Source organism: Haliotis rufescens, unplaced genomic scaffold, assembly GCF_023055435.1.
Source record: "Haliotis rufescens isolate VD_foot unplaced genomic scaffold, xgHalRufe1.0.p SCAF_6, whole genome shotgun sequence".
NCBI lineage: Eukaryota > Metazoa > Mollusca > Gastropoda > Lepetellida > Haliotidae > Haliotis > Haliotis rufescens.
The window spans coordinates 5,450,459-5,522,547 of NW_025964334.1; the positions used below are offsets into that span (position 1 = coordinate 5,450,459).

Consider the following 72,089-nt stretch of genomic DNA (forward strand, 5'->3'; position numbering starts at 1 on the left):
GCACTCAGACCTAAAGTTGAAGCAGAATTGGGTAAATTAGAAGAGTGAGTGAGTATGGTTTTACGCCGTTTTCAGCAATATCACGGCGGGGGACACCAGAAATGGGCTTCACACATTGTACGGGAATCGAACCCGGGTCTTCGGCGTGACGAGCGAACGCTTTAACCACTAGGCTACCCGACCGCCCCAATTAGAAGAGGAGGGGGTGATATCCAAAGTTACAACAAGTGAATGGGCTACACCAATTGAAGTGGTACCTAAAAAGTCAAATGAAGTTAGAATCTAGGGGGATTTTAGAGTAACACTCAATCCAAATACTGAAGTAGATAAATACCCCCTGCCAAAGCCTGCTGACGATGCTAAGTCTGCTCATATCTGCTAAAGTGTTGATACATTACGACAATGAACTTCCAGTGAAACTAGCATGTGATGCTTCAAACTACGGTTGGTTGGTTGGTTGGTTGGTTGGTTGTTTTGCGCCGCACTCAGCAATATTCCAGCTATATGACGGCGGTCTGTAAATAATCGAGTCTGGACCAGACAATCCAGTTATTCATATCATAAGCATCGATCCACGCAATTGGGATGGATGACATGCTATCAACCAAGTCAGCGAACCTGACAACCCGATCCCGTTAGTCGCCTCTTACGACAAGCATAGTCGCCTTTTACGGCAAGCATGGGTGGCTGAAGACCTATTCTACACCGGATCTTCACGGGTCTTCAAACTACGGACTTGGAGCTGTGATTTCTCATGTAATGGCCAATGGAACAGAGAAGCCAATTGCATATGCCTCACGAACATCAGAGGAGAGTGAACAAAACCATGCACAAGTTAAAAAAGAAGCACTTGCCTTAGTCTATGGAGTGAAAAGGTTCCATGAATATCTTTATGGAAGACATTTCACCCCAGTCACAGACCACAAACCCCTACTAGCTATTTTAGGACCAAAGAAGGCTGTTCCTACTCTTGCTGCAGTAAGAACGCAGAGATGGACCCTAATTCTCTCTGCATACACATATAGGCTAACATGACATTGAATTCAAAAGGACTGAAGATCATGCTAACGCTGACCTACTCTCACGTCTCCCATTACAAAACAAACATGGGCCAGAAGAAAGTCAAATCTTTCACTGGTAAATGACCTACCAGTAACTGCCAAAGAAATTTCAAAATTTACAAGAAAAAATCCAATCCTATCAAAAATTCTTCTGTACATTTTGAATGGCTGGCCAGCAAACGTTGACGACGAATTACAATCTTTCTTTCAAAGAAAAACAGAACTTTCTGTTGATCAAGAGGTTGACAAGTACAACCGTCTCCAAGAAAATCGCTGTGCTACGACAAATATTTTCAACTCATGGAATACCTGATGTACTAGTATCTGACAATGGTCCCAGTACACATCAGAGGAATTTTCTAGATTCATGACAATGAATGGCAAGTTTGCAAGGAGCTGAGTCGTGGAATGGCATTCGACACAAGAGAAGTCCTCCATATCATCCTCAAACCAGCCGTTGGTGGCTGCTCAAAACGTCGGAAGTATTTAGCATACACAACACAGAGCTATCTTTCTATATCTTAGATCTGAATATTTTCTGTAAATCAGCATCATAAACAGAAAGACAATCTACACTGTCGTTTCGTCTCAAGCGCCGTGCTGAATCGCCAAGACAAACAGTCGATAAAAATATGCAACGCTTGAACAAAAAACTTCCATTGCGGACTAAACGTGACATTCATAGACTGCAGATTCCAGATGCATTGTGAACAGTGACGTCATTCGATTCTTATTGTGACGTAAGGTCGGAATGACTTCACACTAGAAATGATGTCATAACTGGAGATTGTTGAGCACCTTTAGAATACAGTAGCACTGTGAATCCAAGTGCAAATTTACCTAGTCCTGCCTACGACGTTACGGGACTAAACGAAAAGGGTAGAATAGTTGACGGACATTTACGCAGGTTACGGGTAGGCATGGTGTCTCGTGACTTAAGTCTACGGACACTCAAAGAGTGATCCTGATGCCATTTGGCACACTCGTCCCATTCCGTAATCTACAAGATACCGAGTGGTGAGGAATGAGCCGATATGGCGCGAACTGAAAACGGCTCCAGGCGTCAGACGTACGCATGAATGTATTTGATAATTCGTCGGGTGATTTTTGTGACAGAAAAGTGTGGTAGGGAACACTGTAAGGATAATATGGATAATAGTAAGGAACGAGGGAGGCATGAGCATGACTAGTGACGACATAAGGGTGAGTTCGCGTTGGAATCAGTTCTGATGCAGCGGGTGATTGGGCTTGTGTGAATGTTCCAGGACAGTTTCCAGAAGCCAAAATATTCGACACGAAACCATTTCATCCTTTTTACTCGACGTTTTTTGTGTGAAGAATATTAGGAGCCGCTATAGAATCTATAATGGCCACTAAACAGTAACCTAACCCTAATGATCGTAAAGGGATGATTGATCGTAAAGGGGATCCAAGGGCTAAGGATAGAGTACGGGGTAACCTAACCTAACACTGGCGACAGTTGGATGTGTTCAGCGCCAATATATTATCCCTAATAAACTGCATTCTTGTGCATTAAAATGAAAATTAATGAACCGAAAAAATAAAATATGTATATTAGTCCCCATTTTATAACCATTTTAGCCACTTGAATTACGGGGGGGTGGGGGATAAATAAAACATAAAGTGAAAATAAAAGTTCTTCAGTAAACTAACGCTTGATATAAAATGCGCCGCCGCAGGCTTTATTTAGTAAACAAATATTCAAAACTCTCAACATCGCTGGGTGTATTCAGTGACATTGCGTATAGAGGTGATAGATCACTGGGAGGGGTTTATGCACACTCGATGACCCCTGACGTTACAGGGCATTGCATTGTTTCGCCGGTGTGACTGGCAACAAAATACTACAACTTACGTCATAGGGTATTGTCACGTGTTTGAAAAGTTTGTGGTACTGTATTCTAAAGGTATTTTCTTAAATGAAAACCGTGTCCTTGGTAATGCCGTCGGTTCCATATGGCTGATATAGATAAAATAATGCTTATGCGACGTTAAGTTTTTAATTCACTCACTCCATATAAATAAAACCCACAAATATAGTCAAAATCAACTTTCCGGGGAATCTGTAGTTTAAGTCATTGGTCGTTTAAATTGCTGTTTATACTCGGTATATGGTCTTTGATCGTACGTATGAAACGAGTTAAGGGAAAAGTGTTAACTTGACGAACTCGAAAACTCGGTCTCAAAGTTTCTTTATCTCTTTATATCCTACATTGAATTTTTGAACTGCCCCTTTACAGAAACTAAAACAAGCATTGTATGTATATATTATCATTTGTGGGTTGCGTCCTTGGGCACGCCAGAAACCTATGATTGTGGGTTCGAATCTCGGTTCGCCCCGATTATGTTTCTAGGTTTGTCAAGTCGGACCAAACACAAGCCAAACACTTCTGATAGAGACTATGTTGAGAATGTAGAGGGAAAAGGGCTTCACTTTGAGCCCCTTGTTTTCTATAAATACTGCGATCTGTGACATTATAAGTTGGTGTATAGGTAGATATAACACTAATCTATAGATTTAATCACATTTTAAGATACATCTGTGTGTTTAAAGTTGATTTTAACAGCCCGGGCCAAGTCGGACCGAACATTTCTGACTTGGATTTTTTTAAGAAAATACAGTAAAAATGCTTCACTTTAACGGCGCAGATTTCTTTAAATGCGATGCACCTGGACATTATAAAGTGGTGTAAAGGTAGATATAATACTAATCTATAGATGTAAACACATTTGAAGATACATCTGTGCGTTTAAAGTTGATTTTGACCGCCCGGCCCAAGTCGAACCCAACACAAGCCAAACACTTCTGATAGAGACTATGTTGAGAATGTAGAGTGAAAAGGGCTTCACTTTGAGCTCTGTGTTTTCTTTAACTACTGAAATATGAGACAATAAAGTGGTAAATAATTAGATATAATACTAGTCTTTAGATATAAATAATGTTAGGAACTTTAGAAGTGCTTGGACAGTTATTAACACGTGTCGTGTCAGTCTTTTGACATTCGCGAATATCCACTTCCAGAAAACATCCTGTGTTAGTTTAACACGAATTAGTAAAGGTTAATTACCTTAACACGTTAATTAATGAAAGAAGAGTAGTCAAAACACTGTCGTTTCCTGCCCAGGACATCACACCCCTACACGCTAAGGTCGGTGAGAAGCGTTCTAATCAAAGAATACACAGTCAAGACGCTGACTTTTCTACGAGACTCGCGGTATGTAGTCATAATCATCAGTTAATTACATTGTTGAAGGTGCATTTTTATTCAAACTCAATTAAATGAGCAAAACTATACGTTTGTGGACATTTGAGATCTGCCTAGATATGCGCGTTTCGTTTTATTATTCTGCAATCCATTTTTAGTATTACCCGCTGGCCCGGCCCGGCCCGACTTTTCTTGGCCCGACTTTTAGGCAATCCCGCCAGTTTAGTCGTCAAGGACACAACTGGGGACTGTGCTGTTCTGCGTGTCCAACATGACGACTGAAATCCAGGAAGCGCTCGCTTATGTCAGACAAAATGTGTCTGAACTTCGTAATCTAGGCAAGGAATGGGGGTTGAACGACGCGGAGATAGAAACATGTGTTCAGCGAGCCATGTCGATGAAAGTAGACACCAAGGAATTACCTAAAAAGAAAGATCGCAACTCCCAAGCAAGAAAGTTCGCGGCCCGGGAGACTTGGTCCCGATGTCGATGGTGCTTCAACATATGTTTTAGACTGGCAGGGGTGCTGTTTGTCGCGACGACGTTGGCAGCGGGCGTGATGGTATTTCAAGCCAGGTCATTTTTATCCTATCAGCTCATGCTCCCATATGCTTACAACATACTTAGGGCGATGCGTCTCAGCGTGAGTGTTCCGCTTCAGCAAGCATTTCGCATTGACAGTAAGTGTTGATTTGTTTGTTTGTTAATCGTAAATGTCAGAGAAAACGTCGTCTGCTTTGTTTACTATCTGTTTGTTTGTTGTTTAACGCCGCACTCAGCAATATTCCAGCTATATGACGCGGTCTGTAAATGATCGAGTCTGGACCAGACAGTCCACTGATTGACATCATAAGCATCGATCAACGCAATGGAGATCGATGACATGTAGGGCCTATCAGCCAGTTAGCTAGCCTGACCATCCGATCCCGTTAGTCGCCTTATACGGCAAGTATGGGTTGACCCAATACAGCGTTATTCTAATTTAGTCCCACACTGATTTAAAGGTACAACTGTTATGATTAGGACTATATCTACATAACTATGATGGTACACTATATTATCGCGGTATTTCATTTACAGTGGATCATCATACTATATGTTCTGTCACAACCCATTAGAATTATTACTTTTTATGTTTACTATTTATATTTTACTCAGAGTAGAAAACTTAATTGTGCTCTATTCTGTATGTGTGATTAATGCAAATTTGGGCAAAGTTGTTTGTTTTGAAGATTGAAGGAAAAAATAAATTTGTCTAGCTGTTTTAACCCTCATGGTGCCTGGACGTCAGTCAGCCTGCAAACCGCTCAGTGCCGCACTGTGATGACGTCGCGGTTACAAAAAGGTATACATTGTATCAAAAGTGTTGCAACGTCTTTATTTCTTCACACAATGTAACCAAATTGTATAACATGCAACTCGAGTTGATTGTCTTTTCTACAGTATCTAAAGTCACCAAATCCAAAAGATCTATGCACTGCCCAGCCATCGATAAAAGTGCTGGTATTATAAGTTACTACTCTTCCACATTAATCGTGATATGGACACACCCGAATACGGCAAGCAAAGTCAAGTAAGCGCCCTTGTTTGAAATCTAAATGACCAATAATTCATATAATTGGCAAGTACATGTCCTAACAGTGATAGAGGTGTCCTCCCATTAGTTAGACGTCCCAATAGTTAGACATCTTATAACAACACTTTAAACGGTTGAGTGCACACTAATCCTTATGCTTGTTACCTCAGACTTTAAAATGGAATAGTCCAGATAAGATCTGACAAACAAAGGAAAGCAGCTTTAAAAAGATACTTTAATATTATACTTAACATTTAATGACACTTTTACATTTGATAAATTTTATACAGTTTGTAACAACACTTTGTGACAGTTTTTGGTAATGTACACTTTACATTTAATAACTTTTACAGTTTATTTATCCCAGACGAAGCAAGTGTGCTATGTGACAGAGGTCTGTTGAATCGCTCTTGAACTTCTGTCTTCAGTTGTCGAAAAAGCCGGCCATAGGTTGTTGCTTGGCGATCTGGCAAAAGGGCGAACACAAGAGGGAAGGTGTTGGGACCAACTCTGGCATGAATGATGTATACTTGATCCCATAAACCTTGACATGCTGTGAAGGTACCATCCATGTAAAGGGTGTCAGCTTCCTGGCGTGCTTGTATCTGTTCTGCAGTGGAGAACGCCAGGATCTTGTCATCGTCGCCGTCGCTGAACAGTAGAAAGGGACGTCCATCTGTTGTCTCTGACCATTTGTCTTCAATGTCTACTGCTGACCGCGACCTGGGTAACGCTCGAATGTAACGCCTGAACAAGAGCAAAGGAACAGTTACACATATGTTACATGAAATATTGATAATGATTTCATTAACTTGAAATGTTTAAGAGCGAAACAAGTTATGTGGGACCTAAAAAAAGAGTAAATTCTAACCAAGTCAAAAATACGGGATGATATTTACCTGTAAAGTGCACCTTTCACGCTCTGAAATGACGGCATCGCTGGCATGTTGGCTTCATCTACATGTACTTGAGTGACTTGCTCCTCGTACAATGCCTGCATCTGTTTGGTTTCTTCTCGCGCTCTTTTACGAAGATTGCAGACAAAGTTCACTCTGGTTTCATCTTCAGGCGGATGGTTATGTTCCGACTGATTGCAAAGAAAGTCACCGACAGTCGTACATTTCCCATTGCACGTCTTGACGACACAGCTCCAATGTGTGCAGGTTTGCCTCTCGCGGTTTCTGTTGTAAATATATCCATCTAATATCAACTGCTCACTTCCGAGCCGAGAGGTGAGGTACTCTACTTACCTTTAACCAACCATATCGATACTGATAATGATACGTACCCCAAGATCATTTTTATTTGTTTGATGAGTAGATAATCTAAACTCGACTCCTTCAACTAATCATACAGTAAGACAATTAAGCTACTCCATAGTTTACATAGGAAATCTCATGCCTATTGAACCTGTGCTGAGAGTAAGGTAATTTAGGTTAATTAAACGAAATTATAACATATATTACTCCCTAAACTGTGAGTCCCCTATCCCTACCCAGTACTTTAATCTAATTAGGACCGATCCATTACACCTGTAGGTATATTCCCTCTTTGCCCGAATAAACATGTCTAACAATTGGGACGTCTAACTAATGGGACGTCTAACTATTGGGATATAACCGTGATAGACATATGATATTTATGTTGAAGTACACATTCACTGCAAATTTTTCGTGAGTTATATTTACCGATAAAAAAATTGTGCGTGTTTTTGACGTCAAAACAAAATTATGACGGAAGTGGTCGTGATTAATTCATATGCAGACTGTTTCAAAGATTATGTCACAAAACGAATGACAGTTTGGAATGTATATCTTGAAGAAATCCCGGTTACGTCCATGTATGTTTCAATGACCGTGCTCTTTTATTAGTGAGAAAAACAACTTCGGGGTAATTGACATCGTACATTTTCAAAGGACAAAATGTGAAAGATCGCTAAACAGCCCTAACAATTCTCAAATTGACATCGCTCAATATCGGGCATCATTATTATTTCTTAATAATTTGTCAAGATTATACTAACGTAATACCACCCAAAAGTAAGTACATGTAGATTCAATCAAAATTGTTGAAACGTTTTCATGGGCAGCAAATCTATTCAACAAACCTAATTTCGATCACTCGCAACTCGGGCGCCGTATGTCATTATTCACTATGACCACCAGAAAACATACATCCTCGTATCAGGTCGTATTTCGCACTTGGCTGCCTAACTTTGATCTTTGCTCAAAATATACTTGTATGGCCAGTCCATGAAATACCACTTTTTCTTTCATTTATTCATTTGATTTATAAATACGACTTTAGAAGTGTATTTACACCTAGCTAGGTATATACATGTACATTTGAGGACATACGTGATAGTTTATTTCCACTAGTTTCCCATTCCATCCCATTCTACTAAAGGAAAAGTTTGAAATAGATAAAAGGAAAAATATATTCTTGGTATTGAACTTCGAAAATTTAACAGGCAAAATCTTTAATAAAAATTGGTTTATTATGTCTTTCCTTTTTTTCTTAATTTTGGCATAGCTAAACAACAGCTTGGAGGGAAGATATACAAATTAAAATGGTGGAAAAAACCCACAAGAATGTATTGATTTTGCTCTTAGACAAATATTTATTTGAAAAGAAAATCTATTTCATATCTAGTATACAAAGCAAAGTAAATTCTAATTACTACTATATGTCACTGGTCGAAGTATTTGGTAATTTAGATCATGCAGAGTGAAAAAAGACATAAATATAACTATATAAAACATCAAAACGAAGTCACATTTACACTAAAAACTTTTTGTCTTTCAGAAATTTATTATCTCTATATTGTGAGAAGATCTAATTACTTTTACTGTTTATGTTATAAATTGGACCATTCGAGATTCCAATAGATGAAGCTAAAATATTAAAAATCTAGGTGGTTAAATATTGGATCCATTTTGACAGCTTTCTCAATGTACTCAACTAAATGCATATTATTTTTTTGGAAAATCAAGCCTTCAAACAGATATGAAAAGCACATGTCAACATACCAAAATTAGAAAACTGCGCCAAATATTCTAACACTGTTAGCCAATGACAAGCGGTCTCATTCACTCGTCGGTCGCTGTAGACATTTTCCAATCGTGATGTACTAGATATGCTTTCTAGTTCAGACTTGTAGCACGGGTTGCGAGCGGTACCTTTGATCTTACCCGTGCTGTATCATGGTAGTAAGAGCACGGTTTGTTAAAGATTATTACCATTAGCTGATGCCAAGATCAGCAAGCCCCGCCTACTAGCTTGAGAAATTTCAAACTTACAATGTTTCTTTAGTGTTGTACACAGTGTTCAAGAGTAATAACGTAAATAAACAACAAAAAACAATAGAAATGTTCATAACTTAATTAAAAGATTACAATGTAACTGTCAAACATAAAAACAACTGGACACAGAACGCATTTTGCTTAATTCGGAAAATTAATAGTTGACATTTCTAATGTGCCTTTGAAAATTCCAAAGTTTACACTTGATATAACAATTAGATTAAACGTTAACGTTACGTCATATTATACGTCACTAAATTTTACACAAACTCGCGCAATTTTGGAATGACCGTCGCAACCCGTGCTACAAGTCACTTACAACACACCCACCAACTCGTTGATTGGGCAGTAAGAGCACGGTTTGGCTTGGCATTTGATTGACAGACAAAAGGATCACCGAGGGGCGGAGCCCCGAGGTCCTTTTGTCTGTCAATCAAATGCCAAGCCAAACCGTGCTCCCCAAACAACTCGCCTTGGCGTGTTGTAACTATAACAAAGAGAATATTGTTATTTGGAAAATGAAACCACGTGTATCCATTTTACTACCACAACATTAGATCAGCTGTTTCATGTGACGTCATCCACGTCACAACACGCGAGGTCAAATCACGCGCACCTGTCCAGACGACAAATTCACACGGCGGGAAATCACCGACCGTCTATTAGCCTATTTGAAAAAAAATGCAGATTGTAACGAAATAAAATTAATTGTACTCATTGCTGACATTTCAGATGACATATCAAATAAGGGTTGAAGACTTGCAATAGATTATCATACGTTAATAGAGAGTACAGTGTACATAAATAATTTGTAAATCTAATATTATTTTTTGATCTTATATCCATGGCAGAATGTTTGATAACGAGCTATGATATATTCCATTTTCTGAAGAGATTAGTAATGTGTATTTGATGATATAAATGCATACACAATTGGTTATCAATTATCTTCTACAATCACAGCATGTTACATGTACATTAGACTCATGGAAAATACTATTTCAGCAAACCAATCACAGCGCCATTATCACAGTTTCAATGAAAGGAAAAACAAATCGAAATCGAACTTAACAGCACAGCGTATCCATAAGCGGTTAATCCAATACAAAAAGGTATTGATGTCATCATTGTAGAAGTTATGTTGATGTTTTCAGTAGTTGCATTATGTTTGTATCACGTGTACCATCGACAGAAACGGGGGCCGAGCTACCACATGTGGAACCGACCTTGACACAATTTGTTTACAATATGGCGTCGACTCACGTTAGATGTTGTGGCCACACTTTTGAAATCTCCATTTGCGACAAAATCTGAAACAGTTAGGGCAAGTCACTCACACGGTCAGATAGTTTGAGCAATCACACATGACTCTTAGTCATTTCATATTAAAAACGTAGCAGTTACTTGTCTGAACGGGCGAGTATGTAGGACAACCGGTAAACAAGAAATCGCGGCACAGATATGATGCGAACGTGCCCTGTCGATCACTTCGTGCTTGGCCATTAAATGTTTAGGTTTTGATCATGAACCTCCTGCCCATAAATATACACTATACCAACTTAATATTAACGATTATGGCTATCTTTCCATATCTTTGATTTGTATATTTTCATTAAATCAGCATCATAAACAAAAAGACAATCTGAAATGTGAGTTGGTATGTAGCGCCGTGCTAAATCGCCATGACACACAGTCGATAAACATATGCAATACTTGAACAAAAAACTTCCGTGGCCGACTAAACGTTAGTACTCTTACGCCAATAACTTACAGTGGGGACTAGTAAACCTACCTGACCAATCCGATCAGATTTTTTTTTCAAATTGGCTGTTTGATATAATAATAGTTACGTGTGTGTGACATTGGTGCATGATAAATAATTGCCTTCATTCGCAATGACAGAAAAAGATCGAGAAGCGCGGTAAACACATTACTAATCTCGCCATATTTCGCAATCCGTAGCACTGCATAAAATATGAGTTACACGATATTAACGTTGAGATGATTAGGGTGATGATGGTTATAAATTCATTCAATGAACGTCATAAATGTAATGGAAATATACACTCGTTTTCTCATGTGTACCGACCATTCCGCCATTACCGAGAGTCGATAAAAATATACAAAACGTGTAATAAACTTGTTCATAAAGGAGTGAACAGAGTTGTAGTTACGTGAATAAGTATACAGTTGGGAAAAATATGTCTTTCTGACCACTCTGGTCATATTTTTTCTTATGAACAAGGATTTTGTCTGAAAATATTTACGTGTATGTGACATGGGTGCATAATCAAAATTCGCCGTCATTCGCTTGGTGTTCAAACATGGCAGAAAAAGGCGAAGAAGTGCGGTAGCCACTTTACCAATCTCGCCATATTTCGCAATCCGTAGCATTGCATAAAGTATGAGTTACACGATGTTAAAGCTAAGATGATTGGGGTGATGATGGTTAAAGTTTTGACTTTGCGCACTCAGTGTTTGATATCAAAATTCACAGTTTAAAAAGGGCATTTTCTCGGGACCATATATGGTCCCCTGGCACTATGCGGGTATAATTAAATTTTCGTTGTGTTCATGGAAATTCCTGCATTCTGATTAGCTGAATTGGTCACGTGTTATTGCATTCATTTCCCAATGACATTCGTCACCACTCGCCCCTTTCCGTAACCCGCAAGAAGACTCGTCCCCCTATCGATGAATGTTATGTGCGAAAATACGACAGACCAATCAGAATGCGCGTATGATTACAAGTTCTTTGTGAAAGAATCCCTCAGAAACAATTTTTGATTTAACATATGTGTTAAATGTAAAAATATACCCAAGACACAGTTAAATGTGGTCAATCATACTGTATATATAATTCCGCATGTCCCGATGTGCTTTAAATTGCATCTGAAATCTATATGATATATGGGGAAATATATGTGAACCATTACGCAACGAGTTGACAATAGTTTTAGGTATGCCCGTTTGCGCTAAGACGGAACCCGGTCGCAAAAATGGCCATGAGAGGGGCACGAGTCGCTATTCGGCTTGTCCCGGAATAACACGAGTTGGTCACGAATGTTCCCAATGAATGTAAAAAATTAAGCCACGCCCACCGCGGCGCACTACTTTTATTACTTCGGAATGTCGGGGAATCCCAAAATTACAGTCGAGGGAATTCCCTTTCTGCTCACGTGTATCGTCATGCACAGGACATTTAGCGACGTTCATGCATATTCATTGTCCAAACTACCCTTTGAAACCGAAGGCCGAGAATGAATGAAACAGCAAACGTGCAGGCTCGCTCGCCTGTTTTTTTCCCGCTCGCCCCGGTTCAACTTTCATGTCTTCCGGTTTCATTTATAACTAGCATTTCTCCAACTGTGATTTACTGTAATCAGGGAAGTAATGTTTGAATCACGCAGTAAATGACCATGTTATTCGAAACTGCCGCCTTCTCTCGGACATATTTCTTCCGGTTCGTTACAGTCTGACTGTTGCAGTTCTTTTCGCCTCTTGCCTTAATTGACAGGTCAAATGAAGATTGTTTTAATCCCACTCTCCGTTGATTGGCTACTGACTGTGTAGGCGTGTCAAGTCATGTGCATAAATTAAACGATCACCTGATTCAGGTCACGCCACTGTATGTATTCCTACACCTGGAATGATTATCAATGTCGTCATTTTTGTCTGTTTTGATATATGCAACTGTTTTGGGTTAAACTATTGTAGATAAAACATGTTTTACATTGTCGAATTTAATTATAAGCATTGACTGTATATTTTTTTCGGTTCATTGAGGTATGAATCGAAAAGCCGATGTGCAAACTTTTGCACATCGGCTTTTCAATTCATACCTCAATGAACCGAAAAAAATACACAGTCAATCCTTAAGTGAAAAGTGAGGGACCATATATGGTCCCGTGGCACCAAGAGGGTTAAGCTAGTGTTCTAAACCAAACCATCTCATTGTGCAGAGATGAGTCCCTTAGCCATACCAGGATCAGCTGCACATGGGTTCGAATCCTGGATCTATATGCCTTGCTTCAGAAGCTTGGTCTGTGCATGTATAGATATAGTCTGTCTTACAGACCCTGATACAAATATATATCAAATACAGCCCATGCAAGTCAATAATGTTTGGCAAGTCTAGATTACTGCAGTATCTGAAAATGAAGAGAGTCACTGGGCTCCCTTTTATTATATTTTTATTAAGATAACTGAACAACTGTTTTTTCTGTACGATATGTTCATTTCAGAGACTAGATGTTAGTCTAGTATAGATACAACAAGCTAATTGATGTTTTTGTTTGTTTATTGTTCAACACCGCACTAAGCAATATTGCAGCTATGCATGAAAGACGTACTGTACTAATGTCTTCACTTGGACCTTTTCTTCTTCAAGAGTACTACGACTGGGAATGCCTCATTGAAAATCCCATGTTTAATGACCCTTCGAAGAACTGCATCAACTGCCAGGAGATGAAGACGGCACAAGAAATGACGGCCACGACTGAGTTCGACATCTCCATGTCAGGACCAATGGTTTTCAGGGTAATCGTCTCATCCTATTTAAGAAGGATAAATAATAACCTTTTATATGAGTTGTCTCCCTTTGACAGTCAAGTCAACCATTTACACCAAAATGTACCACAGAAATATAATTTGTATAATAATCTTTTTTAGGAGTTGTCTCCCTTTGACTGTCAAGTCAACCAGTCACACTAAAATATACCACAGAAATACAATTTGTATAATAAAAACCGTTTTCAGGAGTTGTCTCCCTTTGACTGTCAAGTCAACCATTCACACTCATATGTTCCACAGAAATACAATTTGTATAAAAAAGAACCATTTTCAGGAGTTGTCTCCCTTTGACTGTCAAGTCAACCATTCACACTCAAATGTTCCACAGAAATACAAGTTGTAATCATTGAGGAGAAAGTTTGTCATTATGTTAGAGACGTTGCCCAAACTACAAAATTTGATGGTAATTTTATTGATTTCATACATGAATGGGTTCTATTCATTGTTATCGAGTAATATATTATTCACATTTACGGTTTAGGAAACAAAAACGTCAAGGTTGTTCAAAGAGACATGTCACAGAAATTGGTATTTAAAGTTTATTGAATCTATTGGTAAATAAAACAAATTACGTAATACCCACACATAGAAGAAAGTACATGCAGCTTTCTTCTGTTGGTTCTGTGACAATTGTCACAAGTCCTATGCCTGTGTAAGGTCACTAGTGCATCTAGTAAACATGGAAGTTTCGAACAGGACTCATAGTGTGGGTCTGACTCAAATATGCCATGCATTAACAAGCAGTTGCACAATTTTGAACATGTTCTGCCACCATTTTTAATGCAGTGAGAATAGCCCACGAGATTAAAAATTATGTAATTTTCCTATTTAAAACCAGTGCTGTAAAACAGGGAGGGCCAGTTTTGCCTTGATTATACATCTAGGTTTGTCAGCACCATACCAATGCTCATGGATTTCACCAACGTGGTGAATGTCTAAGACCTGCATCACTTCAGGCCACTGATTCACAAGTTGTGACATGATGCAGGGTGCCCAGGCTCCGGTACATCTCCGTGACGTGTGGCAAGTTTTACACAAGTTCAAGGACAACCACATGCTGGCCAAACATCCCCTGGAGTGTACAGCCGACTGGGCACAGTCTACAAGGGATCTTGCTCGACCAGATTTGCTTGACAAAATAATTCAGGAGGAAAAGTTCTCATGTAACTGGTAGGTATCGCTCTCTTACTGAAACAGGTTCATACTATTATACAAAAATGAATCTATAATGATTTAATTCAAACTTGGAATAAATACATAGCCGAAAAGGATGCATCAGAGATAGGAGGTGTAGTTGTTGTTTCCAAGTTGTCGAGGGAGCAAAAATTCAAAACAATTCTTATTCTGTCAGACATCATTGCAGTTTCAGGCTCACACATGGTCAAATATTGTCTTTCAAGTCATGAATATGTCACATGAATGCAAATATGTATGTAAAACATGATGGATCACCCAAGGGTGCAGCATTACACATGGAAACAGTTCAAACACATCAATCTCACGCAATCGCAGACAGCTCCGTTATTTGCAGTTTGCAATCCGACCGTATGGCACTTTTTTTTCCAAGGGACGTAATTCTAGTAAAAACTCTAAATTCTAACAAAAGCTCGATCAACAGTGGTGTTTGTATGAAATGCTTGTAATAATTTGTAGTTGCCATTCCCATTAATCCGGATCATTGTAGGTACATGTGTCACCACCAGGGGGAGTCTGGGTCAGAGTTCGTCTCCAGCAACCGATGCTGGTCGTTAGAGGAGACGTATGGAATTGGGTGGTCATGTTAAGTCTCATCATACCCTAACTGTGTGAACACACAATGCCATTTAGAAAGTGGTCATATGTAACAAATGTCATATTTGGGATAACACTTTCTTAGGAGAGTACAGAATCTAGTACTTTCTAAATGGCATTGTGTGTTTATAGCTTTCGGCCATGGGAGCCGTGCCAATTTACACATGTCAGAGGGGTACACAAAGTACGTGATCTAGACTACCAGTTGTCAGAATTTCATTTTGTAGAAGCCTCTGGGCTGAGTGTGTTAGATACCTGACTTTTTGTGCTGGCTATTAGGTGCCTTACTCTGGCAGTGTGGGTCCGAAATCCCGGATAGGACTCAACACTAAAAGTACTAGAATCTGTACTTCACTAAGAAATTGTGTTATCCAAATATAATATTTGTTACCTAAATGTGGATCATATGTGGCTATTTCATAAATCACTGGATTGTCTGGGCCAGATTTGAACATTTACAGGTTGCATTTGTATAGCTGAAATATTGAATACTGCGGCATTAAACAACAAGTTAATATATAAACAAACAAACAAACAAACTTGTATTACTTTTATTCCAAGCTATAGAAATTAGGGATTTTTATAAGATTGGTGCAGAGGACAAAACTGGTTCCAGCATGTTATATCTCAATTGTTTTATGATAAATATCTTGGACCCATTTACATGTGCTGTTAGCTTTATTCAGTTCTAATTTGTAGCAAGATTGAAGCATTGAGACCTGGTTCAGAATTATAGCCCTCAAATGTTCTAGCATTGGAGTCTTACTCTTGTCCTCAACACAATTTAATAGTCGCGGGTTAGAGGACTACCATGAATTTTGCTGGCTGAATTCCCACCAGGGCTAACCCAGAAAGAAAGATGCCATATTAGCAGCGTCTGGACGTATTGGATATCATTGTGTTGTGTATTTATCGTTAAAGATGTCATTCTGACAATTTATTCACTAATTTCATGAAAAGAAAACAATTGCTTAAAAGTACCAGGAGATCTAGATCAATAGGAAAAGGGGAGTAATCCCTTGACTTGTCATTAAAAAGGAGCTGTTAATGTTTCAAAGTGATTTCTTAAAAGCACTGGGAAAACTATGAAAAAGGGAAAACAGTTTGTAATGACAGGTCAGTGAGTTGCCTCCCTCGGCCCTATTGACAGAGAGTTGCTTCCCTTAGCCTATTGGTCTACAAGCTCCCCGAAACCTTCGTTACACTCTCGGTAACATCGCTGCCACCAGTGTGGGCGCGGCCATTACAAGAATCTTGAAATTTGCCCTCTAACCCCAAATGTAGTACCGTTTATACTTTTGTTTATGTCTTTGGGAATGCCATCATAGTTAATTTTGAAAAGGTTTACGACTGACCATGTTTTCCAGATGAATTTACTTTGTTGTTTGTATCATGAGATTGGTTCGAGATTGCAGACAAACAGAAAATCAACCAACTTCTCCCTTACATTCTTACTATATCAATAACATGATAGATTTAATAAAATAGAAATTCAAATTGACAAACAAAGAAAGTAATTTAGCAGGGGTAAGTGTATTCGGCATCACGACAGTCGTCACTTGTTTGTAAACATAACGGTCATTTGGTTGCGAGTTCAACTCCAAGCATGGTTGTGGCCACCTATCACAGTGGGGAGTTTTGACTGGTGGCAGCGATAGTATAGAGAGCTCCGGGAACGGACTATCGCTGTGAGGAGCTTGATTGGTCTACCACAAAACCCTACTTTGCAGGTTTGGTTTAATTATTGACGATTTCTAAAAAAGTAAATAAACATCAAATCTCCAATCAACACAAACTGAGATTATTAATATATCTAATATCAGATCCAAACAATTTGTGAAAAATACAGCAATTTACCTTGATATCATGACAATAATTGATCTGACCTGAGGGAAAAATATTAAAAATACTCTTCTTGAATAAGTTAGTGCTGCATTGTGCCTTGTACAGTATTTTCTTGTGTATACAGAGGTTATCACGCGAGTGTGTTTGGGGATGGTAAATATCCTGCATTAGGAATAAACATTGTATTTAGCGAGCCTTGGCGACACTGCTTATTACTGTCTACAAACTGAAAAAGTTGGAAGAATGATGTTGGATGATAAATAAAATCTCACCCGAGTGTCTTTTGATATCAAATATATCAACACTCATTGATTAAAGTGGAAAAACTCAAACTCGTGTTGATATATTTGATATGAAAAGGCACTCAGTTGAGATTCTCTATATGTTTACGTGTCAGTGTATCTGACAGTTTGGAGATAGAAGGTTAACCAGATATGATTATTTACAGGTATAATGTTTTGGAGGTTTTTTAAATGGCTGGAAAGTAACAGGAGGATCTGTTAATCGTAAATTTTGATGTATAATAATGATCATCATCACTATGGTTACCTCTGGCAGGGAGAGCAGGGATCATCTGTTTCAAGGGCAGCTTATGCGAAGTCTGTTTCCGAAAGTGTCGGTCATCCCGTCCAATTCTGAGATTTGTATACAGAGGAACATCTTCATTGATGGGACGGGTGCTCAACATCGAAAACTTGTAAGTTTAGCACCAAACTTTCTATTTTTTCATATAGTCTACACTTTCATGTATCCATTAGTAATATCTACATTTTTTAACTTATCCTGCATTACTCCGTATTGCATTTACTGCTGTCTTTGACAGAGAGACGAACTGTGTGAGATCCAGCTGCTGAAGAAAGTTGTTTCCATCTGTCCAGGAAGCAGCGCCCCCTCCCACACAGTCGGCACGTGACCCGGAAGACATGACGTCATGTCAAAACTCATAACTGCTTTGTCAACCACATGGATCGGACGTGAACTGTATCCCTCAGTGGAATTATTAAAGCTTTCTTGGTCCTGACTTTCTTTCGTTTTCTACGACAAAAGTCTGCTGTATTACCTTTGCCTTCATTATATTGTTAATTGGTAACGTTTCTCGCTCGGGTTGTGACTCTCGTCACGGTTTTTCCGAGCGTATTGTTGTTTCCCGCCATTTTGGTTTACCGCCATTTTTTCCCGCCCTGTTGCGATTCACTACGTGTCTACGTACTTTCGTGTTTTGTGTCTTGAATTCGCTCTATGGTTGGAGTTTTACATTAAGTTTAATGATTGTTTTTTGCGTGTTTGAAGCGTAATTGTTTGCTCTTATTAACTTTGTAACAATAATAAGTTATGTTGAGTTACATTATGTTTCACGTTGTGTGTTTACACATCGTTATGTTTTTTGCTTCAATTCCAGTATGTCTCGCTGCTCTCGCTGCCGCGGGAATAAATCTGGACGGGACCCCCACCCCTGCTGCCTGGACTGTACAACCCCGTGTTACCTCACAGAGCGTTGCAGTTATTGTAGTCCCCTGTCGCCAGTCTCCTTCACCGCCTACCTAAGAGTGTCTCGGAAACGATTCACTGCAGCATCGCCCGTTTCGGGTTTCCTGTCACCTCTACCATCTACGACGACAACTCCGGCGCCTCTTGGTCCGGCGCCTCCGATGTACCCGGCGCCTCTTGGTCCGGTGCCTCCGATGTATCCGGCGCCTCTGATGTATCCGGCGCCTCTTGGTCCGGCGCCTCTGATGTATCCGGCGCCTCTTGGTCCGGCGCCTCCGATGTATCCGGCGCCTCTTGGTCCGGCGCCTCTGATGTCTTCGATGTATACGGCGCCTCTGACTACTTCGGCGCCTTTGACTTGTGCTGCGCCTCCTACTTATGGACATGCCCTTCCGTCATCGTTCATGGATCCATCTTGGATGCAAGCTTGGATGCAGTCATTGTTTGCGCAAGCTCAACCCACCTCAGCGGCGCCGACGGTGCCTCCTGCGACGCCGGCGACGCTGACGGCCCCGACTACTGTTACTTCGATTCCTGCGGCCCCCTCCACATCGGGTGCTTCTCGGTCTCGAACATTGTACACCTCGTCGCCTCCGACTGTTTCTCGGCACTCGTCCAAGTCTGCTCGTTCCCGTCGTCGCTCTCGTAGTCGCTCTCGTAGTCGCTCACCCGTACATAGACGACGACGTCGTTCCTCCTCCTCGGAAGGATCATTTCGCCCCAATTATGACCCTCCATCTCCCGAGATTGATACACACTTGGGCCTTTCACAGGTTGCTGATTGGTTGGCGGACCGTCTGGCCTCCGTCGCTCCCTCCCCGGGCTCCGATGTGGATAAAAAGTTGACGATCTGGTCTAATCCGACTTCTCTACCACCCGACCCAATGCTCACTGACCTTGTTACGGCGTTGGACGAGGACTTCGCTAAGTTGTCCCTCACGCCGTCGTTCAAGGCTCCGCGTTTCCGGCGGGAAGATTTCCCCGTCCACTCCTTCGACGTGGCCGACAGTGCACATATCCTTGACGAGGACTTACATCGAATGACGGGGTCTTCCCAGTCCGTCACCATACGTATGCCGGACTCCCGACTCGCTTTCGTGGAAACAGAACTGCGCCGTACTTTGAAGCCACTATCTACACTTGCCTCATCTGCCAGAGCCATTGACCAGGATCTCGCTGAATCCAATCCTAACAGGATCGACCACTTGCGCACGGTTATGACACTCCAACTTCGCCAGATCGATCACATGCGCAATCACCTGAGAGCTGCGCTTGCGGAGATCACCACTACTCGACGGTTGGGTTACTTGACTTCCACGGACTGGGATTCCGAATTCAAGCGTTCCTTACTACGACAACCTTGGTCGGGTCCTACCCTTTTTAATGGTGCTATCTCCGCTACCAACACCCGAGTCTCCAGCTTCGCCAGGGATGAAACTGCTCTCAGAGCCTTGGAGCATGTAACACACCAATCAGCGGCCAAGTCCTCCAAAGGCAACTATAAACCACGCCGTTCCTCCCTCAAGGTCGTCTCCAAACATACCTCGCCCTTTCGTGGGGCAGGGCGTGGTCGTGGTAGAGCCCGTGGCACTTACCAACCCCTAAGGGATCGTCGCCCCGGCAAGGGTGCCGATTCCACCTCAAAGCGTTGACCGGCGCGACCTCAACGACTTGGACCTCCCACCTCCAGCCGTTCCGGTCACCGACACACCTGTGGGTGGGAGACTAGGCCGGTTTTGGAGAAACTGGTCCATACTGGAGGACCCGTTCGTCACCGACGTCCTCCGTCAGGGGTACCGGCTCCCATTGTCTGCGCTGCCTCCTCTGACGTCTACTCCGTCAACAGCCGCTTATTCACCCCACCAGCTTCGGCCCCTTCACGACAGCATCGTTTCCCTACTGCAGAAGGAGGCCATAGAGGTCGTACACGACCCGGCTCGACACCCAGGATTTTACTCTCCGGTGTTTCTGGTGCCCAAGAAGGGGACCACCAGCTGGGGCATGATACACAATCTCTCCACTTTCAACCGGCACTACCTGGAACGTCCTCCCTACTTCCGAATGACGACGTTGCGACTGCTCAGGACGAGAATCTCAGCTGGCGATTCCCTGATCAGCCTCGACATCCAGGACGCCTATCTTCATGTACCCATCCACCCCAACGACCGGCGCTTCCTCAGGTTCTTTTTCAATGGTACCCATTACCAGTGGGCGGTCCTACCATTTGGAATTTCAACGGCCCCGTGGCTTTTCACACGGATCACCCGCCCGGTCGCCGCCTACCTACACCTGAGGAACATCAACTTCGATCCATACATCGACGATTGTCTCCTCAACAATCGGGACTCGGCGTTGCTACTGCGTCACAGGGATTTTACCCTGCGGCTCTTCAATCAGTTGGGTTGGATCGTCAATCAGACCAAGTCGGAGCTGACCCCATCGTTCCGTCTGCAGTTTATCGGGGGCCTGTTTCTCACGGATCAGGACCTCCTTCAAGTCCCCAGAGACAGGTGGTTGAAAATCCTCGTTCATCTCTTCCCTGCCCTTCAACAGGCTCGAACTCTCCGCCAATGGCAGGTTCTATTGGGTCTCCTCACGTCGGCTCAAGACCTGACTGCCAGAGTTCGCCTCCAACTCCGTCCAATTCAACGGTTTCTCGCACCCTTTATCCGGCAGCAGGATCCGGAGTCCCTCATCGTCCTCCCGGTCCACCTCCACCCCTTCCTCCGATGGTGGACGGTGGAATCGAACGTCTGCGGCGGCGTCTCCTTGACCGCGCTACAGCCCTCCCTCCACCTGTTCGTCGACGCATCCAAACAGGGTTGGGGGGCTCATCTGGGGACTCAAACAGTTGCAGGGCTGTGGTCCGGAGATCGACTCCACTGGCACAGCAACAACCTCGAACTCGAAGCTCTCATACTGGCCGTCTCCCACTGGCAGAGCATTCTCCGTCACGCCCAGTTGACCATCTCCACGGACAACATCACCGTGGTGTGGTGTCTGAGGAATCAGGGTACTCTCCACTCTCAGTCCCTGCTCAACCAGACCTTCCGATTCTTCGACCTGGTGGACCGCTTAGACTTGCAATTCATTGTTCAGCACATTCCAGGTTGCAAGAATGTTCTGGCAGACGCTCTGTCCAGGCCGGACAAGGTGGCTCCCACCGAATGGCGACTCTACCCAGAGATCTTCACAGTCCTTTGTCAAACGATCGCCACTCCAAACATCGATCTGTTCGCCACGTCTCAGAACTGCCAGCTGCCGACTTACATCTCGCCGGTCCCGGATCCGGCCGCTGTAGCAGTCGACGCCTTCAGTGTTCCCTTGGAGGGATTAAGCGCGTACGCTTTTCCGCCTCCGGTTCTCCTTCCCAGGGTTCTTCAAAAGATCCAGGCCACTCGACACTTGACACTGATTTTGGTCGCGCCTTGGTGGCCGGCCAGAAGTTGGTTTGTCGACCTCCGAAACGTCGCCAGAGACAACCCTCTAGAACTGCCAGCGTGGTCCAACCTTCTGCTCCACCCACACAGTCGGTTGCCCCACCCAAGTCCCGCTCGGTTTCATCTGCACGCCTGGCACATCTGCAAAAAGCCCTAGGAGCCAAGGGCTATTCGACTAGAGCAGCCAAGGCTATTGCTTTCGCCCATCGTCCATCTACACGGGGACTATATGATGATAAATGGTCCTCGTTCCAGGCGTTCTGCTCTGACAAGCATCAGGATCCGATGACGGCATCCCAGCAGTTCCTGGATGAGTTTCTTCTGTATTTGCGCAGCACGCGTCGATTAAAAGGCTCTACCATCTCCACGTACCTGGTCGCCATTAACTCCGTCCTTGCCATCCCGGACGACCGGAGAATGACGAAAATTCCCGAACTCCAGGCTATGCTGCGCTCGTTTCGTCTCGACGACCAGAAAGCCAAGTTCAGACCGCCTGCGTGGGATCTGAATGTGGTCTTAAAGGCTCTTCGGGAGGCTCCCTTCGAACCACTCCACACGTCTTCCTTTTACGACTTAACGAAGAAGACGGTGTTTCTACTGGCCTTGGCTACGGCCGCCCGGGTTAGTGAGCTCCACGCCCTCGACGTCTCTCGGGTCAGGTTCGAACGCGGGACTCATGGAGCAGTTCATCTTGGGCTGTGCTGGGACTTCATCGCAAAGAATCAACTCCCCGGACAGCCTGATAGATCCTTCACCATCCCTCCACTTTCGTCGATTGTGGGTGCCGACGACGTGGAGGAGCTTTTATTATGCCCAGTTAGGGCCCTGAAGGTTTTCCTGCGACGATCTAAAGCCTGCCGTAAGTCTAGGAAACGCCTTTTCCTACCGGTCTCCCCTTCGTCGCTGTCGGAGGTCAGCCGGAATACTATCTCCCTGTGGCTCCGGGCGGTCATCCTCCAAGCTTATAAAGTCGCCGGATTGGACCCCCCCAAGGCTAACAACCCCCACGAGATTCGGGCGGTCGCGTCTACCATGGCTCTGCACAGTAACTGTTCCCTCAAATCTATCATGGAAGGCTGTTTTTGGCGTTCCGACACCGTTTTCGCCAACCACTACCTCCGTGATGTAGCCTTGGAAGATGTCGCTGGCGTTCATAGCTTTGGTCCCCTGGTGGTAGCTCAACAGGTCACCAACCCCCGACGCCACTGATTCTCCGTTACCCTGAGCGGGGCCCGTCGAACTCGCTGGTGTTTATCACCACAGATTAGAGGGCTCTACTGCGTTCCGCATTCGCTCTTAGGTCAGTGCTAGTTTTGGCATTCCCGCCTCATACTATTTCTGTCACCTATTTCGGGTTCCCTCTTTTGCATCGACTCTCGTTTCCTTTGACAGGAATGGTCGCTGGTGTTCCGGTCATCTCTTGTCCATGCGGTGCGATTTCATCGGACCTTTGTCGAGGGTTTTCTTCTGGCTCACATCTGAAGGTATGCCCACCGGCCGTGCCGTCTGATAAAGATGCAATACGGAGTAATGCAGGATAAGTTAAAAAATTTAGTAAAATCTAAATATTTTTTACATTTGTATACTTATCCTGCATTACGAAGTCTAAGTGCCCCCCCTGCGCTCCGCTTCCTCCCCACGAAGTTTCCGATGTTATGTTAAAGCAGTTATGAGTTTTGACATGACGTCATGTCTTCCGGGTCACGTGCCGACTGTGTGGGAGGGGGCGCTGCTTCCTGGACAGATGGAAACAACTTTCTTCAGCAGCTGGATCTCACACAGTTCGTCTCTCTGTCAAAGACAGCAGTAAATGCAATACGGAGTAATGCAGGATAAGTATACAAATGTAAAAAATATTTAGATTTTACTAAACTGACATTGGCCTCATTTTGATAAATGTCTAAGATACCACCAAAGCCAGATCAAGAGTGAGCACAAGAATACTGTATGTTCCTCCAGATGGTCGTGGTGCGGTGGGGTAGCCAAATGGTGAAAGTTTTCACTTGTCACGCCGTTCATTTCCCAGCAAAGGTACAATATGTGAAGCTCTTTTCTGGTGTTCCCCTCAGTGATATTGCTGGAATATTGCTTATAGCGGGGTAAAACCATACTCACTCACTCACTCCAGATGGTCGCAAGGACTGGTTCGTATTCTATGTTGTGTAGAGTGAGTGTGTGTGGATTTACGCCGCTTTTAGCAATATTCCAGCAATATCACGGCGGGGGACACCAGAAACAGGCTTCACACATTGTACACATGTGGAGAATCGAACCCGGGTCTTCGGCGTGACAAGCAAAGGCTTTAACCACTAAGCTACCCAACCGCCCCTATATGTTGTGTAGAAGCTGTGTGAGCAATTGGATATGTGTGTACAACTTGTACCAGTTCTGTGATGAACAATAGTTGTGTAACGGGTTGGGGGTGGGGAAAACGTGGTTGTCAGGATGTTTTCAGTCCCAACCCAACCGTCAGTTTCCAAGAGATATTGTTAAAACGGATGTAAAAGAAACGATAACAAATAATAAAAGTCAATTGAAATCTTTACTTGTTGTTGTTCTTATTAATAATGACAGTTACAATTTCAATATGTACATGAACTAACTGCAAGTCGTACTCTATTTTTAACGCTTGTCAGTTTTGACAGTTAGATTCTAGATAATTAATTTCTACAAATTCTGTTTAATCTACTCGAAAAAGAATAATTACTATGCGCAAAGGCAGAGCCAATAATGCTGCACGGTAATTGTTAATAAAAAAACTGTAAACAAGTCTATGGAATCATTATAAAATTTCTAAAAACTTGCTGGACCAAAAACTACAACTTACGTTGAGTCTGTTATTTCTGCAACTGATTTGGAACGAGATTATATTCGTGGTGACGTCACTTCCGGAAATACATGTAGCAGAAGACGCCAAAAGTTAGAGCGAGAAGAATGCGATTAAACACCAAATAAACGACGTGACATTATCTAGGATGGATGTAATCTACTCAATAACATGTCCAGGAAGGTGTTTACGTAAGTATTTTTGGAATAAATATATTTACTTTAGTGGATTTAGAGCATGAAACAATTCCGGAATAAACTACCCAACTTTTGATGACGTAAGCACCAGTAGATCGCGGGACTATTTGAGCCGATCACTGGAGCTAACTATAACTGTTAAATATTACTATGAAACATTTAATTGATCTAATACGTACACTATACATAGTTTTTACACACAAGACGTGTATGTATTAATAAATAATCATATATTTAATAACTATTAAAACTTCAAACGATCGCGGGAACGTGGACGAAAACCGAAGGTCTTGGTCGTTTTCGACCGAGCCTGACTATTACAATAGCCCCTTTTTTTTAAAGAAGACTCGTCCCGAGTTAACATTTTTTTCATAAACATGGTATTATACATTGCATTTCAAGTAGCAAAAAAATTCATCCTGTTAATATTTATACCACTATAAATATTCATGTTTGTTTTTTTTCTTGCAGTTAGCCCTTACAACTGCAGTTAAAGAACAGGGTTTGTTGTGCAAGAATAACAATAATTCAACTTATTACATGTTATATTACATCATTTACATTCAATTATAACTTCTTACCTTGTTGATTATCAATGGACACCGTTATAATACTTACATGTATCCCAAAAAATGGAAATCCAAGAATTAATATCCTTAGATATGAAAACACATTCTTATTATTATAATAAGGTAATTCTTCACCAGGAAATATGTCAGTGAAGCACAATCTTTGGTCCTTGAAAACACAGTTCAGTTTCTTCACACACAGTTCTTGAATAGAATGTTCTGTCCTTTTCCAGGATATGGGTCTGGCTGTTTTCCACATGAATCAATGAACACAAGAATACATCTCAAAGAAATCAAGAGAGAAAACATAAGATGATCAATGAAAGAAAAGATAAGAGCCTTCATAAAAAGAAATTACAAGAAAAATTAGAAGGAAACTTCCTCTCCAAGACAGATTATTATGCCGGCTGACTGCCACTGCCATGTGCCATACCTCGGATGAAGGCGTCAGCAGCGCGACGCTGGTCAAGCTGCTGCTGAAATCGCCTACCCTCGGCAGACTGTAGCACGGCCATTGCCTCCCAGCCCTTGGCGATAAATTCATCAAGCTGGGGCCTGTTTGTGGGAATATCCAGGCAGGTAGGCCAGTGTGCCCCATGGCGAGCGGCAAGAGCCTGCTGCATCACAGTATTGCGCTCTCTAAGAGCTGCAATTTTCATCTGCAGATCGGACACAGATGGCATATTTGGAAGTGAACATTTGCGAAGAACCGAATCAATTTCTTTCTTAGGTTCTGTGACAAGTTGATTAGTCACAAGTACCTCATTTAATGTTAATAATGTTTGTGATGCTCTTATATATTTGTATGTGTTTATCAATGAGACCTTGTTCTGATGTAACCCAAATTTCTTTAGGGATATCAAAGTATAATATAAGAAGTATAATATAATAAAAATAAATAATCTGAAATATCTTCTTTTTTCATATAAAATAATTTCGCAATATTTGGAGGGAGACAGTGCCTGCATGGCGGTAAGCTCATCAACCATGTGACCGTGGAAATGAGTGTTCATCAAATTCAGTATGTATGGGAGTAGTCTGACATGGCTTTAGATGTAAAATGGAATGAATTGAAGCAAGTATTGTTCCTATTGTTTAAACATGCCTGTTTTAATTTAAGATTTTCGGAAAATATATTATTGTAATGACTTGCCATGTTGATGCCTTGCGTCAGGGTTTTGTTGTATATTCGTGCTGTGTTTCCAGCCCGGCAGCACATGCGGAGTGTACAGCTGGTACACCCAGGGGACGGGCACGCGGACCCTCGTGTTCCGCCCACACCAGGGATGTGTTGAGCTCTGTCAGCCCGTGAGCGTCACCGTGAGGGAGGGAGATACAGGTAGGATGTGAGATCCGCTTCTGTTTTGTAGAACTGCAAGTCCCATTTGAGGTTAGAACGGGTTCCCAGCTCGGGGCGGGGTGACTGGGTTGATGTATGGCATTGTGTCCTGCTGGTGTGGATCATTGCTCATGATATCAATCACTGGATTTTCTGGTCATATAGCTGAAATATTGCTGAGTGTGGTGTTGACTGTTGAGAGCAACAAATAAATCGTCATGTAGCAGGTATTACTTAGAAAAAGTCTTGTTGTTTATTTGCACTTTAAATATCAAAACAATGTTCATATATTGTTTGATAGGCATTACTTATAAGTTGACGGATGACAAATTAGACACAATTTGTGGATAACAACTTCTTTAATACTGTAAAGGTGACATTATGGTATAGATCCTTATACTGTTCTCAAGCAAGACTGCTTCACAACAGTATAAAGATATATACCGAAACGTGGCCTTTACAGTATTAAAGAAGATGTTATCAACAAATTGTGTCTACTTTGTAATGTTCATATATAGACCAAGTAAATAACATTCTTATTTCTTGTGACTTTATCAGGAATTACTGGATAGGGATTGAGGAACTATTCTGAAGTACCGGTAGGTTAAATTTTAGGTTAAAAAAGGACTTTTTCAACACATTATTTAAATTCTAACATTTGAAACCTTTGTCTGATGCTGTTGGATTCAAATGAAATGTTTGTGTAATGAATACTCAATAACACATGTCTATGTTGAAGTATAGGAGTTAAGACCGACTTGGCGCTAAATCGCTTTGTGAGACAAGCCCCAGGGCCTTAATGCTTAATGCTGTTTTGACTCCTGAAAATAACATTTTTGCATGGACACAGATTTGGGGGATTTTATCAGTGATTCAGTGGTTATTTGCAAGCAAGATATATTTCTGTAAATTTGAAAGCTTGCAGCACTTCTGTCAGAGGGAGCAATGATTTACAGAGGCCATGAGGGATGCAAGAGCATTTTTGTATCATTTCATTGTATACTGTGGAAAGACTACATTTTCATCACACCATCAATAGGCAAAGTTTTTAGCCAAGGGTTATCTCCCCTGGGCTGTTTGTCTGGCGTAAATATGAGATTCTAGTTTATTGCATGGAAGACGAACATTGTCATATTGAGTTTCACAAGGTTCTAATTTCAAATAGGTTGTGTTCATAGGCAGATGTGTCAAAACGAGCTAAAAAAATGCTTGAAATCAGGTTTGTTGCGCTCATTTGTAGTTAAGACTTAGATTTGTTAGAAATCTCTTTAAACAGCTTTTGGGATGATGTGAAACCGTTCTCTTTTAAATTCTGCTGGAAAGTTTACACACACACACACACACACACACACACACACACACACACACACACAAATCTAAACTTTTCATAGCAATGCTCTTGTATTTTCCACTCAAACTGTGCAAAACAAATAAGTGCAGGCTCGATTGTATTATCCCTCAATAGTCCATTTCTACCGTTGTGTGCACAAAATATCTTTTTTACAAATATAAAGGATTTCTGCAATTTTCTCCAGGAATATAGAACCTCTTTAGGCGCTGCTGAAAAGATAGAACAGTCTATGACGTACAATCATTGCCAGAAAAGAGAAGGTCAGATGAGAAAATATTATCTAATTACAGAATAACTTACAAGAAACTATGGATTATGTCCCAAATGAATTAATTGAAAATTCAAAAACAAAAATCAACATCATTTGATTCATTTCACAAGCAACAGTTAATCTGTAATTCCTAGTTGTGAGTCGGATATTTTATATGTGACCCATTGTCTTTTTTTGGGACAATGTAGAAAAGCAGAGGCGCCAGCTGAGACAGTCCTTTGTTTGAACTATGTCGCATAAAACTGTGACGTCATGCACTACAGAAGACGTCATCTTTAATTATTTGTGACAATACGTCGATGTGAAGTCACGGTGGACTGCTTAATAATCAGTGAAAACAATGGATCAATTGATGTCAACTGGCCAATCAGCATGAAGCAAAAAATTATATTGCTAATTTCCTTGCCGCTATGAATAATATCTGTATGACAGTGTTAATCGTCTAAATGAACATAATTGTTCTCGTGAAAAGGGAATTTTTGGTAGCAAAACATGAAACTGATTTTGTGCTATTAATTATTATAATTGATACTTTTTAATCAAATACATCCACTTATGAATTTTATACATAAAATGAAAGTTTTAATTTCATAGAAATAAGCCTTTGCTATAATTTAAACTCAACCAAAACTCACCATGACTTACCTCCCTTTGAGTATGACTGATGTCTATTTGACTGGGCTCCTGTCTATCTTCATATATGTATATAAACGAAGTAAACAGTTGGTGGATGATTTTTATCAGGTTACTAGTGAAACAATACACCATTGGCCTTTGATGTAATAAACTATGCATACAGACCTGTATCGTAATACAGGTTTGTATATAGACATGGTTTTTTTACAGTTATGAGAGGATTTTTTACATGTAAGTGACTTTTGTTTCCTTTAAAAATTAAAACCTTTTCAGTTTATGACTTTTGTGTTGTTATTCTAGAATCAAGAAGTCTGAGCTCTATATTTGTAACCAACTATGAGATGCGGGACCTTAATGGTGAACAATGACATTTTGACTTCTTGTCATATTTTAAAACTACAGAATCTTACGAACACAAAAAAGTACAACCAAGCTTTGATTCATATTTATTACAGAGATATGTGACATCAAACATTTGGACTCATTGTCAGACTTGTAACTGTTTATGGGATTATGTCAATATTTAGATATAATGAATTGAAAGTAGACATGTATGCTGAAAGGTTGTGAAATAATGTTTTTGTTACATTACAAACTAACAAGAGAGAAATAATATATTTTTGTACATTATCTTTGCGATTTTTACTGATGTAAGTTGACGTCAAACGTCTTTATGACGTCATAGCACAGTTGTATCCTAGCATCCATGCGATCCCTTTTCTACTGGTGGGTTACATTTGTTGTTCTTTTTCGGGTCCATAAAAAATTATTTTGTTCTATAATCTGTAAAAAATACTTTCAACATATCAAACTAGGGTTACAATGATGGTAGGAGGTGCCAACAAACGTAGACATCTGATTGGCTTAGGTTTGGGGAATACCACTTATAGTTTTAGTAACGCTAGTCAATACCGTAAATTATCACACCTAACTTGGAGTCCTTATGCGTTTTTGTTGAATGACATGTTACCGCTTTGCGGCCAATGAATATGGCGGAAAACTTTGTATTACAGTAAACTATGGTTATAACAAACTCATAGGGACCACAAATTTTTGTTAATTATAAACATAGTTTTATATAAGCACATGTACAGAATATATACAGCAAATGGATGGGACCAAAAAACATTTTTTTTATCAAAAAAAACAGCTGTGTAGAAGGGGGTGCGCATTATACACGCCATAATGAGTTTTGATGTTTTTTCCCCCGACACAAAGACATTACCATGAGCACGTAACACAGGAAATACCATGTCAACAAATCTGGTTGGTTGTTATGGACGTAGTTTACTGTATGTAATAACGGAGTTTGTTGTTTCAGTGTTGTTCATGACTGGCGCCATGGATGTAGAAGTGACCGACAACAAAGGGGAAATCAGCATCAGCTTTCTTGGACACATGCTGCCGGAGATGGAGGAGATGCCGCCACTGCCACCACAGGTGCCTGACACTGCAGACCAATGAGTCTTGTCCAAAAACCCTTTCCTGCAAAATAATTTCAAACAAATCATTGACGTTTTGTTAAAACACCATGTCTTGTAACTCCAGAAAAAAATCTTGATCTTGATTAACTGGTATCATTACTTGATGGGCCCAGTTCACAAAGTGATACATGTGTTTTGGACTGGGATGATACACCACTTGTGCGATCAGATACGTATCACGATACCTTGTTCACAATCCGATACATATCATGATACTTGCACATGCTCTTAGCTGTTGTGTGTAATCCATCTTTTTCAAAGACAGGATGGCCAAATATCTGGCACACTGACGATTTACAGTTGGCAGTGTCAAGTATGTCACAATGGATGCAGGCTCGATTGTATTTATCCCTCAATAGTCCATTTTACCGTTGGTGTGCAAAAATATCTTTTTTACAAATATAAAGGATTTCTGCAATTTTCTCCAGGAATATAGAACCTATTTAGGCGCTGCTGAAAAGATAAAACAGTCTATGACCTACAATCATTGCCAGAAAAGAGAAGGTCAGATGAGAAAATATTATCTACTTACAGAATAACTTACAAGAAACTATGGATTATGTCCCAAATGAATTAATTGAAAATTCAACAAACAAAAATCAACATCATTTGATTCATTTCACAAGCAACAGTTAATCTGTAATTCCTAGTTGTGAGTCGGATATTTTATATGTGACCCATTGTCTTTTTTTGGGACAATGTAGAAAAGCAGAGGCGCCAGCTGAGACAGTCCTTTGTTTGAACTATGTCGCATAAAACTGTCTGTGACGTCATGCACTACAGAAGACATCATCTTTAATTATTTGTGACAATACGTCGATGTGAAGTCACGGTGGACTGCTTAGTAAACAGTGAAAACAATGGATCAATTGATGTGAACTGGCCAATCAGCATGAAGCAAAAAATTATATTGCTAATTTCCTTGCCGCTATGAATAATATCTGTATGACAGTGTTAATCGTCTAAATGAACATAATTGTTCTCGTGAAAAGGGAATTTTTGGTAGCAAAACATGAAACTGATTTTGTGCTATTAATTATTATAATTGATACTTTTTAATCAAATACATCCACCTATGAATTTTATACATAAAATGAAAGTCTTAATTTCATAGAAATAAGCCTTTGCTATAATTTAAACTCAACCAAAACTCACCATGACTTATCTCCCTTTGAGTATGACTGATGTCTATTTGACTGGGCTCCTGTCTATCTTCATATATGTATATAAACGAAGTAAACAGTCGGTGGATGATTTTTATCAGGTTACTAGTGAAACGATACACCATTGGCCTTTGATGTAATAAACTATGCATACAGACCTGTATCGCAATACAGGTTTGTATATAGACATGTTTATGAGAGGATTTTTTACATGTAAGTGACTTTTGTTTCCTTTAAAAATTAAAACCTTTCAGTTTATGACTTTTGTGATGTTATTCTAGAATCAAGAAGTCTGAGCTCTATATTTGTAACCTACTATGAGATGAGGGACCTTAATGGTGAACAATGACATTTTGACTTCTTGTCATATTTTAAAACTACCGAATCTTACGAACACAAAAATACAATTCACAAGCTTTGATTCATATTTATTACAGAGATATGTGACATCAAACATTTGGACTCATTGTCAGACTTGTAACTGTTTATGGGATTATGTCAATATTTAGACATAATGAATTGAAAGTAGACATGTATGCTGAAAGGTTGTGAAATAATGTTTTTGTTACATTACAAACTAACAAGAGAGAAATAATATATTTTTGTACATTATTTTTGCGATTTTTACTGATGTAAGTTGACGTCAAACGTCTTTATGACGTCATAGCACAGTTGTATCCTAGCATCCATGCGATCCCTTTTCTCCTGGTGGGTTACATTTGTTGTTCTTTTTCGGGTCCATAAAAAATTATTTTGTTCTATAATCTGTAAAAAATACTTTCAACATATCAAACTAGGGTTACAATGATGGTAGGAGGTGCCAACAAACGTAGACATCTGATTGGCTTAGGTTTGGGGAATACCACTTCTAGTTTTAGTAACGCTAGTCAATACCGTAAATTATCACACCTAACTTGGAGTCCTTATGCGTTTTTGTTGAATGACATGTTACCTCTTTGCGGCCAATGAATATGGCGGAAAACTTTGTATTACAGTAAACTATGGTTATAACAAACTCATAGGGACCACACATTTTTGTTAATTATAAACATAGTTTTATATAAGCACATGTACAGAATATATACAGCAAATGGATGGGACCAAAAAACATTTTTTTTATAAAAAAAAACACAGCTGTGTAGAAGGGGGTGCGCATTATACACGCCACAATGAGTTTTGATGTTTTTTCCCCCAACACAAAGACATTACCGTGTGCACGTAACACTGGAAATACCATGTCAACAAATCTGGTTGGTTGTTATGGACTGTATGTAATAACAGCGTTTGTTGTTTCAGTGTTCTGCATGAGTGGCGTCATGGATGTAGAAGTGACCGACAACAAAGGGGAAATCAGCATCAGCTATCTTGGACACATGCTGCCGGAGATGGAGGAGCTGCCGCCACCACAGGTGCCTGACACTGCAGACCAATGAGTCTTGTCCAAAAACCCTTTCCTGCAAAATAATTTCAAACAAATCATTGACGTTTTGTTAAAACACCATGTCTTGTAACTCCAGAAAAAAATCTTGATCTTGATTAACTGGTATCATTACTTGATGGGCCCAGTTCACAAAGTGATACATGTGTTTTGGACTGGGATGATACACCACTTGTGCGATCAGATACGTATCACGATACCTTGTTCACAATCCGATACATATCATGATACTTGCACATGCTCTTAGCTGTTGTGTGTAATCCATCTTTTTCAAAGACAGGATGGCCAAATATCTGGCACACTGACGATTTACAGTTGGCAGTGTCAAGTATGTCACAATGGATGAAAATATTTGTTTTCAATACTAATTTTCAATACTAATTAGTGTTTGGTGTAATAGTTATTAAAGCAAACATTTGAAGTAAGAATGATATTAATTACTTTGTGTGCGACTGTGATTGATACTTGTATCCAGAAGTAAAAAATCACAATCCACAATGCATCAGTGTATCGTCCCACTATGACTCACAAGTCCAATACTTGAACAGATTCTCAGACAGCTGTAGCAGCAGTAAATCTTTCTGGAATGGGCCCTGGTTCCTGTTGGGGAAAATTCCAATTGAAAATAGTTCTTGGATTGTCTCTGTAAAAGAATGTTTGGAATAGTTTGGAAAGTCAACCTGAGATATGTTTTTGCTTCAGACCAAGCCCCGTAAGTACCTGGAAGCATTATGTGTGTGTTAGCTACCAGTTGATAAATCCATGGAGCTGTATTACGCTTGGGTTGAATATAGCATTCCACATCTTGTCAAGAATTCCTAATGTTGAGAATTCCATCTTTTTCTCAATTTATCATCTCATTTTTGAGGAAAACGTTTTCTATTTTTTTATATAACTTTCCTTGTCTTCTATACCCTGTTTTAATGTATAATGTTTAATACAACTGAAGAAATATTTGAATGGATGAAGTATTATTTGGAAAGAGGACATGTATATACTGTTAAGATGTTACTCTATGTATTAAGTTGAAATTTGAATTAAACAAATGAAGATATTCTGGATTCTGTTATGTTTTTTTGTTCAGTGAGTGAGTAAGTTGGGTTTAACGCTGCTTTTAACAGTATTCCAGTTATATCATGGCGTACCAGCTTAATGTGGGAGGAAAGCCCGAAGTGATGCAGGTCTTAGAAGTCCTGCTAAACCAAACTCACTCATTCAACAAGGTAGCTCTCAGTACTATTTACTCAACTGACCATGTATATCACTTCTAGTCAGCCAGGAGTCGACTGTGACCCATAAGCGTGCCAAAAACATATGGTCATGGGTTCGAATCAGGTTTGACTTGATTTATGTTTCTTGGCTTTTCAGCATCATACTCATTGGTTTCACTAAAGTGGTAAACGTCAAAGACCTGCATCACTTCAGGCTTTCCTCCCACATTAGCTGACACACCAATTCCTGGAATATTTTTTCTAATAATAATAATGAGCCTATTTATATTGCCCTATATCCACACCACAGGGGCACGGGTGGCCCAGTTGCCTGAGGCGCCTCGATTCGCTGTGCAGAGTTGCGTCCCTTGGGCACGCCAGAAACCTATGATAGTGGTTTCGAATCCCGGTTCGCCCCGATTATGTTTCTAGGTTTGTCAGCACCATACCCGTGTTCGTGGGTTTCACCGAAGTGGTAAACGTCTGAGACCTGCATCACTTCGGGCTTTCCTCCCACATTAAGCTGACTCCACGATATAACTGGAATACTGTTAAAAGCGGCGTTAAACCCAACTCACTCACACACCACAGGGGCATGATCAAAGCTCAACACTATTATCACCCTGGTCATTGGATCAGTGTGCATTCAACTATCATTCTCAGCTCCCTAGGGAGTATACAACCCAAGCTACCTTTTAGGTGCTAGAAGGTTAACCATCTTGCCATGAGAGGTTGCCATCTCATCCCACCGGGTATCCATTCACTGCTGGGTGAACACAGGTGCTTCAGTGTGGGGCAGGACCAAAGCCCTAGAAACTCTCAGGTGCTGCATTGAACCAAACTCACTCATGGGGACAGATATATGTCAGCTGCTTGTGATTACTTGTATGACACACCTGTGTTCTGTCACCTGAGCTGACCTGTTTGAACAGCCCGATGATAAACATTTATGAACCAGTAAACTGTCAACATAGATGTATGGCTCTGAAAGTGTCGGTGAGCTACAGAGCCCAGATGCTAGTTCAGTTATATAGAATACTAAACTCGCTCCCGTGTAATAACAATTTTATGAAACGAGTGAATAGGTCTCGTATCTGACGAGAGAAAACGAGTCAGATACCAGAACTATTCACGGGTTTCATAACGTACAACAAACGTATGCATCTTTTGCTAGGTCAATAAAATAATATATAACTACATGTATTAAACCTTTGTTTGATCTAATTGGTTTAAATGACTAGCTTCTTCTTTTTTTAAAAAGGGGAGGCAGACTTGAGCCAGTGGGCAATTCAGCAAGTTTCATTCAAGTCGAATCATCACGGAAAAGGAAACTTTTTTGTTCATTAATCCGATTGAGTGGCTACCACTATTCTCCATACGAACTACCTGTGCACATTCATGAGTAGCCCATAATAACGATCAGAGCTGTCTAATGATTTGTTTGTTTGTGTTGTTCTTTGTTTAACGCCGCGCTCAGCAATACTCCAGCTATATGACCGCGGTCAGTGGACCAGACAATCCAGTGATTGACATCATGAGCATCGATCCACGCAATTGGGATACGATGACATGCATCAACTAAGTCAGCGAGCTTGACCACCCGATCCCGTTGGTCGCCTCTTACGACTAGCATGGTCGCATTTTACGGCAAGCATGGGTTGCCGAAGACGTATTGTATCCATAAGTCGCTTCGTACGACAAGCATAGGTTGTCGGAGAGCATTCTGACCTGGAATACTGTTAGTGATTAAAGCGTTCGCTCGTCACGCCGGATCCCCCGGGTTCGATTCCCGACATGGGTACAATGTATGAAGACCATTTTTGGTGTCCCCCGCCGTGATATTGCTGGAATATTGCTAAAAGCCGCGTAGAACCATACTCTCTCTCTCTCTCTCTCTCTCTCTCTCTCTCTCTCTCTCTCTCTCTCTCTCTCTCTCTCTCTCTCTCCTCTCTCTCTCTCTCTCTCTCTCTCTCTCTCATCGAGGCAACATCTGGGTAGAGAGCTAAGGAGACGATCCAACCATCCAGACAACTTACAGGACCTGGAACACGCCTTGCAGGATGTTTGGCAACACATTCCGGCAATCGTCATCAGACGTTTGACGTCATCCATGAGACGGAGCATTGAGGCGTGCATCCTTGCTGGGGAGGTCATACGCGGCATTCACGACGTCGCCCCAATGCCACCTTATTGTCCGCTGATGTTTCCGCCCACTTATTGGCCACAGCCTAGGTCACGAACTTTGTGAAAACTAATTTTTAATACCCCGAGTCATATACAGTGACCGCCAGCTGACTGTATGCGTTTGATATTTGCACGATTGACAAGAAGTGAATTGAAAACACAGAATCACTTGCATCAACATTTTACACTTAAAGTTTTGAACTTTAGTTTACATTGCGTTACCTATTTAACAATGGACACAACTTTTTAATGAAAAAAGTTTTCTTTAGCTTTACCTTCCATGGCATCAGCAGACTATCTTCTTAAAAAAAGGGGAATATCTTAAATGTTATATCCTTTCCTGCTGTGCATTTGTCGATGTGAGCGCTTAGGGGATGCACCTTGTTTTGGGGGCCTTTATCTGTTGTTTATGGACAGACATTCTGTCCCTTAAGCACTCCGTTTGTCAAATGTATTCCTCATGACACCCTTGGCATATAGTGAGTGAGTGCGTGAGTGAATATGGTTTTTACGCCGCTTTTAGCAATATTCCAGCAATATCACGACGGGGGACACCAGAAATGGGCTTCACACATTGTACCCGGTCTTCGGCGTGACGAGCGAACGCTTTAACCCACTAGGCTGCCCGACCGCCCCCTTGGCATATAGTAACAAAAGTGAGCGGTGCAGGTTAGAGCGTACATGAAATGATTGTTTCCTGTTTTTGAACTTTATACATGGATTTTCAACTATAAATTCACAAGTTCCCCGTTTACATTTTGAGACACTGAATTCTGTAGACTTAATACACGAGTCTAATTTGGCGTGTGTTAATATTTTGTTTAAGTTCCGACTTTACTTTTTATCATTGTTACATTAGCCATTATTCGATTTATATTAGTACATGTATCAGCATTTGAAATTGGAAAAAATTTCTAATGCTATGAAAAAGTTCCGGTTTGGGGGATTGTGCGTAGATACATAGGCTAGATTGATAGTGTTGTTAATTTACTTATCACGCACTTTCAACAGTGTCTTTCTGTCTGTGGTTGTTGCTTTCTTTATCCCATTTTCGACAAGTAGAATCGGATATCCGCGGGATGTTGTAGATATGATTTTAGTTCTGCAAGTCGTATGTGCCGATACGCCCTGTTAAGTCATATGGAATGCTTCTCTTTGTATGACTCGGTGACAAGATGTTGTAGCTATTGCAAAGTATCTGTAGGTTTATAGTATTAATATCTGCTTCTAGATCACGTATAATCATAGTGATTTTACGAATGATGAGCACTGAATCAATTCAGCAGCACATCAAAATTGGACAAACATGCCTGTGAAGTCTCTTGACATTGCTTGAAAAGAAATTCCAGCCATTAATGAGTCTGGAGCATCATGTGACATAATGGGTCCAAATACCTGGGATGTGCTCAAGTGAGATGGATGAGGTTTAGAAACACTAACTGATACCAAACGCAGATTGTACTCATATAGGTCGGACACACCATTGCCAGTAATTGGTATTGTCAAACTGCCCGTGATACAGGTAGAAATGGAGTGGGAATTCCATGTCATTTGTCATTCGTCGGAAATATTCTTACCTTTAAATCAGCAGAAAGTTTGGAACTCTTGCAAATGGTAAGACATATTACACCAAAAGACATTGCAGGTGAATTTCCTAATGTTGAATGGCAAGTCAAGAGTGAACAAGTCAAATAGCATGTTGATGAACATATTCAACCAGTGAGACAATCACATCGCAGAATTCCTTGTCATGTGCGAAAGGTTGTTGAAAATGAACTGCAACGTTTGGAAGAGCTTGATAGTACAGAATATGGCAAGCGAAGTAAAGTAAGCGCCCTTGTTTGAAATCTAAATGTCCAATAATTCATATCATTGGAAAGTTCATACCCTGGCGGTGATAGACGAAAGATATTTATGTCAAACGACACAGTGATTAAGAATTTTTCGTGATTCATATTTACCGATAAACATCCCGATGAAATTGTCAGACTGAGTGTTTTTGACGTCAAAACAAAACTGACGAAAGTGGTCGTGATAAGTTCAAACGCAGACTGTTTCAAAGGTTATGTTACAATACGACTGCCAATTTGGAGTGTATATCTTGAAGAAATCCCGGTTACGTCCATGTTGATATCAGTGTCAGTGCTCTTTCATTATTGATAAAACAACTTAGAGGTAATTGACATCAGACATTTTGTGAACGATCGCTACACAGCTCTAACAATGCTTAAATTGACATCGCTCAATATCGGACACCATTCTTATTTCTTAATAATTAACAAGATTATACTAACGTACTACCACCCAAGAGTAAGTACAATCAAAATCAAAATTCATAAAAAGAAAAATATATTCTTGGTATTAAACATGGAAAATATATATAAAAATGTAGCAGTTATTTGCCGAAACGGGAGAGCACGAAGGACAACTTACTATATCCTCCAGCGGTCAGAATGTGCTCGGATCTGAGCAGATTGTGGAGTTTCAAGTTACAAAATGACATTCCATTAACAGACTCAGTGCTGGTCCTCATGCAGAGGGGCCTTGGGGTGGTGTATCTTGAGACAGATAACGGAGATCATATTACCAAGCAAAAACAACTGTGTAACAAAGTAAACTGGTAGACGAGAATTTGGATCACAGCTAGAATAGAATAGAATAGAATAGAATTTTATTGTACTGAACACCCTCATAGGGCAGGGTACAGACTATCTACATATGAACATGTATGTAATTATAGATATGACAGGTATATGTATATGATGTACACTATGTATAGAGGCATTATTTCATTTCCATCATATAAACATTTATGTATATTAGGTTATTGCTGGCAGCGTACACTTAATTGGATTGAATATAATAGAATTTTCTTATGGCCTCAGCTTGAACATGTGGTATATAGTCCGGGCAACAAGACTTGACCATTCTTTTGGTGGATTCATAAAGTGTTTTAAGAGGTTGGTTTTATCGGTCTGGGAAGGGTCGCCTATTTCTACCAGTGCCATCAGATTTCTCCTAAGGTCTGTATATAGTGGGCATGAAAGCAGGAAGTGTTCTTCATCCTCCACGGAATGGCAGTCACAGTGCGGACAGAACCTATTTTCAACTTGGGTGTTTGAGTATCTCCCCCTCTCAATTTCCAGGGTCTGTTTACGTTCCTGTTTACTTCCTGCCTACAGTCACATTTCAAGACGATATTGAGGTTGGGGGTAAAGAGGGAAAGGATCACCTAAGAAAGTTGGACGATGTTCTATCACGACTTGAAGAATATGGCATCAAAATCAGCTGAAAAGTGTCAGTTTACGCAAGAAAGTACTGAATATTTGGGGCACAAGATTGGCAGGTATGGACTCCATCCTCTGACAAACAAAGTTCAAGCAATCGTGGATGCTCCTGTTCCAAAGGATCAAAGTCAACTCAGGTCATTTCTTGGAATGTTGCACTATTACTCTCGTTTTATTGGCAACCTATCAACAATGATTCATCCACTGAACAATCTACTAAGAGATGCTGTTCCTTGGGAGTGGACTACCTAATGTGATAAAGCTTTCAACAGTGCTAAGTCTGCTCTCATATCTGCTAAAGTGTTGATACATTACGACAGTGAACTTCCAGTGAAACTAGCATGTGATGCTTCAAACTACGGTTGGTTGGTTAGTTTGTTGTTTTACGCCGCACTCAGCAATATTCCAGCTATATGACGGCGGTCTGTAAATAATCGCGTCTGGACCAGACAATCCAGTGATTCATATCATAAGCATCGATTCACGCAATTGGGATGGATGACATGCATCACCCACGTCAGCGTGCCTGACAACCCGATCCCGTTAGTCGCCTTTTACGACAAGCATAGTCGCCTTTTACTGCAAGCATGGGTTGCTGAAGACCTATTCTACACCGGATCTTCACGGGTCTTCAAACTACGGACTTGGAGCTGTGATTTCTCATGTAATGGCCAATGGAACAGAGAAGCCAATTGCATATGCCTCACGAACATCAGAGGAGAGTGAACAAAACCATGCACAAGTTAAAAAAGAAGCACTTGCCTTAGTCTATGGACCCTAAATCTCTCTGCATACACATATAGGCTAATACGACATTGAATTCAAAAGGACTGAAGATCATGCTAACGCTAACGCTGACCTACTCTCACGTCTCCCATTACAACACAAACATGGGCCAGAAGAAAGTCAAATCTTTCACTTCTCATATGTAAATGACATTTGAAGTCGGACCCAACACAAGCCAAACACTTCTGATAGAGACTATGTTGAGAATGTAGAGGGAAAAGGGCTTCACTTTGATACCCTTGTTTTCTATAAATACTGCGATCTGTGACATTATAAATTGGTGTATAGGTAGATATAACACTGGTCTGTAGATTTAATCACATTTGAAGATACATCTGAGAGGTTTAAGTTGATTTTAACAGCCCGGGCCAGGTCGGACCGAACATTTCTGACTTGGATTTTTTAAAGAAAATACAGTAAAAATGCTTCACTTTAACGGCGCAGATTTCTTTATATGCGATACACCTGGACATTATGAGTTGGTGTAAAGGTAGATATAACACTAATCTATAGATTTAATCACATTTGAAGATACATCTGTGTGTTTAAAGTTGATTTTGACCGCCCGGGCCAAGTCGGACCCAACACAAGCCAAACACTTCTGACAGAGACTATGTTGAGAATGTAGAGGGGAAAGGGCTTCACTTTGAGCCCCTTGTTTTCTATAAATACTGCGATCTGTGACATTATAAATTGGTGTATAGGTAGATATAACACTGGTCTTTAGATTTAATCACATTTGAAGATACATCTGTGAGGTTTAAGTTGATTTTAACAGCCCGGGCCAGGTCGGACCGAACATTTCTGACTTGGATTTTTTTAAGAAAATACAGTAAAAATGCTTAACTTTAACGGCGCAGATTTCTTTATATGCAATACACCTGGACATTATGAGTTGGTGTAAAGGTAGATATAACACTAATCTATAGATTTAATCACATTTGAAGATACATCTGTGTGTTTAAAGTTGATTTTGACCGCCCGGGCCAAGTCGGACCCAACACAAGCCAAACACTTCTGATAGAGACTATGTTGAGAATGTAGAGGGAAAAGGGCTTCACTTTGAGCCCCTTGTTTTCTATAAATACTGCGATCTGTGACATTATAAAGTGGTGTATATGTAGATATAACATTAATCTATAGAGGTAATCACATTTGAAGATACATCTGTCTGTTTAAAGTTGATTTTGACAGCCCGGGCCAAGTCGGAGCGAACTGTGTGACTGTTGAGAGTATAGGGAGAAGAGGTCTACTTTAACCAACGTGTCTGCTTTAAATACGATGAACAGTGACGTTATAAAGTGGTATTTACTTAGATATAGTACGTTCCTATAATATAAACGCTATGCCGACAGACTGAAATTCGTATCACGATAGCTAGAAGTATTTGATACGTGTCAAATCCTATTTCGTTTAACGATTGCTCTTTTACATGTTACCTAGATCAGCGACGCTAACACATAGCTCCACTTTCTAGTTTTTAAGTGATTTACTCCGAATTACTTAATTATGCTGCACGTTTTGGATTGGTGATTGTTCAGTGGTGTCATGTGTGTATGTTGCATCAATAATATGTAAATATGATCGCCGATAATGAAGTAATTAGCCAATAACACTTTGGCCCGTCTTGGCCCGGCCCGGCCCGACTTTTAGGCAATCCCCCGATATGGCGCGGACTGAAAACGGCTCCAGGCGTCAGACGTACGCATGAATGTATTTAATAATTCGTCGGGTGATTTTTGTGACAGAAAAGTGTGGCAGGGAACACTATAAGGATAATATCGATAATAGCTAGGAACGAGGGAGGCATGAGCATGACTAGTGACGACATAAGGGTGAGTTCGCTTTGGAATCAGTACTGATGCAGCGGGTGATTGGGCTTGTGTGAATGTTCCAGGACAGTTTACAGTAGCCAAAATATTCGACACGAAACCATTTCATCCATTTTACTCGACGTTTTTGTGTGAAGAATATTAGGAGCCGCTATAGAATCTATAATGGCCACTAAACGATAACCTAACCCTAATGATCGTAAAGGGATGCTTGATCGTAAAGGGGATCCAAGGGCTAAGGATAGAGTTCGGGGTAACCTACCCTAACACTGGCGACATTTGGATGTGTTCAGCGCCAATACATTATACCTAATAAACTGCATTCTTGTGCATTATAATGAAAATTAATGAACCGAAAAAATAAATAGAGGTTATCACGCGTGTGTGTCTGGGGATGGTAAATATCCTGCATTAGGAATAAACATTGTATTTAGCGAGCCTTGGCGAGCTAAATACATAGTGTTTATTCCTAATACAGGATATTTACCATCCCCAAACACACAAGCGTGATAACCTCTTTATCATATAATGTCATTCTTTAATTCTGTGCTTCAAAATCGCTTTCCCTCTCTCACAAACATTACCGAAACATTGCGAGTTTTCCTGGAATGCGCGCATTAATATTTATTACGTCACAGGGTTAGTGATGTGTCAGTCGGAAAGTGACAGTAGCCAATATAGTTCCAACTGAAATCTGTTTCTTATACAGTGGCGAAGCAACATATACGCAAAACAACAATAATTTTTGTTTTTAATTGCCTTTCGCGGCAATCCATCAGTATGTCCGCTAGAGTAACTGCCCTTTGTCAAAGGGAAGCTACTCTAACCCTAGTCTATGAGACGTCACGGCCGCGGTCAGACGTTGTAGACAGTCGGTCTGTCCTGTCATCACGTTAAGAAGTGTAGTCAGATGTACACACAACGACAAAACCAAACAAGGTAACAATTCAAACATATTTCGGCCAAATCCAACTATTTTAATTTGTTGAGAAGGTTTCAAGCCGCAGATGTCAACAAGCACAGATATGGCAACTGATCCCGCTTGGCTAGGCCTCGTGCCCTCGCAAAATTGTTTCGAAATTTATATCTCCAAAGTTCCAAAAACTTATAAAATGCCTTATCTACGTCATAGTTACACACTGATTTTCAGTGTATTAGACTGTTCCTTTGATAATGATAGCAATTATCCCTGTAGTTTAACCAGATTCCCGATGGTTAATTCTGACTCGATCGCCGAATGACGAGGGCGTCGCCATGTTTGTTTATAAACAGTGAAAGTAGTCCCTACTTGACCTTTGATATTTACATCTCTATCCGCATATGACCCCAACGGATATCGTTTTTATCCGTTGGCTTTATCTTGCCGAGAAACCTACCCATTATATGATAAAAAATGCGCCGCCGCAGGCTATATTAAGTAAACAAATATTCAAAACTCTCAACATCGCTGGGTGTATTCAGTGACATTGCGTATAGAGGTGATAGATCACTGGGAGGGGCTTATGCACACTCGATGACCCCTGACGTTACAGGGCATTGTTTCGCCGGTGTGACTGGCAACAAAATACTACAAATTACGTCATAGGGTATTGTCACGTGTTTGAAAAGTTTGTGGTACTGTATTCTAAAAGTATTGGATAATTTCTTAAATGAAAACCGTGTCCTGGTAATGCCGTCGGTTCCATATGATTGATATAGATAAAATAATGCTTATGCGACGTTAAGTTTTTAATTCACTCACTCCATTAAAATAAAACCCACAAATATCGTCAAAATCAACTTTTCGCAGAATCTGTAGTTTAAGTCATTTGTCGTTTAAATTGCTGTTTATACTCGGTATATGGTCTTTGATCGTACGTATGAAACGAGTTAAGGAAAAAAGTGTCAACTTGACGAACTCGAAAACTCGGTCTCAAAGTTTATTTATCTCTTTATATATCCTACATTGAAATTTTGAACTGCCCCTTTACATAAACCAAAACAAGCATTGTGTGTATATATTATCATTTGTGGGTTGCGTCCTTGGGCACGCCAGAAACCTATGATTGTAGGTTCGAATCCCGGTTCGCCCCGATTATGTTTCTAGGTTTGTCAGCACCATACCCGTGCTCGTGGGTTTCACCGAAGTGGTAAATGTCTGAGACCGGACTCACTTGAGGCTTTCCTCCCACATTAAGCTGACACGCCGTGGTATAATTGGAATACTGTTAAAAGCGGCGTTAAACCCAACTCACTCACTCACTCATTTGTGGGACGTACATAAACGAGCGGATATGGTCATTTGAGACCAGCGCAATCTAACAACGGGAGACTGTGTGTATGTCACTGTATAATGTTGCCACGATAAACCCAACGTGGTGTCTCCTACAAAAGAAACTATTTAAATTATATTCACTAATATTGTTAACTCTAGAGCGGATAGTCATTAAACAGTTATAACTTTCTAGGCGTCTGACTGGGTTGCGACCGACCACTATGTGCGGGTGCGGACATGGAGACCTCTGCCAGTTTAGTCGTCAAGGACACAACTGGGGACTGTGCTGTTATGCGTGTCCAACATGGCGACTGAGATCCAGGAAGCGCTCGCTTATGTCAGACAAAATGTGTCTGAACTTCGTCATCTAGGCAAGGAATGGGGGTTGAACGACGCGGAGATAGAAACATGTGTTCAGCGAGCCATGTCGATGAAAGTAGACACCAAGAAATTACCTAAAAAGAAAGATCGCAACTCCCAAGCAAGAAAGTTCGCGGCCCGGAAGACTTGGTCCCGATGTCGATGGTGCTTCAACATATGTTTTGGACTGGCAGGGGTGCTGTTTGTCGCGACGACGTTGGCAGCGGGCGTGATGGCATATCAAGCCAGGTCAATTTTCCCCTCTCGGTTCATTCTCCCGTATGCTTACAACATAATGAGGACGATGCGTCTCAGCTTGAGCGTTCCGCTTCAGCAAGCATTTCGCATTGACAGTAAGTGTTGATTTATTTGTTGTTTGGTTGTTTAACGCCGCACTCAGCAACATCACGGCAATATAACAGCGGTCTGTAAATGATCGAGTCTGGAACAGACAGTCCAGTGATTAATATCATGAGCGTCAATCCACGCAATCAACCAAGTCAGCGAGCCTAGCCGTCCGATCCCGTTAGTCGCCTTATACGGCAAGTATTGGTTGGTTATTCTAATTAGTCCGACACTGATACAAAAGTACAACTGTTATGATTAGGACTAAATCTACATAACTAGAATGGTACGCTATATTATCGCGGTAGTTCATTTATAATGGATCATCATGCTATATGTTCTGTCACAACCCATTAGAATTATTACTTTTTTATGTTTTATATTAATATTTTACTAAGAGTAGAAAACTTAATTGTGCTCTATTCTGTATGTGTGATTAATGCAAATTTGGGCAAAGCTGTTTGTCTTGAAGATTAAGAATGAAAAAATAACTTTGTCTAACTGTTTAAGCTAGTGCTCTAAGCCAAACCATCTCATTGTGCAGAGTGGAGTCCCTTAGCCATGCCAGGATCAGCTGCACATGGGTTCGAATCCTGGATCTATATGCCATGCTTCAGATGCTTGGTCTGTGCATGTATAGATATAGTCTGTCTTACAGACCCTGATACAAATATATATCAAATACAGCTCATGCAAGTCTATAATGTTTGGCAAGTCTAAATTACTGCAGTATCTGAAAATGAAGAGAGTCACTGGGCTCCCTTTTATTACATTTTTATTAAGATAACTGAACAACTGTTTTTTTCTGTACAATATGTTCATTTCAGAGACTAGATGTTAGTCTAGTATAGATACAACAAGCCAGTTGATGTTTTTGTTTGTTTATTGTTCAACACCGCACTCAGCAATATTCCAGCTATGCATGAAAGACTGTACTAATATCTTCACTTGGACCTTTTCTTCTTCAAGAGTATTACGACTCGGAATGCCTCATTGAAAATCCCATGTTTAATGACCCTTCGATGGACTGCATGAACTGCCAGCAGATGAACACGGCACAAGAAATGACGGCCACGACTGAGTTCGACCTCTCCATTGTTTCAGGACCAATGGTTTTCAGGGTAATCGTCTCATCCTATTTAAGAAGGATAAATAATAACCTTTTATATGAGTTGTCTCCCTTTGACAGTCAAGTCAACCATTCACACCAAAATGTACCACAGAAATATAATTTGTATAATAATCTTTTTTAGGAGTTGTCTCCCTTTGACTGTCAAGTCAACCAGTCACACTCAAATATACCACAGAAATACAATTTGTATAATAAGAACCGTTTTCAGGAGTTGTCTCCCTTTGACTGTCAAGTCAACCATTCACACTAAAATGTTCCACAGAAATACAAGTTGTAATCATTGAGAAGAAAGTTTGTCATTATGTTAGAGACGTTGCCCAAACCACAAAATTTGATAGTAATTTTATTGATTTCATACATAAATGGGTTCTATTCATTGTTATCGAGTAATATATTATTCGCATTTACGGTTTAAGAAACAAAAAAAATCAAGGTTGTTCAAAGAGACATGTCACAGAAATTGGCATTTAAAGTTTATTGAATCTATTGGTAAATAAAACAAATTACGTAATACCCACACATAGAAGAAAGTACATGCAACTTTCTTCTGTTGGTTGGGACGTAGCCCACTGTGACAATTGTCACAAGTCCTATGCCTGTGTAAGGTCACTAGTGCATCTAGTAAACATGGAAGTTTCGAACAGGACAGGACTCATAGTGTGGATCCGACTCAAAAGAAGCCATGTGTTAACAAGCAGTTGCCCAATTTTGAACATGTTCTGCCACCATTTTTAATGCAGTGAGAATAGCCCACGAGATTAAAAATTATGTAATTTTCCTATTTAAAACCAGTGCTGTAAAACAGGGAGGGCCAGTTTTGCCTTGATGATACATCTAGGTTTGTCAGCACCATACCAATGCTCATGGATTTCACCAACGTGGTGAATGTCTAAGACCTGCAGGGGGCACGGGTGGCCCAGTCGTCTAAGGCGCCGCGATTCGCTGTGCAGAGTTGCGTCCCTTGGGCACGCCAGAAACCTATGATTGTGGGTTCGAATCCCGGTTCGCCTCAATTATGTTTCTAGGTTTGTCAGCACCATACCCGTGCTCGTGGGTTTCACCGAAGTGGTAAACGTCTGAGACCTGCATCACTTCCGGCTTTCCTCCCACATTAAGCTGACACGCCGTGATATAACTGGAATACTGTTAAAAGCGGCGTTAAACCCAACTCACTCACTCACTCTAAGACCTGCATCACTTCAGGCCACTGATTCACAAGTTGTGACATGATGCAGGGTCTCCAGGCTCCGGTACATCTCCGTGACGTGTGGCAAGTTTTACACAAGTTCAAGGACAACCACATGCTGGCCAAACATCCCCTGGAGTGTACAGCCGACTGGGCACAGTCTACAAGGGATCTTGCTCGACCAGATTTGCTTGACAAAATAATTCAGGAGGAAAAGTTCTCATGTAACTGGTAGGTATCGCTCTCTTACTGAAACAGGTTCATACTATTATACAAAAATGAATCTATAATGATTTAATTCAAACTTGGAATAAATACATAGCCGAAAAGGATGCATCAGAGATAGGAGGTGTAGTTGTTGTTTCCAAGTTGTCGCGGGAGCAAAAGTTCAAAACAATTTTTATTCTGTCAGACATCATTGCAGTTTCAGGCTCACACATGGTCAAATATTGTCTTTCAAGTCATGAATATGTCACATGAATGCAAATATGTATGTAAAACATCATGGATCACTCAAGGGTGCAGCATTACACATGGAAACAGTTCAAACACATCAATCTCACGCAATGGCAGACAGCTCCGTTATTTGCAGTTTGCAATCCGACCTTTTTTTTACCAAGGGAAGTAACTCTAGTAAAAACTCTAAATTCAAACAAAAGCTCGATCAACAGTGGTGTTTGTATGAAATGCTTGTAATAATTTGCTGTTGCCATTCCCATTAACCCGGATCATTGTAGGTACATGTGTCACCACCAGGGGGAGTCTGGGTCAGAGTTCGTCTCCAGCAACCGATGCTGGTCGTTAGAGGAGACTTATGGGATTGGGTGGTCATGTTACGTCTCATCATACCCTAACTGTGTGAACACACAATGCCATTTAGAAAGTGGTCATATGTAACAAATGTCATATTTGGGATAACACTTTCTTAGGAGAGTACAGAATCTAGTACTTTCTAAATGGCATTGTGTGTTTATAGCTTTCGGACATGGGAGCCGTGCCAATTTACACTTGTCAGAGGGGTACACAAAGTACGTGATCTAGACAACCAGTTGTCAGACTTTCATTTTGTAGAAGCCTCGGGGCTGAGTGTGAAAGATCGCTGACATTTTGTGCTGGCTATTAGGTGCCTAACTCTGGCAGTGTGGGTCCGAAATCCCGGATAGGACTCAACACTAAAAGTACTAGAATCTGTACTTCACTAAGAAATTGTGTTATCCAAATATAATATTTGTTACCTAACTGGATCATATGTGGCTATTTCATAAATCACTGGATTGTCTGGGCCAGATTTGAACATTTACAGGTTGCATTTGTATAGCTGAAATATTGAATACTGCGGCATTAAACAACAAGTTAATATTTAAACAAACAAACAAACTTGTATTACTTTTATTCCCAGCTATAGAAATTAGGGATTTTTATAAGATTGGTGCAGAGGACAAAACTGGTTCCAGCATGTTATATCTCAATTGTTTGATGATAAATATCTTGGACCAATTCACATGTGCTGTTATCTTTATTCGGTTCTAATTTGTAGCAAGATTGAAGCATTGAGACCTGGTTCAGAATTATAGCCCTCAAATGTTCTAGCATTGGAGTCTTACTCTTGTCCTCAACACAATTTAATAGTCGCGGGTTAGAGGACTACCATGAATTTTGCTGGCTGAATTCCCACCAGGGCTAACCCAGAAAGAAAGATGCCATATAAGCAGCGTCTGGACGTATTGGATATCATTGTGTTGTGTATTTATCGTTAAAGATGTCATTCTGACAATTTATTCACTAATTTCATGAAAAGAAAACAATTGCTTAAAAGTACCAGGAGACTTAGGTCAATAGGAAAAGGGGAGTAATCCCTTGACTTGTCATTAAAAAGGAGTTGTTAATGTTTCTAGTGATTTCTTAAAAGTACTGGGAAAACTATGAAAAAGGGAAAACAGTTTGTAATGACAGGTCAGTGAGTTGCTTCCCTCGGCCCTATTGACAGAGAGTTGCTTCCCTTAGCCTATTGGTCCACCACAAAACCCTACTTTGCAGGTTTGGTTAAATTATTGACGATTTCTAAAAAAGTAAATAAACATCAAATCTCCAATCAACACAAACTGAGATTATTAATATATCTAATATCAGATCCAAACAATTTGTGAAAAATACAGCAATTTACCTTGGTATCATTACAATAATTGATCTGACCTAAGGGAAAAATATTAAAAATACTATTCCTGAATAAGTTATTGCTGCATTTTTCCTTGTACAGTATTTCCTTTGTGTAAACATTTATCATCCAAAACTGGAGATATGGCCCACAGGAGATATGAGATCAAGCAATATCTACATTGTAGATATCGCTGCAATGAAATTGCATCACAATGCTTTGCAGACCATTGTGACATCACTGGTTACCATGACGTCACAATCAAATGACATCACTAATGGCTCTGCTACTGAAGCTGTTAGCAGTATTTTTTACACTTAAAGGGGAAGTGTACACGCAAAAATCACTTTCTTTCTTTTTCTATACAAAACGCAATTTAAAATTAATTAGTATCTGTGTTTGAAAATATACACTCATGTTTTTCACAGTGAAAGTAGGAAGCTCACAATAGTGTGAAAATGATATGCCGTTATGAGGCCTTCGTTTTTCGAGCTAAACAGGCCTGAGTTATCCCCCTTAGATTATGACGTAATTGGTGCCAATTCAACTGGGTCCCTGTCTATTCTCAACGCAAAAGATATCAAGTACCAGTTTGCGGTAAAACAACATGGCCTACGACACACTCCGGCGCAGTGGTGACTCAGCATAACACTATGCTGGCTGGCATCTGAGACGCTAGAATCACACACCTAGACCTACACCACGTGAAGCGGCTCTAACAAAGCATGATGACGTCATAATGTTTATCAATTGGCACCAATGACGTCATATTGCAAGGGGCACAAGCCATGGTGTTTTTGTTGTGGAAATAGAACACTTGGTAAATGTGAAAAATATAAATCGTTTTAATGCGAAAAATATGTTAATTAATTGTGATATTTTTATATTTTTGTCTATGACACTTCTAGGTTAACACTTTTAATGTGGAAAAAGTACAAGAAAAAAAGGTTAATTTCCGTGTGAACTTGCCCTTTAAGACACTGCTTATTACTGTCTACAAACTGAAAAAGTTGGAAGAATGATGTTGGATGATAAATCAAATCTCACCCGAGTGTCTTTTGATATCAAATATATCAACACTCATTGATAAAAGTGGAAAAACTCAAACTCGTGTTGATATATTTGATATGAAAAGGCACTCAGTTGAGATTCTCTATATGTTTACGTGTCAGTGTATCTGACAGTTTGGAGATAGAAGGTTAACCAGATATGATTATTTACAGGTATAATGTTTTGGAGGTTTTTTAAATGGCTGGAAAGTAACAGGAGGATCTGTTAATCGTCAATTTTGATGTATAATAATCATCATCATAACTATGGTAACCTCTGGCAGGGAGAGCAGGGATCATCTGTTTCATGGGCAGCTTATGCGAAGTCTGTTTCCAAAAGTGTCGGTCATCCCGTCCAATTCTGAGATTTGTCTACAGAGGAACATCTTCATTGACGGGACGGGTGCTCAACATCGAAAACTTGTAAGTTTAGCACCAAACTTTCTATATTTTCATATAGTCTGCACTTTCATGTATCCATTAGTAATATCTACACTGACATTGGCCTCATTTTGATAAATGTCTAAGATACCACCAAAGCCAGATCAAGAGTGAGAACAAGAATACTGTATGTTCCTCTAGATGGTCGTGGTGCGGTGGGGTAGTCAAATGGTGAAAGTTTTCACTTGTCACACTGTTCATTTCCCAACACAGGTACAATATGTGAAGCTCTTTTCTGGTGTTCCTCACAGTGATATTGCTCAAATATTGCTTATAGCGGGGTAAAACCATACTCACTCACTCCAGATGGTCGCAAGGACTGGTTCGTATTCTATGTTGTGTAGAGTGAGTGTGTGTGGATTTACGCCGCTTTTAGCAATATTCCAGCAATATCACGGCGGGGGACACCAGAAACGGGCTTCCCACCATTGTACACATGTGGGGAATCGAACCCGGGTCTTCGGCGTGACAAGCAAAGGCTTTAACCACTAAGCTACCCAACCGCCCCTATATGTTGTGTAGAAGCTGTGTGAGCAATTTGATATGTGTGTACAACTTGTACCAGTTCTGTGATGAATAATAGTTCATTAGTCACAAGTACCTCATTTAATGTTAATAATGTTTGTGATGCTCTTATATATTTGTATATGTGTTTATCAATGAGACCTTGTTCTGATGTAAGTCATGTAACCCAAATTTCTTTAGGGATATCAAAGTATAATATAATAAGTATAATATAATAAAAATAAATAATCTGAAATATCTTCTTTTTTCATTTAAAATAATTCTGCAATATTTGGAGGGAGACAGTGCCTGCATGCCGGTTAGCTCATCAACCATGTGACCGTGGAAATGAGTGTTTGTGTTGTGTTTCCAGCCCGCCAGCACACTGGGAGGGTACAGCTGGTACGCCCAGGGGACAGGCACGCGGACCCTCGTGTTCCGCCCACACCAGGGATGTGATGACCTCTGTCAGTCCGTGAGCATCACCGTGAGGGAGGGAGATATAGGTAGGACGTGAGATCCGCTTCTGTTTTGTAGAACTGCAAGTCCCAGTCGAGGTTAGAACGGGTTCCCAGCTCGGGGCACAGTGACTTGGTTGATGTATGGCATTGTGTCCTGCTGGCATGGATCATTGCTCATGATATCAATCACTGGATTTTCTGGTCATATAGCTGAAATATTGCTGAGTGTGGTGTTGACTGTTGAGAGCAACAAATAAATCGTCATGTAGCAGGTATTACTTAGAAAAAGTCTTGTTGTTTATTTGCACTTTAAATATCAAAACAATGTTCATATATTATTTGATAGGTATTACTTATAAGTTGACGGATGACAAAGCAGACACAATTTGTGTATAACAACTTCTTTAATACTGTAAATGCAACATTTCGGTATAGATCCTTATACCGTTGTCAAGCAAGACTGCTTGTGACTTTATCAAGAATTACTGGATAGGGATTGAGGAACTATTCTGAAGTACCAGTAGGTTAAATATTAGGTTAAAAAAGGACTTTTTCAACTCATAATGTAAATTGTAACATTTGAAACCTTTGGCTGATGCTGTTGGATTCAAATGAAATGTTTGTGTAATGAATACTCAATAACACCTGCAAATTTGCAAACACATGTCTATGTTAAAGTATAGGAGTTAAGACCGACTTGGCGCTAAATTGCCTTGTGAAACGAGCCCCATGGCCTTAATACTTAATACTGTTTTGTCTCCTGAAAATAACATTTTTGCATGGACACAGATTTGGGGGATTTTATCAGTGATTCAGTGGTTATTTGCAAGCAAGATATATTTCTGTAAATCTGGAAGCTTGCAGCGCTTCTATCAGAGGGAGCAATGACTTACAGAGGCCATTAGGGATGCAAAAACATTTTTGTATCATTTCATTGTATACTGTGGAAAGATTCTACATTTTCATCACACCATCAATAGGCAAAGTTTTTAGATAAGGGTTATCTCCCCTGGGCTGTTTGTATGGCGTAAATATGAGATTCTATTTTATTGCATGGAAGACGAACATTGTCATATTGAGTTTCACGAGGTTCTAATTTTAAATAGGTTGTGTTCATAGGCAGTTGTGTCAAAACGAGCTAAACAACTATAGGTACTTGGAATCAGGTTTTCTGCACTCATTTGTATTTAAGACTTAGATTTGTTAGAAATCTCTTTAAACAGCTTTTGGGGTTATGTGAAGCCGTTCTCTTTTAAATTCTGCTGGAAAGTTTACACACACACACACACACACACACACACACACACACACACACACACACAAATCTAAACTTTTCATAGCCATGCACTTGTATTTTCCACTCAAACTATGCAAAACAAATAAGTGCAGGTCGATTGTATTTATCCCTCAAAAGTCCATTTCTGCCGTTGGTGTGCACAAAATATCTTTTTTTCCAAATATAAAGGATTACTGCAATTTTCTCCATGAATATAGAACCTCTTTAGGCGCTGCTGAAAAGATAAAACAGTCTATGATCTTCATTGCCAAAAATGAGAAGGTCAGATGAGAAAATATTATCTACTTACAGAATAACTTACAAGAAACTATGGGTTATGTCCCGAGTGAATTAATTGAAAATTTGAAGAAAAAAATTCAACATCATTTCACAAGCAACAGTTAATCCGTAATTCCTAGTTGTGAGTCGGATATTTTATGTATGACCCATTGTCTTTTTCTGGGACAATGTAGAAAAGCAGAGGCGCCAGCTGAGACAGTTCTTTGTTCGAACTATCTCACATAAAACTGTCTGTGACATCATGCACTACAGAAGATGTCATCTTTAATTATTTGTGACAATACGTCGATGTGACGTCACGGTGGACTGCTTCATGAACAGTGAAAACAATGGATCAGTTGACGCAACTAGCCAATCAGCATGAAGCAAAAAATTATATTGCTCAGCGAGAATTCCTGAAAATAAATACACTGATTTCCTTGCCGCTATGAATAATATCTGTATGACAGTGTTAATCGTCTAAATGAACATAATTGTTCTCGTGAAAAGGGAATATTGGGTAGCAAAACATGAAACTGATTTTGTGCTATTAATTCTTATAATTGATTCATTTTAATCAAATACATCCACTTATGAATTTTATACAAAAAATGAAAGTCTTAATTTCATAGAAATAAGCCTTTGCTATCATTTAAACTCAACCCAAACTCACCATGACTTACCTCCCCTTGAGTATGACTGATGTCTATTTGACTGGGCTCCTGTCTATCATAAACGAAGTAAACAGTTGGTGGATGATTTTTCATTTGCAGTGATTGGACAACACTAAACATAGTAGGGCTGGGATGAGTCCAAATTTACTACCCGGGTCCCCGACCCTACCCGGTACCCGCTGTTTGTCTCAAGAGATAGGCACAATTGGGAATAGTTAGACCATAACCCTGGCAATATGTATTTAGATACTCGTATAAAACGATCTGGTCATGCATACACTGAAGTTTACTGAAGTTTTATCTCTAATCAAACATGTAAAGTCAGAAGGAATGCGTGCATAGTCAGAAAGAAATACGAAATATGTATCAGGTTACTTGTGAAACGATACACCATTGGCCTTTGATGTAATAAACTATGCATACAGACCTGTATCGCAATACAGGTTTGTATATAGACATGTTTATGAGAGGATTTTTTACATGTAAGTGACTTTTGTTTCCTTTAAAAATTAAAACCTTTTCAGTTTATGACTTTTGTGTTGTTATTCTAGAATCAAGAAGTCTGAGCTCTATATTTGTAACTAACTATGAGATGCGGGACCTTAATGGTGAACAATGACATTTTGACTTCTTGTCATATTTTAAAACTACAGAATCTTAGGAACACAAAAATACAAATTCACAAGCTTTGATTCATATTTATAACAGAGATATGAATCAAGAATCAAGAATTTTTATTGTACGGAACACCCTCGTAGGGCAGGGTACAAACTAACTACATATGGAATAAATATAACTATCAACATGAGAGGTATATATACATAATGTACATTATATATATAAATATTACATATTATTTCATTCATAGTGTATAAACATTTATATATATATATATCATGAGGTGGTTGGCAGCGTGTACTTTAATGATGCTGATACTGTACAGATAAGACATAATAATAGTCATAAGGTCATATCTTGATGTTGTCTATAAGAGAGGTTCTTTTAATAAACATGTCGGAGATAGTTTGTGAAACATATTTTGCACTTTCAGGACAGGGGTTCAGGATATTTGCTAGGATTTTATTATCATTTTTGCAGGTTTGGAGGTCTAGTGTTCGAAGAAGTATCTGCCTTTCGTTCTGATAATTTGGACAGTACAAAAGGAAGTGTTTCTCATCTTCTATCTTATTTAGGTTACATAATTTACATATTCTCTGGTCGACAGGCGTGTTAGTGTATCGGCCTCTTTCAATCTCCAGATTATGGCAACTGAGTCTTAATTTGGTTAAAGCTAATCTATGATCTTTACATTTTACAGCTGAAACATACTTCTTAAGTTCAAATTTATCTTTAATAAGTCCTAGATGCCTAAGTTTGTGGGAGTTATCAGTGTTTACTTGGTCACTTTCAATGAGAAATATATTTCTAAATTTTGTTTGAAGAGCTTCATAGAATTTTGAGCAAGGGGCATTTTCACTGTTGGATTTGGGAAGTAGGTGTGCCATCATATATTTGATCGAGGGTGTCCAGGATATTTTTTGTGAGGCCAAGAGAATATCCTCCTGGTACGCATCGAATAAGAGCCTGTCACCTTCCAAGCCTCTCAGGCGCTGGTAATATCTAAACATGGACATATATATTTGTAAAGTAAGAGGGTACATTCCTAATTCACTGAGGCATCCAATATTACTCGACTTTTTTGGTACTCCTAGAATCTGTTTTGCTATTTTGATAGTGATCTCATTACATAGTTGTTTTGACCAGTTATGATACATTTCATGTGAGGGTCTTAGAAGGCTGCAGCCCCATACCTCGGCTCCATATGACGCAATGGGTACAATTAAGACATTATACAAGCGAATGAGAATGTCTGCTGGGAGATGAGAAGTTGATTTCAGTGAACTTTTGATCTTATACCATGCTCGCATGGCCTTTCCTCTCAGTGTATTGACAGCGGCCTTAAAAGATCCAGTCCTCATTAGTACTACTCCAAGATAGGAGTAGGAGTCCACTACCTCAACGATTTGATGGCCCAATTTAAATTGAAGTTTATGTTCTTTTGAGGAGCCCCCAAATACAATTATTTTAGTTTTGGATAAGTTAACTTTAAGTTTCCAATGTTCAGTGAAGGTCTGTAGGCTGTTAAGACTGTTTTGCAGACCACGAGCAGAGCATGAAAATAGTACAAGGTCATCAGCAAATAGTAAGTGGGTTAGGGTCTTATCATTTAGTAGGGGGGCATTGTTAGAATTGTCTGACATGAGGTAATCCTGGAGGTCATTTACGTAGATACTGAAGAGGGTAGGGCTGCAGACACATCCTTGCTTGACACCAATATTAGAACAAATTGGGGTACTGGAGCCTTCTTGAGTTTTCACAGCATAATAGAGTGTAGAGTATATATTATCAAGTAGATTATAGATTTTCCCATTTATGTTGTTATTTAGTAGCTTGTGTCTTAGACCATTTCTCCACACAGTGTCAAAAGCTTTACTAAAATCAACAAAGCAAGCATACAATTTCTTCTTAGACTTCTTATATTTCTGAATCAGAGTCCGCAGTATGAAGATGTTATCAGATGTTCTAAAATCTTTTCTAAAGCCAGCCTGTCTCTTATCAAACAACTTGGATGATTCCATGTGTGATATGATTCGCGAGTTGATAATAGCGAGCACAAATTTAGATAGGCAGCTTCCGAGGGCAATCCCTAGGGATATGTGACATCAAACATTTGGACTCATTGTCAGACTTGTAACTGTTTATGGGATTATGTCAATATTTAGACATAATGAATTGAAAGTAGACATGTATGCTGAAAGGTTGTGAAATAATGTTTTTGTTACATTACAAACTAACAAGAGAGAAATAATATATTTTTGTACATTATTTTTGCGATTTTTACTGATGTAAGTTGACGTCAAACGTCTTTATGACGTCATAGCACAGTTGTATCCTAGCATCCATGCGATCCCTTTTCTACTGGTGGGTTACATTTGTTGTTCTTTTTCGGGTCCATAAAAAATTATTTTGTTCTATAATCTGTAAAAAATACTTTCAACATATCAAACTAGGGTTACAATGATGGTAGGAGGTGCCAACAAACGAGACATCTGATTGGCTTAGGTTTGGGGAATACCACTTCTAGTTTTAGTAACGCTAGTCAATACCGTAAATTATCACACCTAACTTGGAGTCCTTATGCGTTTTTGTTGAATGACATGTTACCGCTTTGAGGCCAATGAATATGGCGGAAAACTTTGTATTACAGTAAACTATGGTTATAACAAACTCAAAGGGATCACAAAATTTTGTTAATTATAAACATAGTTTTATATAAGCACATGTACAGAATATATACAGCAAAAGGACAGGACCAAAAAAACAGTTTTTTACATCCGTCAGTTCATTATACCGTATTTTCTTGAGGATAGTGTGCACTTTTTAAAAAAAAAACAGAAGGGGAGAAGGGGGTGCACTTATACACTCCATAATGAGTTTTGATGTTTTTTCCCCCGACACAAAGACATTACCGTGAGCACGTAACACCGGAAATACCATGTCAACAAATCTGGTTGGTTGTTATGGACGTAGTTTACTGTATGTAATAACAGCGTTTGTTGTTTCAGTGTTGTTCATGAGTGGCGCCATGGATGTAGAAGTGACCGACAACAAAGAGGAAATCAGCATCAGCTATCTTGGACACATGCTGCCGGAGCTGCCGCCACCACCGGCGCCTGACACTGCAGACCAATGAGTCTTGTCCAAAAACCGCCTCCTGCAAAATAATTTCAAACAAATCATTGACGTTCTGTTAAAACACCATGTCTTGTAACTCCAGAAAAAAATCTTGATCTTGATTAACTGGTATCATTACTTGATGGGCCCGGTTCACAAAGTGATACATGTGTTTTGGACTGGGATGATACACCACTTGTGCGATCAGATACGTATCACGATACCTTGTTCACAATCCGATACATATGATGATACTTGCACATGCTCTTAGCTGTTGTGTGTAATCCATCTTTTTCAAAGACAGGATGGCCAAATACCTGGCACACTGACGATTGACAGTTGGCAGTGTCAAGTATGTCACAATGGATGAAAATATTTATGTTTTCAATGCTAATTTTCAAAACTAATTAGTGTTTGGTGTAATAGTTATTAAAGCAAACATTTGAAGTAAGAATGATATTAATTACGACTGTGATTGATACTTGTATCGAGAAGTAAAAAATCACAATCCACAATGCATCAGTGTATCGTCCCACTACTACTTGTGTTACGACTCACAAGTCCAATACTTGAACAGATTCTCAGACAGCTGTAGCAGCAGTAAATCTTTCTGGAATGGGCCCTGGTTCCTGTTGGGGAAAATTCCAATTGAAAATACATGTAGTTCTTGGATTGTCTCTGTAAAAGAATGTTTGGGATAGTTTGGAAAGTCAACCTGAGATATGTTTTTGCTTCAGACCAAGCCCCGTAAGTACCTGGAAGCATTATGTGTGTGTTAGCTACCAGTTGATAAATCCATGGAGCTGTATTACGCTTCGGTTGAATATAGCATTCCACGTCTTGTCAAGAATTCCTAATGTTGAGAATTCCATCTTTTTCTCAATTTGTCATCTCATTTTTGAGGAAAACGTTTTCTATTTTTTTATGTAACTTTCCTTGTCTTCTATACAGATACCCTGTTTTAATGTATAATGTTTAATACAACTGAAGAAATATTTGAACGAATGAAGTATTATGAGTGAATATTTGGAAAGAGGACAATTATAAACTGTTTAGATGTCACTCTATGTATTAAGTTAAAATTTGAATTAAACAAATGAAGATATTCTTGATTCTGTTATGTTTTTTTGTTCAGTGAGTAAGTTGGGTTTCATGCCGCTTTAACAGTATTCCAGTTATATCTAGGCATGTCAGCTTAATTTGGAAGGAAAGCCCAAAGTGATGCAGGTCTCAGATGTTTACCACTTCGGTGAAACCCAGGAGCATGGGTATGGTGCTGACAAACCTAGAAACATAATCGGGGCAAACCAGGATTTGACCCCAAAAGCGGCGTTAAACCCAACTCACTCACACACCACAGGGGCTCAACACTATTATCACCCTGGTCAATGGATCAACGTGCATTCAACTATCATTCTCAGCTCCCTAGGGAGTATACAATCCAAGCTACCTTTTAGGTGCTAGAAGGTTAAAAACCACATTGCCATCTCATCCTACCGGGTATCCATTCACTGCTGGGTGAACACAGACGCTTCAGTGTGGGGCAGGACCTAAGCCCTAGAAACTCAGGTGCTGCATTGAACCAAACTCACTCACTCACTCATGGGGACAGATATATGTCAGCTGCCTGAGATTACTTGTATGACACACCTGTGTTCTGTCACCTGAGCTGACCAGTTTGAACAGCCCGATGATAAACATTTATGAACCAGTAAACTGTCAACATAGATGTATGGCTCTGAAAGTGTCGGTGAGCTACAGAGCCCAGATGCTAGTTCAGTTATATAGAATACTAAACTCGCTCCCGTGTAATAAAAATTTTATGAAACGAGTGAATAGATACGGTGGCCCATACCCGCCACTGGTGAGATCACTTTTCACTGTATGCCTCTATATTTTATCTGGCAGACGCCAGATACTTCCACTGGTGAGATCATTTTTCACTGTATGCCTCTATATTTTATCTGGCGGACGCCAGATACTTCCACTGGTGAGATAAAATATAGAGGCATACAGTGAAAAATGATTCTCACCAGTGGCGGGGTATGGGCCACCGTAAATAGGTCTCGTATCTGACGAGAGAAAACGAGTCAGATACAACAAACGTATGCATCTTTTGCTAGGTCAATAAAATAATATATAACTACATGTATTAAACCTTTGTTTGATCTAATTGGTTTAAATGACTAGCTTCTTCTTTTTTTTAAAAAGGGGAGGCAGACTTGAGCCAGTGGGCAATTCAGCAAGTTTCATTCAAGTAGAATCATCACGGAAAAGGAAACTTTTTTGTTCATTAATCCGATTGAGTGGCTACCGCTATTCTCCATACGAACTACCTGTACACATTCATGAGTTGCCCATAATAACGATCAGAGCTGTCTAATGATTTGTTTGTTTTGTTTGTTTTTTAACGCCGCACTCAGCAATATTCCAGCTATATGACTGCGGTCTGTAAATAATCGAGTTTGGACCAGACAATCCAGTGATTGACATCATGAGCATCGATCCACGCAATTGGGATACGATGACATGCATCAGCTAAGTCAGCGAGCTTGACCACCCGATCCCGTTGGTCGCCTCTTACGACAAGCATGGTCGCCTTTTACGGCAAGCATGGGTTGCCGAAGACGTATTGTATCCATAAGTCGCTTCGTACGACAAGCATAGGTTGTCGGAGAGCATTTCTGACCTGGTATACTGTTAGTGATTAAAGCGTTCGCTCGTCACGCCGGATCCCCCGGGTTCGATTCCCGACATGGGTACAATGTATGAAGACCATTTTTGGTGTCCCCCGCCGTGATATTGCTGGAATATTGCTAAAAGCGGCGTAAAACCATACTCGCTCACTCACTATAAACACACATCCAGGAACTCCCTTTAATTACGGTAAGAGCTGTCTAATGAAGACTGGTGGTGATGATGTGTGAACTGGCCGATTGTGTGGTGTTCCCCGACAGCGTGTTACCAACTGCTTGTGTGCCTGGATCTTGACCGTCGGCAACAGGCCGACGTAATAATGCCGTAATATTTCTGACAGCGGTGTAAAATAACATTCACCCACCACATCGTAGTAAATAATTCGAGGAAATAAAACCCTTGAAAAAAAATAGATTCGTGGAATGATGTAGCCATACCTAATAACCTGAGGGTAACATGCCTTGAGGGTTGTTCCTGAAATGTAAGGACGACCTCTGACCTCTGTACATCTAGATGAAATGAGTCTGGCAGCTGACGTCAGGTACACCTATCACACCATAGTGACACCTGACGTTTACGAGCTACGTCTATTTATAGCGACAATACTCGCAGCTGTAGCAAATGTATGCAACATGGCAACGACCGCTCGTAAATACAAATAGATAGAAATCTCTTATAGCGAGCACAATGGATCACTATTGCACATATATATACGTGATGGGATACATGCGGCCATTATGTGAAGGCATTGTTTTGTAGACAAGCGTGATCAGATAAAAAAATATAATATTATGTTTTATAACTGCGACTTAACGTTCCATTATTAAAATAATTGATATCCCCATTTCACGTATAAAAGGGATTTTTAGTGAGAAAGAGACGACAATACCCCGTGTTTGTCGGGAAACCCTGTCTACAGCTGTGACCTCTTGGTGTGACAGTTACAGTTTATGATGCTGTAGGCGGCGTGGATCGCCTATTATACTGAGTATACTGGTATTGAATTGTTGGTTCAGACACTATTTACATGTCGGGTGCAGGCAGTGTTGTCACACGTCACGACAGGCCCGATAAGTGAGTGAGTGAGTGAGGAAAACCGGAAGTGATGCAGGTCTCAGGTTAATGGTCGCATACGTCTAGATGTTGCAATTAGTAACGTGTGAGATATTGTATCTAGGTCATTAGTTACAGCTATACACCACAACATATATATTTTGAGCTAGGCCTGTCAATCAGCCCGAGTCTTGTTCCCCTTTAATGATATTTTGCAACCGATCTTACTTATCTCCCTTGCCTTCAGATTTACCTGTCACAGCTTGGGTCGTGCTTGCTATAACTGTGAACGTGTCAAAGATCGTGTTGTTTCAGACGGAAGGGCTGCAACATGTGGCCGTTAATTATGAAATATCTTGACCACAGGCGCGTACAGACAGACAGCCAGGGATGCTGCATTGGTGTGCATGGGACGAACACATGCACGTGCAGTGGGGGATACTTCATGCTACATGCACGTGCAGTGGGGGATACTTCATGCTACATGTACCCAGGATGCAGGGGGATGCTGAAAGGAGGATGTAGCAGAGCCTGATTATATTCTATCTTCAACTTTACTCAGGATCTGACCGAATAATTTCCTGACGACAAAACTTGTGCACGTATGATAGCCATAAGGTTGTGTCATTCTTGTATGTCGCAAAATTTGTATTACATATTTCAGTGTCAAACGTGCTAAGACAGTGACAGAACACTATATTTTGAAGATTAACGTATAACATTACAAGTCTCTACAAGACGGGATCCAGGAGCACCATGATGAATTATCCAAGGGACAATGCATTCTCAAAACAGAGTTTAATCACTGAATTGTCTGTCAAAGCCGATAAGCTTTTTCGATTAGGGAAAAGAATGCGCTTAAGCGACGCGGCAATCATTAACTGCTCCAGAAAGGCATTACAAAGAAGTATTTCGAACAGAACATTGTTTGGGCGACACATGGACGTGGTATGTTCTGTTATACACTATCTGAGAAGTCTGAGATTTAGCACAGTGGTGGCAGTGGCTGTGTTAGGTTTGATGACGATAGTGGTTTGCTGTGACGTCATACCCCCCTCGATGGAGGAGTCGCTGTCTGGCTTGGAGTATAAGGTTGCGAGACTAGCTCGCCTGTTCATGGAACCCTACCTGCCCACCACGGGTGCTGACGGTGAGTCCTACCATAACGCCTTCGTTAACTTTCTTTGGTGGTATAGAGGGGCGATGTGAAGATGGGACATACAAAAATATTCATAATAATTTGTGAGTGAGTGAGTAGAGCTGTGCGACCCTATAATCATCCTTTTAGCAATATCACAGCGGGGGACACTATATATGGGCTTTAAACAGTGTTGGGCGGTCGGGTAGCCTTGTGGTTAAAGCGTTCGCTCGTCACGCCGAAGACCCGGGTTCGATTCCCGACAGGGGTACAATATGTGAAGCCCATTTCTGGTGTCCCCCGCAGTGATATTGCTGGAATATTGCTAAAAGCGGCGTAAAACCATACTCACTCACTCACTTCAAACATTGTACCCTTAGGGGAAATCCGATCAGCTTTAACCACTAAGCTACCCAACATTATCAGATGAGGTGAATGGAGTCTAACGTTGCGCTCAGCAAGGGCATGGCTAGGGGGAGTAGAATGTTAGCAATCATATTTATTTCTTAAACACTCATAACACTTATGAAACACAAACACGGGCCAGCGCAACATATCTAAAACTAGATATAAAACTACGAGATTCCACGACATATCCTCACCATGTTCTGTACATCAAACATTTGAAGTATAAAACAGTTGGATTATTGTGATCAAACCCAGATATCCTCATAGAATATACATTGTCAATGCAAGACAATATAATCACTCTAGATTATCCACCGAAACATTCCATTTGACGGAAGGGGCAAAATAACCGTGAACATTATATGAATGGAGTGTGAGTGAGTTTGGTTTTACGCCGCTTTTAGCAATATTCCAGCAATATCACGGCGGGGGACACCAGAAATGGGCTTCACACATTGTACCCATGTCGGGATTCGAACCCGAGTCTTCGGCGTGACGAGCGAACGCTTTAACCACTAGGCTACCCGACCGCCCCTTATATGAATGGACGTGGAAATCAGTGATGACACCAGGTGTTCGCGACAAGGGTAAAAGAAATGTAACAAGCAAACAACGTCGAACCTACTCATCAACGACAATGTTGACACTGGTAGTCGGGTCAACCTGTAAGTTAATAAAAGATCATGTTGCTTTTGCAAACGACTGAAAAAAGAACTCACTAAAGCACTTTTTGAAAATTAATTTATTTCATTTTATTTTTGTAACGATTGCAAAGTGTAAACATTTGCTTTTGTGCTACGTGGTAGCTACTCTATTGTTGAAGACTACTGCACTTATATAGCGATGTGCGTGCGTGCGTGCGTGCGTGCGTGCGTGCGTACAATAATCTCAATGCTATGCCTTGGACAAAGGCCGACACCGCATTATATATACCGGTACATCTGATGTGTCACATCATCGTACATGTTGGCAATGCCTGAAATCTAAGCTACACCGTCAAACCAAGCTTGACTATTCTAATCATTTGAAGATAATTAACTGACAATCCATCCAATGGCATTGTCCAGCACAGTAACAACAGAAAGGGCTATGCTCTATTAAGCAGATAACATTGCATATTCATGATGACGTGAAACTTTTATAGATAACACACGTTCTTTATCGTTTGTAACTACTTATTATGGAGTTTAGCTTTATGTACTCTGAAACGTGTCTAAGCTAACCAACGTGTGTGATGATATAGCAGCGTTAAGGCCAGGCTAGGCTCGATGTCCACTCATTGGTTGTTGAAAGCCTAATTATCAAAATAATTATATAGAACCTTACTCTAGTCTTTGGGAAAACATTTGGTGCATGTGACATTTATCAGACAGTTAATGTACAACAATTACCTCCCCTGTTTAAGAATATATCCAAGCTGAGTGTGCTGTGCCCAACCCCCTCTACCGCGACCACACCGACTGCGGACGCTGCAGTGGCGTTACACAAGCTACATTGTTACATGGTGTGGCACAACATGACAACACCGACAGCATCGTGGGTCTTGACATGAACGATGACGACGGTAAAGATACCTCCCAAGGAGCTGAGACCGCCACAGAGAACGATGTTGAAGAGAACAAGGAGATAACATTCGAATACATTTTGTTGCATAAGGTAATGTGTATCGCAGAAATTGTTTTTACAATATTTAATTTATGCTGTCATATGGATATATAATTTAAAAGTGTTTTAAGCTCACCTACAAAAGATAAATATTAAAGACTCTGATATCTGTGAAGAATGTGGACAAGTGGATACACTCCAACACTATGTATTTTACAGTCATAACGTCAATAGATTCTGGAATGTATTTTTTGATATTTCAAAAGCAGTTTATTCAGATTTAGTAATTCAGGATTATTGCCAGTGTGTCTTTACAGGGATCATACTAAAACCTTCTCGTTCTCAATCTTTTAATTCTATATTATTTTCAAAATTTTATGAACATTGTATATCGCTCAAGAGTAATACAAATTAACTATGTTTTTAATAATTTTATAAGAGAACTTAAGGATATTATATACATAATGCGACAAAGCAAACGTTAGGATAATTTAGATTTAATTAAAAAAATAGACTTATTCTTAGAACAAGTTAATTGATATATCAGCTGTTATTTTGGTACTTATTATTCTAAGTAATGTTATTATCCCACCAAGCCCTATACCTCTTGGTTACAGGCCGGCAAAGCCACATTTCGAAAATAGATAGCCCAAATTGATGTGGCTCTCGCGGCAATGGTTATGGTTGCGTGATTGTATAATGTGGCTCTCGCGGCTATGCTGTCAAAACATGTGAGTTTGTAAGGGTTACTTGTAAAACCGTGGCAATTATTTTGAGAAGAAAAAAATAGAAAAATAAAATGCACAGGTATGCATATGGTGCTGACAATAACAGACTCATAGTTGGGTGGAACTTTGGGATTCTACCCCAAGACCAGCAGATACTGTCACACCAAAGGGACGCAATTCTTCACAGCGAATTAAGTCACAGACCAAAGGCGTAGCTAGGGAAAATTTAAGTGTAAGCAATAATATTTATTTTTCTTTAACACTCATTACGCTTCACAAACACAAACACAGGCCAGCGCAACATATCTTAAACCGAGATTTCACGACATATTCTCACCACGTTCTGAACATCACAATTCAAGTATGAAACAGTTGGATTATTGTGATCAAACCCAGACATCCTCATAAAATATACGGGGCGGTCGGGTAGCCTAGTGGTTAAAGCGTTCGCTCGTCACGCCGAAGACCCGGGTTCGATTCCCGACATGGGTACAATGTGTGAAGCCCATTTCTGGTGTCCCCCGCCGTGATATTGCTGGAATATTGCTAAAAGCGGCGTAAAACCATACTCACTCACTCACTCATAAAATATACATTGTCAATGCAAGCCAATATAATCACTCTAGATTATCCACCGAAACAGATTCCATTTGACGTAAAGGGCAAATAGTTGTGACCATTATATGAATGGACCGCTGAAAATCAGTGATGACACCAGGTGTTCACGACAAGGGTAAAGAAAATGCAAACAAACAACAACATCGAACCAACTCATCAACGACAATTTTGACACTGGTAGTCGGGCCAACGTGTAAGTTAACAAAAGGTCATGAACTTTTAAAAGAACACACTAAAGCAAGGTAAGAAAAACGCACATAGAGACGTTTTGATGTGGATTCTTACACCGTTATCAAGCTGGAGTGACAACGGTGTCGAAACGTCGCTATATGCAATAAACCACAAGTTGTTATCCATAAAGTTGCACGTTTTTCTTACTTATTTTGCCAATCAAACACACTGAAGTCCTTTTTTTTAAATCATTTTATTTCATGTTATTTTTGGAACGATTTCAAAGTGTAGGCGTTTGCTCTTTGTGCTACGTGGTAGCAACGCCACTGCAGACCTACCAGTGCCCTGCGCGTCCTGAGTACTGACAATGCAGCCATTCTACTTTCACTTTCAGGACTCCGCCAGCAGTGTGCACGTGTCCGACATGATGGCGGTGCTAGGAGAGCATGAAGGCGTTCTGGCCAACACCACGATGGACTGTTCTCCCGTCGGGGCCATTCCCCTCAAGGACTTCTTCACCCACAGCTTTTATTCCAATTTTCAGACGGAGAAATTATCATGTACCTGGTACGATTCAAGTGAGACAAAGTTTGTTTGTTTGTTTATTTGTTGTTTAACGCCGCACATAGCAATATTCCAGCTATATGACGGCGGTCTGTAAATAATCGAGTCTGGACCAGACAATCCAGTGATTGACATCATGAGCATCGATCCACGCAATTGGGATACGATGTCTGACCACCCGATCCAGTTAGTCGCCTCTTACGACAAGCATAGTTGCCTTTTACGGCAAGTATGGGTTGCTGAAGACCTATTCTATCCCGGATCTTCACGGGTCTAGTGAGACAATGTATTTCACATGACATTTAAACATAACTATTATCGGTCTTAATTAGCAGGACAAAAGGACACTTGGGAAAAGGGACACCATATTATTTTTTATTGGAAACTTATATCAGTGTCCGCACGTTCCAAAAAATTGAGTGATTATTCCCTGCAATAGCGCAGTTCGGAACTGCGTTTTATTTTTTTTAGTATTTGTTCCAGAATAATCTGGAAAAATGTTATGTTGCCAAATATTTTTAAAACAAATGTTCGCTGGACAACATTAATGTCCTGAAAAAAAACGTGAAAACAAATTGCACAGAGGACGCAATTAGTGACAAGTGTAAAATATTGAGATATTGTCTCTGTGTATATGTAGTGAGTGAGTATGGTTTTACGCCGCTTTTAGCAATATTCCAGCAATATCACTGCGGGGGACACCGGAAAATAGGCTTCATACATTGTACCCATGTGGGGAATCGAACCCGGGTCTTCGGCGTGATGAGTCAACGCTTTAACCACTAGGTTACCCCCCACCCCCAAGTGTACATGTAACTTGGATCAATCTCAAAGTGTACGCGGGCACGTGATATAACTGGAAAACTGTTAAACCCAACCCACTCACTCAAAGTGTACGCGGGCACGTGATATAACTGGAATACTGTTAAACCCAACCCACTCACTCAAAGTGTACGATCGTGAACAAAACATCAGTCCCCACGAAGATGTCTTATTGTTGTTTAACGCCAGCATCAGCAATATTCCAGCTATATGGTGGTGACCTTTAACAGGCGAATCTGGCCCAGACAATCCAGTGATTGATATTATGCACAATGTTCCACGCCGTCGGATTGCGTTTTCGTTTGTTTGTTTAACACCGTACTCAGCAATAATCCAGCTTTATGACGGTGGTCTGTAAATAATCGAGTCTGGACCAGGCAATCTAGTGATTAATATCATTGAGCATCGATCCATGCAATTTGGATCGATGACATGCATCAACCAAGTCAGCAAGCCTGACCGCCCGAATCCGTTCGTTATTACGATAAGCATAGGTTGCTGCGGACCAATTCTAACCAAGAATCACCCTGCTGTGTATATACACTGAAAGAAAGTGCCAAGACTCCATGTTATGTCTATCGAAGACTCTGTTTTCTACGTGTGAATACCCAGAACTTCCTTGTCTGTTTAGGCTAGATACATGTCTGTTACATTACTGGCTAATTCCATTGACTTCTGCATCCACTGTTTAGGAAAAGCAAGCTGAATCTGGCCGTCGCCATGTTGATGAGGAAGATGTTTCCCAGACCCAAGCTGTTGCCCCCGGAGTCCGAAGTGGCACCGCAGAAGTTTATATACGTGGATGGTCCTGGGACAGGAGGCAGGAAAATGGTAGCCAGTGTTTGTCATTGAAGGAGTTTGTTGTTTTGTTTGTTGTTTAACGCCACACTCAGCAATATTCCAGCCCTTGGGTAGAATACGTCTTCACCAACCCATGCTTGCCGTAAAAGGCGACTAACGGGATCGGGTGGTCAGGCTTGCTGACTTGGTTGATGCATGTCATTGTATCCCAATTGCGTAGATCGATGCTCATGATGTCAATCACTGGATTGTCTGGTCCAGACTCGATTATTTACAGACCGCCGTCATATAGCTGGAATATTGCTGAGTGTGGCGTTAAACAAAAAACAAACGACGGGTGGCCCAAATCCCGCTGTGCCCTTAGGCGTGGCACAAACTTATGATCGTGAGTTCGAATTCCGGTTCGCCTTCTTTATGATCCTAGACTTGTCAGTATCATACCTTGCCTATGGACTTCACCGAAGTGGTCAACGTCTAAAACCTGCATCACTTCGGGCTTTCTTTCCGAATCAAGCTGGTATAACTGAAATACTGTTCAAACCGGCGTCAAACTCACTCACTCACTCACTCACTCGTGCACTCACTCACTCACTCACTCACTCACTCACTATCCATCTCCATGTTTTGTTCATTTAACTTTATCATCTTCATGGAAAGTGTTACCTGATCTCAACAAAACTTCAACAAACGGTGAGTTGGAATATGTATATTATATTGTTGAACCTTGTTTGTTTATCAGAATGAAGGTTTCGCGGACTTCATCTACACCTGGTACGTGCAGGGGCAAGGGGAGAGAACTCTCAAATTTTCACCGCCACTTGAGTGTCGAAATGCATGTCGGGACATTCACGTGACGGTCATGGAAGGCGACACACGTAAGTATGGAGGAAGATGTTATCATTTTAAGGTTTAGGAACTGATATGAGTATTATAACATGCTTTTATCATTCTCTCACATTCAAACCCCGATTTCTGTCTTTCCAGTTATATTTCCTGGCAATCTCTGGGATGTGCATTTGCTGGCCAACAAGAAGTCGACCAGTCTCGCATTTGAGGGATATATGTACATTTGAAAAAAACGAATCATATATATAATAGTGTTATAATTGTTTTTGAAGACTTTGATACGATCTGAAGTGTTTAATATATGAAGCTTTAGACACGCCAAACATGTGCGTTCAATGCTAACCTAATTGTCTTCTTGCGATCAACTCTGATGAATCTAATTTTAGCAGACAGCCATGCTGAGATTGCACATTATATGCGCGCATTCTGCGATTTCCTTCCATGGAACAGACACACTGCATGGAAAGTTGATTAGAGTTAGAGTTAATTGAGTTCACTAGCTACACCCTGAGATTACGTCATATCGTCTGCACCGACCGCCTCCGTGGTCTGGTGGATAGAGCGTCTGCCTGGAGGGCGGAAAGTCGCGACCTACCAAAAAACGGTAAAAGATGGTACTTGTTGTTGTCCTGGATCAGGTGGATCAGAGGGGGTCGGGGTAGGTCAGGTGGACCAGAGTGGGTCGGGGTAGGTCAGGTGGACCAGAGGGGGTCGGGGTAGGTCAGGTGGACCAGAGGGGGTCGGGGTAGGTCAGGTGGACCAGAGGGGGACGGGGTAGGTCAGGTGGACCAGAGGGGGACGGGGTAGGTCAGGTGGACCAGAGGGGGTCGGGGTAGGTCAGGTGGACCAGAGGGGGTCGGGGTAGGTCAGGTGGACCAGAGGGGGTCGGGGTAGGTCAGGTGGACCAGAGGGGGTCGGAGTAGGTCAGGTGGACCAGAGGGGGTCGGGGTAGGTCAGGTGGACCAGAGGGGGTCGGGGTAGGTCAGGTGGACCAGAGGGGGTCGGGGTAGGTCAGGTGGACCAGAGGGGGTCGGAGTAGGTCAGGTGGACCAGAGGGGGACGGGGTAGGTCAGGTGGACCAGAGGGGGTCTGAGTGGGTCAGGGTGGACCAGAGCAGGTCGGGGTAGGTGAGGATGGACCAGAGTGCGTCGGGGTAGGTCAGGTGGACCAGAGGGGCTCAGAGTTGGTCAGGTGGATCAAAGAGGGTCGGGGTAGGCCAGGTGGACCAGAGGGGGTCGGGGTAGGTCAGGTGGACCAGAGGGGGTCGGGGTAGGTCAGGTGGACCAGAGGGGGTCGGAGTAGGTCAGGTGGACCAGAGCGGGTCGGGATGGATCAGGTGGACCAGAGGGGGTCGGAGTAGGTCAGGTGGACCAGAGCGGGTTGGGATGGATCAGGTGGACCAGAGGGGGTCGGAGTAGGTCAGGTGGACCAGAGGGGGTCGGGGTAGGTCAGGTGGACCAGAGGGGGTCGGGGTAGGCCAGGTGGACCAGAGGGGGTCGGGGTAGGTCAGGTGGACCAGTGTGGGTCGGGGTAGGTCAGGTGGACCAGAGGGGGTCGGGGTAGGCCAGGTGGACCAGAGGGGTTCGGAGTAGGTCAGGTGGACCAGAGGGGGTCGGAGTAGGTCAGGTGGACCAGAGGGGGTCGGAGTAGGTCAGGTGGACCAGAGGGGGTCGGAGTAGGTCAGGTGGACCAGAGGGGGTCGTAGTAGGTCAGGTGGACCAGAGGGGGTCGGGGTAGGTCAGGTGGACCAGAGGGGGTCGTAGTAGGTCAGGTGGACCAGAGGGGTTCGGAGTAGGTCGGGTGGACCAGAGTGCGTCGGGGTAGGTCAGGTGGACCAGAGGGGGTCGGAGTAGGTCGGGTGGACCAGAGTGCGTCGGGGTAGGTCAGGTGGACCAGAGTGGGTCGGGGTA

The 72,089-nt window shown here is 40.9% G+C and overlaps 4 protein-coding genes and 1 long non-coding RNA gene across 6 annotated transcripts; 3 read left to right on the forward strand and 2 right to left on the reverse strand.

The window, feature by feature from the left end:
- Window positions 1-4,471: 4,471 nt before the first annotated feature.
- Window positions 4,472-34,636, forward strand: LOC124148814. Of its 2 annotated transcripts, XM_046520123.2 has the most exons (7): window positions 4,473-4,968; window positions 13,557-13,705; window positions 14,727-14,908; window positions 17,933-18,071; window positions 27,102-27,234; window positions 30,814-30,932; window positions 33,436-34,636. In XM_046520123.2, the coding sequence occupies exons 1-7, from the start codon at window positions 4,560-4,562 to the stop codon at window positions 33,445-33,447; spliced, it is 1,143 nt and encodes a 380-aa protein (XP_046376079.2). In that variant the 5' UTR covers window positions 4,473-4,559; the 3' UTR covers window positions 33,448-34,636. The 2 variants fall into 2 exon arrangements, with proteins under 2 accessions (XP_048242562.1, XP_046376079.2); XM_048386605.1 differs by lacking the exon at window positions 33,436-34,636 and having other exon boundaries at window positions 4,472-4,968; window positions 30,814-31,565.
- LOC125374889 lies at window positions 6,192-6,855 on the reverse strand. The gene is made up of 2 exons (XM_048386606.1): window positions 6,764-6,855; window positions 6,192-6,611 (listed from the first exon to the last, which is right to left on the reverse strand). The coding sequence occupies exons 1-2, from the start codon at window positions 6,808-6,810 to the stop codon at window positions 6,212-6,214; spliced, it is 447 nt and encodes a 148-aa protein (XP_048242563.1). The 5' UTR covers window positions 6,811-6,855; the 3' UTR covers window positions 6,192-6,211.
- On the reverse strand, window positions 13,453-25,249 carry LOC124148816. Its single transcript, XR_006863023.1, has 3 exons — window positions 25,130-25,249; window positions 17,924-18,009; window positions 13,453-13,719 (listed from the first exon to the last, which is right to left on the reverse strand). It is a non-coding gene; the product is annotated as an uncharacterized LOC124148816 (long non-coding RNA).
- A 10,734-nt stretch (window positions 34,637-45,370) lies between the features above and the next one.
- Window positions 45,371-59,838, forward strand: LOC124148815. The gene is made up of 6 exons (XM_046520124.2): window positions 45,371-45,844; window positions 46,806-46,957; window positions 48,204-48,385; window positions 51,643-51,781; window positions 52,677-52,809; window positions 58,620-59,838. Exons 1-6 carry the CDS (start codon window positions 45,436-45,438, stop codon window positions 58,745-58,747), a joined length of 1,143 nt encoding a protein of 380 aa, XP_046376080.2. The 5' UTR covers window positions 45,371-45,435; the 3' UTR covers window positions 58,748-59,838.
- Window positions 59,839-62,835: 2,997 nt separating this feature from the next.
- On the forward strand, window positions 62,836-70,411 carry LOC124148783. Its single transcript, XM_046520070.2, has 6 exons — window positions 62,836-63,628; window positions 65,430-65,680; window positions 67,541-67,713; window positions 69,225-69,363; window positions 70,073-70,208; window positions 70,318-70,411. The coding sequence occupies exons 1-6, from the start codon at window positions 63,235-63,237 to the stop codon at window positions 70,404-70,406; spliced, it is 1,182 nt and encodes a 393-aa protein (XP_046376026.2). The 5' UTR covers window positions 62,836-63,234; the 3' UTR covers window positions 70,407-70,411.
- The last annotated feature ends 1,678 nt before the right edge of the window (window positions 70,412-72,089 follow it).

Excerpts from the sequence above, each read along its gene's own strand:
- LOC125374889 (XM_048386606.1), bottom strand. The coding sequence starts at position 6,810 with ATGCCAGCGATGCCGTCATTTCAGAGCGTGAAAGGTGCACTTTACAG. Across the intron at positions 6,612-6,763 it reads GTGAAAGGTGCACTTTACAG|GCGTTACATTCGAGCGTTAC; the intron begins GTAAATATCATC and ends GCTCTTGTTCAG.
- LOC124148815 (XM_046520124.2), top strand. The coding sequence starts at position 45,436 with ATGGCGACTGAGATCCAGGAAGCGCTCGCTTATGTCAGACAAAATGTG. Across the intron at positions 51,782-52,676 it reads GTGCTCAACATCGAAAACTT|CCCGCCAGCACACTGGGAGG; the intron begins GTAAGTTTAGCA and ends TTGTGTTTCCAG. Across the intron at positions 52,810-58,619 it reads CGTGAGGGAGGGAGATATAG|TGTTGTTCATGAGTGGCGCC; the intron begins GTAGGACGTGAG and ends TTGTTGTTTCAG.
- LOC124148814 (XM_048386605.1), top strand. The coding sequence starts at position 4,560 with ATGACGACTGAAATCCAGGAAGCGCTCGCTTATGTCAGACAAAATGTG. Across the intron at positions 4,969-13,556 it reads GCAAGCATTTCGCATTGACA|AGTACTACGACTGGGAATGC; the intron begins GTAAGTGTTGAT and ends TTCTTCTTCAAG. Across the intron at positions 18,072-27,101 it reads GTGCTCAACATCGAAAACTT|CCCGGCAGCACATGCGGAGT; the intron begins GTAAGTTTAGCA and ends CTGTGTTTCCAG.
- LOC124148783 (XM_046520070.2), top strand. The coding sequence starts at position 63,235 with ATGATGAATTATCCAAGGGACAATGCATTCTCAAAACAGAGTTTAATC. Across the intron at positions 63,629-65,429 it reads GCCCACCACGGGTGCTGACG|AATATATCCAAGCTGAGTGT; the intron begins GTGAGTCCTACC and ends CCCCTGTTTAAG. Across the intron at positions 70,209-70,317 it reads GGTCATGGAAGGCGACACAC|TTATATTTCCTGGCAATCTC; the intron begins GTAAGTATGGAG and ends CTGTCTTTCCAG.